This window comes from Chelmon rostratus, chromosome 12, assembly GCF_017976325.1.
Source record: "Chelmon rostratus isolate fCheRos1 chromosome 12, fCheRos1.pri, whole genome shotgun sequence".
Lineage (NCBI taxonomy): Eukaryota > Metazoa > Chordata > Actinopteri > Chaetodontiformes > Chaetodontidae > Chelmon > Chelmon rostratus.
The window spans coordinates 16,924,469-16,991,953 of record NC_055669.1 but is presented as its reverse complement, the minus strand read 5'-3'; the positions used below and the strand labels follow the sequence as shown (position 1 = coordinate 16,991,953).

Here is a 67,485-nt window from a genome sequence, read left to right as displayed (position 1 = left end):
TGAATGAAACGACTGGGGGCCTTTGTTGCACATTAAGGTGGTCGGACAGCTTGTGAGGCTTTGTTGCCTCTCACTGAGGGTGAGACCGGTGTCCAGCAGAGGGCAATAATGGATCAACATTTTCTTTAAAATATTCTCCACATTCAAAGTGTTGCTCACATCCTTTCCATGATCTTTCCACAAATGTGTTTGCATACTTTCTGCCACAGGTCATTTGTACATTGTTTGCCATGTCTGTGTCCAATACCTGTCTCCTACTTTACTACCTCTGTCTGCTGTTTTGATTTCATGTTCGATTGCCTCCTGCCTGCAAGCACTTTTGTCTTGTCTGTCTGCTTTTGCCGGTTTCCCCCAATTCCCCATCTCTACTCTTTGTGGACCTTCAGCATGAATAAGATTCCGTTTTTAATTGACTTGTCTGCTTGAAATGGAGGCCAGACTAGCAATTTTCTTCCCCTGTTGAGTATGGAGAAGGTTTTTCAGAACTTGATAAATACCTCTGTGAGAACGGATCCTCATAAAACACACAGGTATGCCTATTAATCCCAAATCCCATCAAGAATTCATTTGAACTTCAAGTGAAGGATTTATTTAAGGCTTAAGTGGGGTTCTGCATATCTGTGCCTATCATATCACATCAAATTAAAGCACAGTCTTCTACCCTGCAGGCAACTGAAATATGCCTTTCACATACAGTTCAGTCCTGCTTCATTGTATCCTCCTCACCAGCTGCATGACTGACGTCATGCTGCAGCTCCTATACAACCCCACCATGACCCCCCCAGACGTGGGAGAGCAAAAAGAAAAAAAAAAAGCAGTCCAAAGAGTCTGTGAAAAGCATATAAATATCCAAAGGCAGGAAGCAACAGATAAACAGCTTGCCTTGCTCGCTCTTCAAAATGCTATTCAGGCCGACGATCAAAATTGAAATGATGCAAAATATTTCACGAGTTGTGACACTTCGCCTTTTAATGTGGCTCTACAACATTTCAAATGAAAATAATGTTTATTCAGCAGGCTGTCTGAGATCAGAGGTGCTATGGCGCCATGCTGGGTGAACTCACAGCGCCACAGAGTGTAGTATCCCATGCTGAATTTGTTCTGCCGTATGAGCTCATTCACATAAATATACAGAAGATATTTTTGTGAGGCTGACAATACAAATATGGTCTCACACTTTTTTAGACAGTTCAACAATGTTAGATATTTTACTGAAAACTTTCACCTAATATTCACAATAATGTATAAACAAGAGCAAGAGGCCGCAGCGATACTAACGGATCTGTGTGTCTTAGGCTCAGTGGTGCTTGGAATTAAATGCTAATGTCAGCATGCTAACATGCTCAAAACGACAATGCTGCTGATATTAGCAGGTTTTAATTTTTATCATGGTCACAATCTTAATTGTGTGTGTTAGCATGCAGGAGGTGCCTAACACACAAACGGCTTGCCTTGCTCCTTCTTCAATGCGCTATTCGCAATCAAAACTGAAATGATGCAGCCTGTGCTCTGAACTACAAAGGATTTACCATTGATATTGTGAATAGCAAGCGTAGATATCCTGTCATCACTGTATGTGCACTTCTAGAAGTTCGTGCATGTGTCTCGAAGTGTGTTTTGTTTGTGGATCGTGGTATAATATCCTAAAAATAACCCCCATCTATTCAGCTTTCCATTGATTTCCTGCCAATTCCAGCCATAAGAGTGAAAAAGTGTCTGAAGTTCTGCATTGCGGCTGCGCAGTATGTGCCGTTGCAATTAAGGCTTCTATAGCTTTTGAATATAAGACTTGGAAACCATCCAAAAATCCAAAAGGGCACCAGGTTAATTGCAAGATATTTGGTGTGTCTGATGTGATGCAGAGGCCGGGTTGCAGTATCAGAGATCTGAGCTCAAACATCATGAAACACTTCTATTGTGATGAAAGGATAATCTGCAGCACATGTTAATCCAGCTTCTCTTGCTCTCTTTCTAGAGAGGTTCTAGGTTTTAGCTAAGAATTAAGAACTTCAAGCCCACACTGAGCCTGTAGTTTACTGCAGTTCAGCTCTGTTTTATTGCACCTCTAATCAGTGTGAAATATGTCTGACTCCATCAAGCACCCTGTCGGCTTCTGTCTGCGTGTCAACCGTTTTCACAACCATGTGCCTTTAGTGATGACTGGATAATCTGCATCATACGCTAATCCAATTTGTTGCCATATCTAAAGGATTGTACGGCACAGCCGAACAGATGAATTTCCCCCACACTTGGCAAATTATTGCAATTAGACACACGTCCATGCACATGCACATGCAAACAAACACACCACCACGCACAGCCAAACACGAAAGTTGCAATATTCCTTTGATGTGCCGCAGAGAAGTTCTCCACACTATGAAACTGCTGGTGATTATTCACATAAATTTCAATTCTACTCTCGCTGGGGACCCTGAGTCACCATCAAGCACTTTACCAGGATCACCATCAGACATCACAGAGTGTTCAGCAGAGCTGGCTGGGTTCTTTACTGTCTGTCCCAGATGTGCAATACACGATGTCAGTCTGAGTTTTCTTCACTGAAAAAAGGAGTATTGCAACAAATATGTACTGTAATCTGTATGCCTGGAAACATTTCTAAACTGGTGCTACAGCAAAGGTTTTGCATGCCCTTCTCCTTTTCTCTGCCCTTGTCTTATATCTTATTAACTGCACAATCCCATGCTGAATTTGATGCCATAATCTTATATCCATGAATATAGATTTTTCTTAGACTGACAATCCACATGTAGTCTCACGCTTTATTGAGTAGTTGAGTGATGTTAAATCTTAAGTCAGGGGATCACAAAAGTCAGTAGGATTCATCCACTGGGGACCATGAGTGGCTGTACGCCATCTTCCATCCATCCAATAGTTTTTGAGACATTTCAGTCTGAACCAAAGTGGTGAATAAACCTGAGAATCACGCAGTGTGATTTAGGTTGCTTTAAAGGGTTAGTTTTAATTTTTGAAAAAGAACCAGGTATGAGGGCTACGTCCAAATTAGAGTCAGAGTTAGAGTTTAACCCAATCAGGTAAGATTGTTTGTAGGTTAATAGCGAATGCAGATTGTTCACCTCTGGGCTAATCAAATACTGTTGCAGAATATCAGAATAATGACTGTCAGTAACATTGAAAGGTCCTCTGTTAATTCTGAGCAAAACCGTCCCACTTGTGTCATATGAAGTCACACTACAGGACTAATTATTTCCCTTTCTCTTTGAACACTGTTTGTAATGCATTTAAAAGCTCTAAAACAGCACTTCACAGACACTGAGGAAGGATCCAGTGGCACTAAACAGCTGCACAAGAGGTTCTTCACTTACAACATCGGGGAAATGGCGTCAGAAAACACGAGTGGCGGGCATGAATAATGGAAATATCACACGTTTAATAATCACTCAATGTTAGCTCACAGTGTGGCAGGAAAGATAATGTTATCATGTAAAACTCCTGCTGCTGCTTGGCAGAGATTTCACGTCAGGTCCTTGGTTTGGTAATTGGGCTTGTAAAGTACTTGGAAAAAGGTCAAACACTGATATGCAGATGCAAAATTATGCTGACCGGACATTTACGGACACCCACAGAGACCGGACGGACCCCACATAATGACCTATATCCACCAACATACAGTGCTAACAGGCAGAAAGGCTCACATATCAGATGGAGGATTAAAAACATGGTATTGGTGTGCACTCGGCTTAAAGTTGTGCTGTGTGAGCTGTTTACTGAAACAGAAACAAACATCCACCAATGAACAACTTGTTTATGCTGCATTTCATGCAGAGAATGATCATGCATGTGCAAAACATTTGATACTGGATGCATGTTGGCAGCAGGGACTGTAAACCAGAGAGCTGAAGGTGAGTGTGAGTTGACTTCAGCTGAGCTGTGGCTTTGCACTGAAACCTCCATGTGTTGGTTTATGATATAATACTCTCACTCATGGTACACTGCAGGATTTTATTTTATTTTATTTTTTTTTTGCTTGATGCTGTTGGCTAGGTTCCTAATTATTATTATTTTCACTCCTGCTCACAGCTGTGATGTTGGCAGTCCCACTCCCAGATGTAATAATCAAACACATTTCAAATCATTTTAATGGAAATGAATGGGAATGAATGGGAATGACCATGCTGAGAAGTAACAACAGAATCTTTATCTCCAAAATGTCAACACAGACACAGATCTTAATAGACTCTGTCCACCTTAGTATGACAAGCCCAACAATTGTAATGCATGTCCACCCCAAGAAACACAACCACACACACACACACACGCAAACACACACACACACACACACACACACCTATTAATAAAATATATATTGTATTAAGACCACAAAGAACTCTCATGAGGTGCACATTAAGTCCACATTTCAGCAGTTTACTGAATGGGCTCCAGTACTGACCATCTATCCGGGTCGTGGGGGCAGCAGTCTAAGCAGTGATGCCCAGACTTCCCTCTTCCCAGACACTTCCTCCAGCTCTTCCGGGAGGACCCCGAGGCCTTCCCAGGCCAGCCGAGTAACATAGTCCCTCCAGCGTGGCCTCTTCCCGGTGGGACATGCCCGGAACACCCTCCCAGGAAGGCGTCCAGGAGGCATCCAATAAAGATGCCCGAGCCACCTCAGCTGGCTCCTCTCAACGTGGAGGAGCAGCGGCTCTACTCTGAGCTCCTCCCGACTGACAGAGCTCCTCACCCTGTCTATAAGGGAGCGCCCGCCACCCTGCAGAGGAAACTTTCGGTCATGACCCAAAGTTCATGACCATAGGTGAGGGTGGGAACGTAGATTGACTGGTAAATCGAGAGCTTTGCCTTTCGGTTCAGCTCCTTCTTCACCACGACGGACCGGTACAACGACCGCATTACTGCAGCTGCCGCACCGATCCGCCTGTCAATCTCACGTTCCATCCTTCCCTCACTCGTGAACAAGACCCCAAGATACTTGAACTCCTCCACTTGAGGCAGGATCTCTCCTTTAACCCGGAGGGGACAAGCCACCCTTTTCCGGTTGAGAACCATGGCCTCGGACTTAGAGGTGCTGATTCTCATCCCAGCTGCTTCGCACTCGGCTGCAAACCGCCCCAACACATGCTGGAGGTCCTGGTTCGAAGAAGCCAACAGAACAACATCATCTGCAAAAATCAGAGATGAAATCCTGTGGTCCCCAAACCAGACTCCCTCCGGCCCTTGGCTGTGCCTAGAAATTCTGTCCATAAAAATAATGAACAGAACCGGTGACAAAGGGCAGCCCTGCCGGAGTCCAACATGCACTGGGAACAGGTCTGACTTACTCCCGGCAATGTGAACCAAGCTCCTGCTCCGGTCATACAGAGACCAGACGGCCCGTAGTAGAGGGCCCCGGACTCCATACTCCCAAAGCACCTCCCACAGAATGCCACGAGGGACACGGTCGAATGCCTTCTCCAAATCCACCAAACACATGTGGACTGGTTGGGCAAACTCCCATGAACCCTTGAGCACCCTGCGGAGGGTGTAGAGCTGGTCCAGTGTTCCACGACCAGGACGAAAACCGCATTGTTCCTCCTGAATCCAAGGTTCGACTATCAGCCGAATGGGCTCCAGTACTGACCATTATTGACTAAAAATGTTAAACTGGGCTGTAATGGTATGATATCCAAAGAGGATACCGGCAGCATTTTACACAGCTTTCTCAGACTGGGTAATGAAGGAATTCTGTGAATATTAGTTTTTTTTTTTTTCTCAGAAGCTCTATTAACTGAAAATAGTCCCTCTGAGTGTTATTGGATATCACACTGAACAGGATCTTCTATTGTATCTGTCTCAGCAGCTTTAAAGCTGAAAATGGGCAATGTTGATGAAAGTAATGGAGACCATTTCTCAACAACCATTTCCCACAAACTCATGTGTGGCTCTTTTATCAGTTGCCCGGGGTAACACACAGGAGAGCAAATAAAACACAAATTAATATGAGGAGTTAAGCTGCAGATGCTAAATTGGTTTGTCTGATTGTGTCCAGCGGGCTGTTCCACATCCTAAGGTGCCCTGATGAAGGAGTCTAATCATCTTTATTGCTAAATAACTTAACTCCACCTGACCATGACGATTACCCCTTCTGGGTTGGTGGAGTTTTATGTTTCAGTGTGTTCACAGCTGGACTGGATTGATCAGAAGCACCACAGTGCAAAGGACCAAACTGCAGTGATGTCGCAGGCTGTATAGTGTGCTAAAGACTAAGAATGTACAGCCATGCTAGCGGCACTGTGAAGCTGCACTGAGGCACAGCTGTGCCTGGAGCTAAATGCTAATGTCAGCATGCTAATGTATTTGCAAAATGTTTGCCATAGTCACTGCTTTGGTTTAGCACGTTAGCCCGCTAACACTTGCTTAGCGTATTTGCAGGAGGTGAACGCTGTATCTTTTGCAAGTATTTGATCATAAACAGAATTATTGGAAAAGTGGAATTGTGATCTTTTTGTCTCTTGAAAATGTTTACAATTCATCCTGAGACGGCCATGAATTATATACAATACATACATCAAATAGTTGTGGAGACATTTCACTCATGGTGGCCGTAGAGGGAAAGTCAGGGGATCGCCAGAGTCATCTGGGCACCATCAATGTCTGTACACAATTTCATGTCAACCCATTTAAAAGTTGTTGTGATATTTCTGTCTGGGACACAGCAGTGGACCAACTGACTGACCAGCACTGACATCCTGTGTAGATGTTTTAAATCAAACTATGGGTAACTTCAGCAACATGTTCAGCACAACTATGCCATATGTGTGAAGACGGTAGAGTGACAGCATTATGATTACATAAAGTTCTTGCAATGAATATGAATAACCCTCCTCTGACTCCAGGCCTTGGAGAATTTCTTTCCAAACACAAATCTTATGCATAATTCCAAAGAATGTGGCGACAACAGCGTAAGCAGGTAAATTATTGAACCGTCTTTCTTGCTCTTTTCGTGTTCTTGTTTATCTCAAGTTTGCATGTGGCCAAAACACAGAGCTAATCAGCTTATTGTCTCCTGAAGTGTGCTGCACTGGATGCTCCGTCGCTCTGAGCCACCGATTTCTACCCTAATTCAGGGGCCTTTTCCGTGTAGAGAAATTCAGAATATAGACTATAGGTGCTCGGGAAGAGTGGTTGAGCTGCAGGGGGTGCATTTTGCAGCGAATAAAGCAGCGTTACATGACACATGAAAGCAAATTAACAGTGATGCTCCAGAGTCAGGGACTTGGCCAGATCAGCGGGCCTCGGCCCTCATGGGTGTTGTAGACAGATTGCCGTCTTCAGCTGACTGATCAATTGTCAAAATGTTGATTGCTCAACATGAGCTCTGATTATCACAGAATGGAAACATGCAAACTGATTACATGTGGTCAGAGGTGATTGCCCCCCGGTGATCTCATTTTTAAAGGGAGATAATTAAATGGATCGTAAAGCTGCATCTAATAAAAGATGCATTCTCTCCGGGGATTATGATGACAATGGATTTGTAATTGCTTGACACCAGCCAATCTTTCTATCATAAACCCACTAATGTCCTTTCAGCTACTGCAGGTTTTAAGCAAGATTGAAGGGTCATCAGTACTCAGTGACGGGAAGTACAGTTACTAAAGTAGAATTTTAAGGTACTTGTATTTTAAAACTACTTCATACCTCTATTCTACAACATTTCAGAGGGAAATACTGCACTTTTTACGTCACTAGTTACTCGCTACTTTGAGTGTACAAATTATAATTTTGTCTGCATAAGATAAAAAATGTACATATCATCTTTTATATCATCCATTATCTAACACTCTGAGAGGGTCCATCTTGAGTACTTTTACTTTTGATACTTGATTTTGCTAGTAATACTTATGTACATTTACTCACGAATAATTTTGCAAGACTTTTACTTGTATCAGAGTGTTTGTATACTGCAATAATGTTACTTTTAATAAGTAAAGGATCTGAGTACCCCTTTCACCGCTGTCTGTCTTATCATAAGTGCATCACCCTGAATACGTTTTTCTGTATTATTTCATTAAATCATGTGTTTCCCAGCCAACAGAGACACACAGAATCTTTCAGCTGCAGTTAAGTGTTTCACTCAAGCTGGAACTTCTTGTTTTACCAGACAGCAGGCAGCATCCAGGCTGTGCCCAGCCACATGTAGCTCTTCCTCCCTCCCTCTCTCACTGGGATACTCAGCTTCATTCTTCACCTGCAGGAATTTCGCAGAGCAGCTTCTAATTAAATCAAGGATCAAGGACAAGCATTAGCATGAATCCTTGCATAAATTTGTCATCAGCTGTGATGAGAACTGTATGAAGGGATGAGGCGTGAGAAGTGTTTTTCCTCTCTAATCCTAAAATCAAATATCCTAAAATAAAGGTATTTAAAATAGGTTTTTAAAATAACTTCATCTTTTTGTATTTTCTCCTCAGGCTCTGTTACTGGACAGGCAAACCAATGGGGCAAACTTCTGCCAACTATAGGACCTAACATTGCCATAAGGGCTTGCTGTCTTATGTGTGCGCCATGTTTCCGTCGATCGTGTCACAGTCAGCAAGCGAGGTTGCAAGCCCGCTACCTAACAAGTTTATTGGCCATAAGGACGTTTTTCGTGAGGAGACAACCTCAGCCGCCAGCCACAGATAGTGGGTCAGGACTTATGTTCCAGCTCCCTCTTTTCTGTTTAATTATAGTAATGTTACACATCAGCTTGGATGGCAGTGCATGTTTATAATTGAGAATCAGCTGTATGCAGAGCCTGTGCCTTCTATGGAAGTGAAATCTATTGTTGGTGTGGACATTAGAGCTTGGTGGCATCATGCAGTTCTACTTGTGTATGTGCTGACATTAAATGCAATTCATTTTGTAGCCTGAAGGTGTCCTTTAATTTAGCTGCTCAGTCAGGAGAGACCTAATTGAAGAAAGACTTAAAGAGTGAGTGACTTTATTTGAAGTAGTGCACAGAAAGTTGAAGAAACATGAAAGGAGTCTTTCGCAGGAGCTTCCACTAAGTTCCATTACCATCATGTTACTCTTTTCTTTCCACCCCCTTTCAAAAAAGATGTAAAGCAGTTAAGTTTACTCACAGTACATTTTAAATAACCTACTTTTTCCTTTAATCTGAGTACATTGCAACACAAGTACTTTTACCAGAGTTAAATTTATTTGAAGTGACAGCCCAGGAGATGTATGTGATTATATATTATATATTAGAAGGAAATTAAAAAATAAAATAAAATCTTGTAAAAAAGAAAAAATGCACTTTTGTACACATTGCTTTAAAAAGTTATCAGAAAGATCAGATTTTAGTCATGGACAGTCAGGAGGATAATGACAAACACATCCATTCATTATCCTCTTACATCTGACAGTCTTCTTAAGATGACAGATAGATTAAGTGACTAATGACTCTATGGGCTTTTTTTTCCGGTGCCTGGTATTAACACTATCCGAAGTGTTTTGGATTACAAAGTGGATACTGGAGACTACTTACCCTCCCATTATTACTGCGCCTGTGGAACAGCGCCTCAACGGGAGCTTAAATGTCCCGATTCTGGATCATTTCCACTATCACTGCTACTTACTGTACAAAGCGATTAGATAGTTAGGCTTGTTAGCATATTAATTAGAGATGGAGCTGATATGCAAGTGAAAGGCATAGTTGTTTTTAGCTATTTCCTCTGGGGTTTGACTGTGCCTTTTCATTTTCTCTTTGGATAAGATATCTCTGGCTATCTCCTTCGATATAATCTCTATACGGGTCTACACATATATGTGCAACTATAGGACAAGTGTTTACACACAACAAAGTCATTTATTATTGTGCATTTCATAATGCTAATCCTCTCATATCTTTTATCTGGTCTTAGGCTATGACAGTGGAGCAGAAAGGGTGGTAATGAGCTGGCTGTGTAAGGGAATCAGAAGTAGTTTCAACAGTTTCCCTCAGCCAAACATATCATTTACTGCCATTTATTCCTCATACACATGCTTTTTTGCAGTGTCACTCTGCCCTTTGTGCCATGTCAAAATTGTTCATTTTAATATGAAGGTAGTGCTGAATGTCATGCAGCCTCTGCGTGACTTAACACCTGCAAAGGCTTGAATATTGCATTGTGAGCGCCTCGAAAACAAAAGACCATTTCCACAAAAGATGGAAATGCTAACCTCTGTGGTGCTGGCGCCTCTCTCTGAAGCCATTTTGCCATCACCAGGCATCTGAATGGGGGGCAGTGGGATGTTTATCTGAGGGCACATTTACAACAAGCGTATTTTGAGAGGTTTATTCCAACCAGCGTGTTTAGAAGTGACAACATTTTGCCACTGATGTCTCTAAGCTGGCAGAATGACAGGCTAGCAACCCCCACTATAGAACTGCTTCTGAGTCTCTGTGGTTGAAAGTGTTGAACTCAAACTGAATGCAAATAAAAAAGAAAGCTTCAATTTATGGTGCATTTTCTGTGGTTAAGATCAAAGAGAATGAGCTAAAGATGTAACTGCATCCTCTGTCCAAAACTATATAGAGCAGCTTATTAAAGTTTTGACTCTGGCCAAAGTTTGTTTATTATGTGCTGAAAATGCATAAAAACCTTCCAGAAAATACTCAAAGCATAGTGTACAAAATCCGTGTGTGCCTCAGGTGTACCGCACATGACTCACCTCCGCGTAATTTAATTGAGAAGAAGGATCAGATTGACATGTTGTCTCTTCAAGGCACAAAAGCTGATTAGCAAGTCACTTGTGACTGCTGCATGCCACAATTACAGATTTAGCATATATAAGTATATGCTCTTAATTGAATTGCCGATTGCGAGGCGCATCTCTGCATGCAAAGTATGGACTGGAGAGTTCAAGGGCAGTGCTCCTGCTCGTGTATCAGCTGATTAAAAATCTAATTAAATGACATTCTAAATTAAGGCTGCACTGTGCAAAATGTCACAGAAGACATCTGTATAGTGGAACTTACCTTAGCATGGAAAATCCTTTAAACTTGTAACGTGGCGGGGTGCACAGTCCCCCCTTTATGGAGATAATGGAGGTTATCATTAGAACATGAGAGTGGCTTGTTGGTAAGAAAAGGCAGCGGGGAGTGACCTGCCTCCCGCTCAACAGGGTACATTTGCAGCTATTGCATTGGTGCCCTGAACAAATGGCTGCTTGACAGGCTGAATGCTAAGTGTAAATAGCCTATGCAAATCAATCAGCAAGTCTATTGTTCAGAGGGAACAAGCACACAAAGCGCTCTCCATTGACCAAAAACACCAGGCAAGGCTGTCCGATTTTTCTGAAAAGGTGAAACAAAATGAATAATGGTGGATCAATACGTTTACATTAAAGCCTGCTACCATAGAGCTCATTTGCATGCACTCACTGTCCAACCTGATTACTGAGAATAATGAGATTAATTGTATAGCTTGATTAAGGCTTCCACATGGTTTCCAGTAGGACAGTTTTCCCAGTAAAGCGAGTTTATACGTGACCTGACTGGATAATGCTCAGAAGGATGTATGGTGGCCCAAAGGAAATATTATTGTCCAACACATCTCCGCTGGCTGTCTTCTGCTGTGTTTCAAAATTTATTGTTGCGCTAATCTTCTTGTGATCACTGGAAACATTCAGTAGGTAATCACTCCTGCTGAGTAATCTTCCCTGCTTGTTGCTTCTCCCATGCTGCCGACAGCAAAATGAATGAGAGAAGGAGACAGATTCAAAAACAGAGGTGGTGTTTGCCAACAACATCATAAAGGTCCACGTCCATACAGATGGGTTGTCCCTTTTGCAAAAAAAGGTTGCTCAAATTTGCTCATTTTAATGGAAATAGCATGAAACAGCAAGTGAAGCTGCACAGAATGTGCAAATTTGGAAAGCAATTGGATGTCAAATTGACCACTGCCTTTACAGCTTTTACAGCATAAAAGATGTTGTACACACGGGTGAATGGACATTAAAGAAGAAATGTGTGGGCTGCCATGGTACTTCTAATTGGATGATTAAAAAAGTGACATCACGCACGAAGCAAACTCTGCATGGAGAAATGGCATTTACAAGTAAACTTTGGGGATTTGTTCAGAGTTGACAGCACCGGTAAATTCAATGAGCTATTGTGCAGTCTGAAGTCTTTAATTAAAAGTTAAGTCGTGATTGTTTTTGAATGTGATTTCTGTGTTGCTGTGATTGGTTTAACGAACCATGTCCACCTCACCTCTGTATGCCTCATTGGCTGCATTCCCATGGAAACCGCCCTCACGCCGGAGAGTCCTCCTCCAAAAACGTAAAGGAAAGCGCTTGAGTAGCGGCTACGTTGGCTGTAGCTCTGGTTTGTCTGTTTAAACTTTAATAACACAGTAATAACATATGGAGGTGATGCTGAAAGAAAAGGCCTGTCGGTGAAATTTAACTGAAGATTTTCATTCGGACGTTACAGGGAGTGAATTAAATTTATATTGCCATTTCATTAATATTGATAAAATTCATGAATTCATGCTGAAGCTAGCCAGCTATCGCCAAGTTGTAGCTGGTTCCTAGGGCGTTACAACGATAGGCTGACATTAAGCTACTGAAGGTAGCTAACTGACGTTAGCTTGATAACAATGCCATCATTTAACCCAATTCTCTATAACACTGTAAAACCCTGCTCTGCTATTGGTTCAGTCCATGAATTCATTTTAGCAGAGTTTATAAAATGCCACAGCATTTCATTTGTATAAATGTAATATATGGTAATAGTTTGAAGTTTTTGTATTTTGCATAGAAAAGTAAAGTTTTTATATATTTTTTAATGTATGCACAATGTAATTTGCCGTGTTTCAATCGCATTTCTCATTGCTATAGTTTGTTCTCCATTGATTTTGTAGACATTTGATAAAACATAATTTCTACATTTTCCATCTCTATCATACTCGATTAATACATTTGATTCATATGTTCTTTTAATTGTTTCTGACGCACTGGATTTTTTACTCTTTTTACCTCTAAAGCTAATTTTCTTGTATGTATAGTGTGATATTTGCTGTGTTCTATCACTGCTTAAATCTCAATGCATCCAGTATCCCCAAAGGGAACATTAAAAATGCATGGACTCTTCAGCTTGTTTATTCGGGAGTTGAATGTGCATACAATCACTTCAGCATTCTTTCTGCCATACGTTGCTGTACGGGGCACATTCCTTCCATTATTTGAGCTGAATTATTCTGAGACACAGGAAAACAAATGTACTAGAGACAAATAACACCATGGATGCAGTGTGTAGGAGATGGAAAACTAATTGCAGGAAAGAACAAGAGAGAATTAGAATTACAGATCGCCGCTGTTGTGTGTGTCTTGTGTGTGCGCATGCATTGTTGAGTTGCAGGGGGCAGGGTTTTTAGTGAGACATACAGTAATATCCAGATTAATGTCAGCACCTTTGAGGCATCTGTTGCCATGGCTACATGCCAGGGATTAATACTGGATATTAGTGGAGGTGGACTGGTATAACTAATGTTGAAAAGAGCCTTTAACAAATGAGAGAAGGTGGCAGTCTAAGTGCATGAATAACATAAATTAGGGATTCAGAATGAAGAAGATTAGCAACGACAAATATTTCACAGTCAGGGACAGAAGTCTATCAGTAGACCACGGACAAAAAGGAATTAGAGAGCCTGCATGATAAAATTCCAATTAAAACTTTTTCCTTTTTTCTTTTGAGCCTGGTCTTTGTACGCTTCACAAAAAGATCTTAAATGAAAACTGACTAAAGTGAAGCTGTGGGTGCAAATTGAGCATCTCTCTTGTTGCTGCTCCCCCCTAGATCCCAGTGGGGATGTTACTTTGCTCTCGGCGGACGGCTGCAGAAGTCATTGTCAGAATAACACCTGCTGATGCACAAGACCCTCACAAGTCCAAAGTGTATTTGTGACTGCTGTTCGACTCTTAAACAAAGTGACATTCAGTCGCCCACCCTTTCCAATCTCTTCTTCAAGCTTCGCTCGAGGAGAGGAGGCATCTGAAACAGGTGCTGAGACAGATTAGAGGGATGACGGCTGAGTGTTAATGGACCGGCGCTCTGTCTTAGATCAAGGGGACGAGGCATGAAGATGGAAAGTTTTAAGTGTGAGAGTGACTTACAATTGATGTCTAGGGAAAAGAGAGGGATTTCATGGATGTCGAAGCCGCCGTGTAGAACACTGAGTGCTTAAATCATCCAATACTCGTAGACAAGGCAATGGAGATAAATGAAAAGGTATTTAATTATAGACTGCAGTCTTTGACCCCTGTGAGGTGAACAACCATGAGATTACACAGTGTGCTAAAATATTTTTTGTGCACTGTATTTGCTCCCTGGTGGGGAACATCTAAAGAGCTAATGACTCTTAGAGGATATAATGGTTTTGTCTTTTAGTTGTATCCTAATGTCTGATTATGTATAAATGCTGCTTTAGATGCTAAATCTGAATTCTTGGAATTTCTTGCCATGAAACCTGCACCAATTCCACTGACATAATACTACCTTAAGTACAGTTTTGGTGTATGAGTTAGAAAACTGTTGCCTATTTATACATCCAGGAGACATAAAACCCTTTTGCCTCTGTTTTGGTCTCCACTAACTAAAAAAACAATAATCCACTATGTTCACCAGCTAGTTGCTAATTCTATTGGTCAGTTGTTTAGATATAAAAACAGCTGTCTGCTGCGGCTGGAACCAAGGTTAATGAGAGCAATGTGAGTGAACCATAACGGGTATTTCTACGGAAACCAAGAGCAGCTGTGCTATGGCGTTATCTCGAGATAACAGTTGTTTATTTGGAATAATGAAATATTACACAGCATGAATTTTTCTAATGCATCATGACACAGTTTGCATTTTCAGTATTAGAAAGCTGAATGAGAAAATGACATAATTAACTTGTGATCTCCAGATAACGGCATTATAACTGCAAGCCCAGCTGTTCGCGGCTTTCATACGTGTCACCACAACACTGAGCTGAAGGACGCTCTGCACCCGACTCCGGAACTGCCGAGTCGGGTGGGAGTCGCTCTGAGTTCATCTCTATAATCGACCCCTTTTACATTATATTTAGCGATTTAATTCAATGTCAGTTTAAAAATATTGATAAGAGCAGCTTTAATGTCTCACGGAGTTAAAATGCTGCTTTAAATGCTTTTCCACCTCAACAAGAATAACATTATGGAAATTGGATTTGTCGAATTTCCTTTTAAGTGCCATTGACAAAGTGACAATAGCTGTAACTTGAAACAAAGTTTTTCGACTGAACACTGTACATTGTTAATTGTAAATCCTCTTAGGGGTTAAGTCCAACACATCCTCACTCCTTGGAGTCTCTTTTTAAGGTACCGGGTATCACCTTAGTGTTGTAATGTCACCTTAGTACAGTCTCACACTTTCAAAACAAAGCTTGCTGAGAACAATAATAAACACACAGTTAGCATTGTGCAGTTGCACTTTGGTGAGGTTTAGGCACCAAAACTACTTTGTTAGGTTTAGGAAAAGGTCATGGTTTGCCTTATATAGCTGTGTTAGTCATGTATGTTACTTGCTAACATTAATTTACTTCACTTACGAAAGAAATTTGTATCTTTGTAAGATCTTTTGTAAGATCTTCAATAAGATTCAGTTTCTATTGAACTTCCGTTCCTCCTTGCATCACAGATATTATCGTGTGTCTCTTTTCTGGATGGTAAGATAAGATACTGTATAAACTCACAACAGAGGGACAGATTTCAAACCATGTATCATTTCTGAGAAGCATTTTACAGTACTAATCTCTTTGTGACTCCAACATGAACTGGCAGGGGAACATTCAGCATATATGCCATATGGCGGATTCACAGAGCTCATTTGAAGTCCATAATATCATGGGGATTATTCTCTAACAACAACAACAAAAAAAACCCCACTGGAGTCCATTTACACAAATTAAACATGTCAATTAAAATAATAACTTGCTCATGCACACAAGCTTTTCAACTAATTTATTGCCATAAAGCCATAAAACAAACATAGTTTAAATTTGGATTTGCGCAATGTTATCGGACAGCTTTGCTGAATATTAATAGAGTCAGATTACAGATTAAAAGTCTGGAAAACGTAATTCACATGGTGGAAAGTGTGTACAACTGCAGGTTAATGGAGGATTTATTGCACATAACCATTAAAATGTGACAGGTCATAGGTTAGGTGAAGGCCTGGGAGACAAACTTACTGCTTTCAAGAGGGAGAATGATTGAAATGATTATACATGCGTTGCATATTATGTAACCAAACTCTATTGTAATTACACTGAATTGAACTGTATATCCTTGGTTATCAGTGGGCCCACCTGTCATTGTTTTTGTATCTTATGTCCTCCATGCACTATATACTATATATAGTGTATATACACCCTTGAGGGATCTTAATGATTTCATCTAAGACAAAAGACAGAACAGGAAATTAAAACATTAAGCCCCCCTACATGGAGAGTGAGCCTGAACACACCTACATCCACAAACAGGGTATATCAATTCATTTTATCCTCATATATAAGAAAATAACTTTCCTAATGACTGAAATCTCAAGAGTTCACTTGGAAAGCACTGCTGTCCAAAATGCAAAATTTTAATCAGCAGTTGGCTGCACTGGCTGCTCACAGGTGCAAGCACTGGTTGCTAAATTGTTCAATTATGAATCAGAGCATAAGGCCAAAGGTGCCTCTCCTGTCTTCTGAATCTATGATAGCATTGCAGTGAAAGGTAGAGGGGGAGGATGAATAGAAGGAAGATAAAGAGCATTCTGGGTCGTATCAGTCATGCCAGGTGATATTTCCCCTGCTGTTTGGAAAATAAAATCCTGGAATTAGCATCATCTTGGTGTTTGTAGAAAAAATGTAGCAGGTGTGGGCCTCTCAACATGTTTTCCTTTCATGTGATCATCCTTCAGAACTGATTCTTGCACAGATTTATTCATTGAATGTCACGTGTCTTCATCTGAATGCAAATTTCATCTTTTAGGTGACATTAAAAGGTTTCAAGAGATTGGCAGAAAGCATTAACGACTCGGATTAACAGGCAGACAAACAATCCCCGAAGCTGCTGTTTGTCTGCCTATTCAAGCAGTCAATGACGAAGCTCTCTCGCTCTCCTCCCGTATAGCCATACTTTAGAAAGTAAATGTAAGGCTTTAAAATGTCACTTCAGAAACTCAGGACTGGTGTCACAGATTGCTACGATCTTCGGTCTGTGTGCCCATGACCATGGCCACCTAGTTATGTTTGAAAAAAGGGGGAACAAACTTGGAAAGATGCACAATTGGCAAGAGGTCTGGAGGTCCTTCCCAGAAAAAAAAATGTAATTTAAAACAAATTCCCTGCATTTCTACACCACTGAACCTTCTGGATTAAGCCAAGAAGCAGATGCCCGCACTCGTCCAGATTAGTTAGACCAAGGGTGCCATGACCAACAGGAATGCATTAGGGACAGCAGCTGCATGTTGGATAGATCCGGATGGAAAATGATTATTAGAAGAATGTGTAGTGCTAAAATAAAAGGTGGGTAAAGTATGAAGGTCTGCCAGCCTAACTGTCCACTGTTAAGTAAAGTAAAGCAGTATAATCCTACTTTTAGCTGTTGTTCTGCAGTTAAGATAAATGGCATGTTTCTCACCTCTGTAAGGAGTCGGACCCCTGTGTGGATTGGCAGACTGTGATCCACGGTCAAATCACGCCGTGGCAAACAATCAGCAACGGGTTTGATCAAATCAAAGGGGGGTCCAAAAATGTGTGACTTTTTATCACCGTTTTTTGTCAGATATGTAAAATAATAAACTACTAACGACTAACTGTCCCTTATAAGTCTGTACTAAACTGGGAAAAAGAGTATTTAAGTAACTAAGGAATGCAAAAATACCTGAATCTATGGGAGTTGGTCTCATTGGATACACTTTAAGTGATATCAGATTACTTGAAAGCAAGGGCATCTGGCTGTATATATTTTGTATGATGATGACAGTTTATATATATATATATATATATATTAGGATTATTTGATTGCTTTTTGTGGTCATCCTAAATTAAAATTCTATATCTGCAACTGTACAACTGCTGCCTGTCTTAGCCAGGACTGTAGAAAAAAAGGTTAAATGATCAGTGATATAGACTTCTTAGTTATAATCATGTGATTGTGGCATCTGTATGATGATGGATTAATTCTTAAAAAGACAAAAAGTGGGACATCAAAGCATAATGTTCCTTCTCCTGACCATTAACCACCTGCTTCTAGCTGCTCCTCTTTTATGTAATCCTTTTGTAGAGGAAAATGTGTTTCTCTCTCTCTTAATGCAGAGCACGTACTCTACCTGCAGTTTGCACTAAGACTTTTTCTCATGTTAAAACAAATCAGAGGTCCAAGCTCATGTTTAGCCACCAGATGTCTGAATTAAAACCTAAAATCCTAGCGAGGTGCGTCATCCACACAGTGACTGGCTTTGAAATGCCCTCATCCTGCTTCTTAAACAAACAATGGATTTGGTTCCCTGCTCCAGCTGTTAATGTGGCATGGCACATACTTTAGATTTACAAGATTAGCGACTACTACTACACATCGCAGTACACACAAATGCAGAACGCAACACAATTGAGACATTTGCTTTAACTACAAAAAACATCCCCGAAAAGTCTGACAAAAAAAAAAAAAAAAAAAAAAATCAAGCGAACAAACATACAAACTTTCAGCTGCTTCAAGCCTTACTGACTCATATGTATTCATTTTGGATGTGTCTAATAACTTATACATCACTGTACTTGTGGCTTCTTCCCTTACAGTACAGTTACACCTTGGAACCAAATTAGCCTTTTATTTAATGTAAAGTTTATGCATTCGTCTGCAGTAGACCCATCACTCATTCATGAAAAACAGATTGTCAGATTATAAGAAGAGGAGCCTCCTTCTCTGCTGCCACATGTCAGGTCATGTTACATGTTACTAGTTTGTATTCGAGGGACAGTGCAGTTCACTAATAAAATATGACATATGGATGTAGAACTGAATGTAAATGTGCTCCTCTCCATGGCTCCGTGCGGTCGCTGGTCTGTGTCATTCACAAGCTAATGATACGCTCAGCTAGACAGTTGGACGGGCGAACACTCCACATTCTTGAGGTGACACAAAAATGGCAGGTAAGTCTGGAGGGTACTCTGCAATGATGTTTTCTCACTTACATTTGAGTAGGATTCAACATTTTATTTGAATAGGGTTAGACCCAACTCAAACACAAAAAAATACATTTAAAACTGCCAAATTCATTAACATAAAGACATACAAACAACCAGGACAATAAGATGAAAGCACAATTCAAAACCCCAGGCTGAGAGGCAGGAAGACCAGCGGTCCCCACAGCAGACGCCCCTCTTCTGCTGCAGGCACAGGAGCTTTTAAGCACTTTGGCCCCAGGTCAGGTGCACCTCATTCAGCAATCAGATGTAGCACACCTGGGCAGAGCTAGAGAGGACAGGAGAGGAAGAAGGACAAACAGCACAGGGAAGACACACAGCCTTAACAGTGACCACTGCTGAAGGATGTCATTGTCATTTGGTCTGTTGGTCCAAACTGAAACATCTCAACAGCTACAGAATGGATTGATCCTACTGACTTTTGATCCCTTGAGTTGGGCCTCAGTGAGGCTGACTTGTGTGGATCAGATCAGATATCCTGAATTTGTCCTAAAGGATACATTCTGTGGATTTTGGTGATCCTCTGACTTTTCCTCTAGCACCGTCAACATGTCAAAATTTCACTTATTCAGTGAAAATATTTCATTAACTACAAGATAGATTGGCAAGGATTTCTGTATGCACATTCACGTTGCACAGATGATGTATTCTAATGGCTCCTGATGTCTACTCTAGTGCCACAAAGGTGATATTTTTGTTTTTTTATTGAAATAACTCAGTAAATATTGGACGGATTGCGATGAAATTTGATGAAAACCTTCACGGTTGAGAATGAATTGTGATAACATTGATCCCCTGACCTTTCATTAAAAGATTTCCATCAGCCTCAGCTGGACTGTAGTGCCATTCGTGTTAGCATGCTAACACACACATGATAAACAACATTCCTGCTAAACACCAACATTTTATGTGGTGTAAAAAAATACATACGTACATACAAAATAGGTTAAATGTCACTAAGAAGTACAATGATGCTTCAGAATTTCAGACTGTAATGTTTGCTAGGAAGTGGCTGAATGCTAACGTTAGCTGTTGTCTAACTGTTGCTAATGGCTTATCGAGTATGTACGTAGTTGTACCTGTCTTTTCGGTTGCTGATCAATTGGAAAGCTGTGAAAGGATAACAATATGTCAGATTCCCTTTTATATGACTTGAAACCAGAAACACGGCAGTGCGTCATTCAACATTTGAGCTTCCCGGCCAGAGTGTGACATCCAAGGAAAATGGCCGCCGTGTGAGCATAGCCTGTTGCACGTTAAGAGTGGAACCAAGAATTGCCAGAATTAAGATTAAGATAGTGTTCAATCCTCAACTACGTCCTCTCCAAACTGATGTATTTGTCCTACTAGCTAGTGGACAACATTATCCTCAGTTATTCCAATTTGTTCCTTATTTGTTTTTCACATATGATTGTTTCTTCATATGATTCTGTGCAACTTATGATATGGGGTTACCCTTTTTATGCCCCCAAACCCCAAACAGCCTTATTTGCTATGCCAGAATGCCACATGAAACAATGTTTTTGTTAAGCATGGTAAACTTCCTGGGGGAAGAAATTCAGCAGTATATGTCCTTTGCTGTATTCTGTTCACATAGCTCCTCTCTCCAAACTCTGAATTTGACATCTCTGGGGAAGCTGGAGCCTACAGGCACAGGGCTTTTGTTCTTGCGGTACCTACAATACATTCAAAACAGCACAGGACAGACAGCAAAGGATCACAATGCAACAGTGCATATCAGGATCTAAACTGTGTTTGGGCTTTCATTTCATGATGTGTTAAAACTCAATGGAGAAGCCCTGTCTTACAGCCAAAGACGGAGCTCATCTTAGACCCTGGTCATATTTGTTGCTTTTTCCAGCTTGAACTTTGTGCTCATTAGTATTTGCATCCCTGGGTACACAAACTGCAGCTATTTTGTGTCTTTAAGGGATCAGGGAATTCACTGAAATGCCATCTGCATCTCACACTGAGGCACACCACAGATTAAATCCCACCTGAGATGTGAAACACTTCGTTAACTTGAGGACTGCCACCATTTCTAAGAGGTCACCATCAAAACGAGCAATCTAAGGATGGTGTTTGCGCGATGGTCATCAATTATCTGGCCTACGTAATCACAGTGTTTACTAAAATAGCTAAATGAACATTTTGAACCACAACAGGGAGATCGATTATGAGCTTCACCGTGAATTCCCTGCGGTCATGTAGCTTTAAAGAAAGTTAAACACACAGTACAGCAGAGGGTGAAGGACAGTGGAGGCAGGGTATTGAGCTGAGAGGCATAGCTTGATTTACTCCGAGGAGGGAAGAGTAACTATTGATTAAAGCCTCTTTCTGTTTGCTTATTGTACTGCACAGCAATCTACAGGACGCTCCGTAAATTGAGCACTCAGAAAAGAAAAACCTGGTTAATCAGAGATCCAACAGCATCAGCATGGACAAATTATGAACAATAGCACTCAGAGACGAATAATTTTACTTAGCACAATGCAAATCACTTGCACGCACATCAATTTTGAAATCCTCTTTAGACTTCCTTGGCACCTTGGCCCGCATGTCTTCAATTTTAGAAAACCGGAGGGGGAAATCTCCTGGATAATGACATGTGGTCAAAGGAGCGGGGATACAGAATTGCTTCACCCATCATCTGACAGCTCGTGGCGAAAGTATCACCTCTATTATCCGTGATTTACATGGCGAGGGCCTCAGCTTCATTCGGCTGGTTCTTCATTAAGGTGCTGCAGTAAATTCACGGCCATGATACAGAATGTGAGTGCTCCTGCTGGCAGTCAGTCAGATTGGGTGTAATGGTAAGTATTTATTTATATATTTACTTGTGGGAAAAATGCCTGTGAATAATGTAATGCATTTATCTTCCACTTAATAAGAACCAAAAACTGGTGCAAAATCCTTCAACAAAAATCGACTGTTGGAGGATAATTGGTAATGGTTTTAAATTCTAGCTGGCGAATTACGGAGTAAATATTTTGTATATGAGGTACCAATTCAAGGTACAAGGTAATGAGAGGGAAACACATTCACAAGGGCATTATTTTTTGTAAGTAAACTATAAATTTAAAACAATTGATAGGCACTTTCACATCAATATAGATGCTGTAACCCTTTCCCAGCAACAGTGTTACTGTACCTTATAATTATAAAAACACACAGTTGTTGCCCCCCACAGCCCCTAACATGTTGTCCTCCTCCCTTCTACTTATATATCTGTCCTGAAATATGTCTCCACTTAAAGTGCCCTGTGGTGGTTCCTTGTAAAGAAAGTTCCTGTTTGTTGTTACTCATCAAATCACATTGTGTTTATCCTCACTCCTACAAGCACGGCCACAAATGAATGCTACGTTGCGCTGTGTCCCCTGCATCTGCAAATCTGTTTGCTAACATGTAATAAAAAAAGCTAACTAAAGCAAGTCATAGTTGCATTGCATACAAGCTTTTTGTAATGTGTGTTTCCATAATTCTAGTTAATCTGCTGTCATGCTTCAGGAAATCATTTGGATTTCTTTTTTTCTTCTTCTTTTTTTTTTTTGCAGTGACACATAAACAAACCCAGTAGGGAAAGAATGGCTGATCCCCTTGGTGGCTGATGCTTGTCGTTCACTCTTCACTGATGATGCATGTATAGTCAACTGTGCAAACATTCCTCCAGAGTAAAACACTGCTTTAGAGGGAAATCAAGAAACAGTTTACCAAAGACCTCTGACAAGGACAAAACATTATTGCCATCCAGCGTTGAAAAATACTGCTTATATTTCTAGCAAACCACAGAAATTAGCTCAATTTATGGCTTTTAGCTTCAGATGATGTAATTTCTGTCCCCGGGGTGCTGTTTGAAGAGATTCTCTGCCATGCACTCATATATTACGACATTACATTTGCAGTGCTTTCACGCACACCTGGGAACACCACATGGCCAAGCCTCTTGGTATACAGACACGATCTTTAATGAAAAGGTTCACGTCTGACATGATCGCATAATTTCACCTCAGACTGAGTGATGAGGAGCAACAGATGTCTCAAGTCTCTGAAGGCTTGAATGAGAGCACTGACGGCATCATGGCGCAGCTTAATCTCCTAGTGTCATGGGCCGAGAGGCGCAATATGGCATTCCAGTCGAAATGAATCTTGACCCTGGGTAATGTGTGGCCTCGCTCTTCCACCGCGCTGGCACCGAGAGCTCCCGAGAAGAGTCTTAAACAGACATCTCATGCAACACATCAGAACAATTTCCGACACCGCGACATGTACGATGCACACCATAGTCTAAAAAAGGACAGAAACCAATTCGCACAAGGTTAATCTCAGACAGTGGGAGTGACATCCCGTAAGGCGGTGCTCTCTGTCACGCAATTTCACAGAGGCACCCAGGGCGTGTCAGTCTAGCATGCAATATTATGATGAAGCTCATGGAAGGAATCAGCCTCTGGGAAATAAAGTTGCTGCAATCAACATACTTCTTCGTGCTCAGTGAGCAGATGCAGTGTCTGACATTCCAAGCTTGCACAGGCAGCCCTGCAGAGTGGCATTTCCCCAACAATATTGTATGAGCATTTCTCCACCCAACATCATCATTTCCAGCCTGGGAGGTTTTGCTTATTGAGTTACATACCTTTAGATAAGTTAAGAACGATTTTAAATAGTTTTTGCCTTCCCTGACAGTGCAGCTGCACCCCCTCCCCACTTAAAAGACAAATTGAGGAGTCTATGAAATAACACCAACTTGCAGATTGCTATGAAATTAGAAAAGCGTTGAGTAGCACTATGTAAATGACACAAAGCTTCATTTGTGCTTCCAGCTATGCATTTACACTGGGTGTGAATCATAATTTCATGCTCACAATTAACTTTGTTTTTCACTTCAGGGAAGAGCGCTCTCTGAAACACTGTTTTTATTTTAGTGGTCCAGTTACATTGGATGCTTCTTTGAGGTTGCAGAAAGCATCGACAAAGCAGTGGCAATTGTGGCTCATTTAAACCACGGGGGGTTCTGACTGTGGTCAGCTGAATTAACCCTGAAACTGAAGCCTTGACCACACATTTATGGATATTTTTGAAATGGATAAAAAATAATAACAAAGATTTCGTCCACATGACCTTTTGTTTTACAAAGTATCTCTTTACCGACAGGAATGAAAAAACAAACAATTCCAAATGCTCAAACTAGCATGCCAGGCCAGTAGGTGGCGATAAAGTGTACATTGAACACCTGTGAAGAAACATTCTGAGCATGCTTACCTTACTTTCTTTCTTTCCTTTAGCAGTTAAGTAGCTTATAAACACAAACACTAGTAGCTAATCATTTACTGTATTTATTTGCAGACATTTAACACCTTTTCACACACAGCCTAGCAACGTAAAGTAGTCCGCCATTGTTGTTGTTTTCGGAAGCACGCTCGCTCATGTGAGTTGATCCTTTCACAAACGCTCCATTTTACATGTACACACGAATAGTTAATAGTTTTGAAAATCTGTATTTTGGCAGGCATTTTAAAAAAATCCATTTTAGTGACCTAAAACGCTGTTTGCACGAAAATAATGAGTGCGGAGGAAAATGTTTGCAAAATGTCTTTGGTGAAGTCCTGAAACTAAGCATGCTCACTTAAGTTTTGTGTGAGAAGAATTTGTGAAAGTCAGACAGGTCCTTCAAAAAATAAGGCATTGAGTGGGACATGTAGCCTGCAGGTATTCTTTAACAAGCAAGTACATTTCTTTTTGAAGTACCTTTGCATGGTTAGCGGAATACAAAAAAACAAACCACATTCAGTTATAGCAAACCACAGGATGACATACATTTATATTTGTGTTTATATCAAGAGGAAACTGTGCAGGTCTTACAGATTAAGTCTTAGACAAGCTTCTTACTATTCTAAAATACCAAAATATCATATTGCATATCATGGATACCAAGTCCAGATCAAAAGGATAATGTAACAAACTATACAATAATCATGCAAAGATAAGACCCCGTTAGCACCATAAGCTTCTGCAAACCACTGATACATTAAATTTGTGTGCTCCATATGTATCCTGTCAAAGTTTCTACAATCACTATCAAAGTGACGTAGTTCACATTGACAGTACATGTACATGAGCTGAGTTTTTCTGAGGCAGGGACAGCGGTGGTGCTTTTACTGCTGGTAAGTTTTGTGTGGGCTGTTGGATCCAGTCCTGGACGTAACAAAGGTTTCTGTTCCGCTCACGGCTTATTACACTCTAACACTTAATGGTTTTCCACCTCCTGAGGAATGAAGCTTTGCAAAAGTTCAGTCAAAACTAATTAGTTTTAATCATGTTACTCAAGACAAACTTTAAAAGGGTTCCTGCCTCTTGTGTTGGCAGCTGCCATTTCAAAGTCGGATCAACGTGACCCACCTCCAGCCCGTTCATCTCCAGTTCCATCAGAGCCCGACTGTCCAATTATTCCAGTGGGCTCCACATCACATCCGTCCACATCTTCAACTACGCTTGTTCTTCACTCTTTCATCCCCATCAGTGTCTGGACTCCAGGGGGACATTCCTGTGCAGCTTGCAGCAGCGTGACTTCCCTCGTAAAATGATAGCATCACTGTGGGATTTGAATCATTTATTTATTCAGATTTTTCTGATGTGCACGCTATATCACACACATTAATTTAATTGCCCTTTCCGCCCTTCTGTGCCTAAGTCTCTCTTGATCTCAATATATGTTCAATGTATCCTTGATTTGCTAAATGTTTGACCTTTTTTGCTATTTGAAAAGAAAACAAAAAAAAAATCATATTTCAAATACCGCATTTAACTGTTCCTTAAAACACCGGTTTGAAATATATTCAGCTTATTATGGATTTGTGTTTTCAGGGTGTGTGTAGCAGGTACCCGTATGCAACTGCTGCTGCTGTCTGAAACCAGAGCCTGATTGTAAATAGCACTCTGTGTTGTCTGCGTTAACAAGTCTGATAACAGCAGAGTGAGGACATTTATTCCAAGACGACCAAAACAGTGACTGACAAAATGGATTTACTCAGGTTGCACCGTTCTTGTAAGGTGTGCTGTGTGGCCCCTGTACACACTCTGAGGCAAAAAAGCCTGCAGCTGACAAGTCTTTTCTCATCTTCATTCTAATAACTCACACTTCAACCTCCTGAGAGTCCCGGTAATAACACAAACTCCTAAAAGTCATTTCAGATCATCCACTTGAGCTCCATGTTGCAACACCAGCCACTTGGATTACCCTCACAATGGCAAAAAAACCCAAAACAAATGCAAATATGTACACACGCAGACTCACGACGGCATGCGTGCACATAAATAGAAAGAACAAACGGAACAAACACATCAACCGGGATAAAACGTCAAAGCTTGAGCTGAACTTTGGAGTGTATTTGTTGGGGTGGAAGCTGAGGGAAGCAGCAGAATGCAGTGCACTCTCCACCCTCAGAGTTGGACTGGTCTCATTACAGGCTTACTTCTTATACCGACAGACACGTTTTCCGTCTTGGAGTTTTCGTTCCCGTAAACATATGTTTTTAGTTATTATGTTCCTGCTCTGTTTCATTAACCGAACCACCTCAGGCAAGTTCTGTCTCCTACACAGTTTTTGTTTTTAGGGACTGGGACACAATTTCAGTCTCACCTCTTTTTTTGTGTGTTGTTTTTGTGCTATCCTCAAACCCTCATACACACACACACACACACTCACACCAACACACATTCATACATGACACACAACACTGCACACCCACCACATTAAACTTTAGAATTTTCTCATTTTCAATATTACACTTCAACTGCTATTATGTTAATATGTATGTTTAAAGACATTCTATTTCTTATTACTTACTTATCATTTCTTTCATATACAGTTCATATTTCAGAACTTATTTTCTCCTTTTCTCAACATATGCCACATTCACCAGCATTCAAAGCCGTGTTAGTCACAGTGTGGGCAGGTGAAAATTCAACAAAACCAGCATCAGCAGTTCAAAGTCGTATGTTTATCTGCAGCGCGGCGGCAGGATTTGCAGCATCTCTGTTTGTGCACTGTAATGATCTGCTTTGGTAAACACTGTCTAGAAGATATGGGTTTCCCATTCACCCTTCACTATTAGTGGACGGTTCCCTGCTTACGATAACGCAGTGAATTCGTCATGGCTCAGCGTGGAAGCAGGGTTCACAGTGTGATGCGGGCATATATTTAAGACACCAGTGGCAACAGGTCATTTAGTTTAGCATATTAATTGCAGAACAGTTCTTGCCTGAGTCTGCGGAGAGGCCAGTTAAAGCCTTTTAACATGAAGATCTTCGTATGCAGTGCAATGAGCTGGAGGGTTTAACCACTTCTATATCAGGGCACTGCCCATCAGTTCAAGACAGAGCAGAGCGGTCAAAGGTTTCCCTCCGAGATGCATGTGTTCAACATGCCGTTCTAGTGCTCTGTGGCGTAGTGACTCAGAGGAGGAGGCCATGACTGGCAGCGGCGGGTCAGAAACAGACTGGATGCGACCGCTCACATCCTCAGCCAAATGAACAGGGAGTGAAATGACTACAACGGGCAGGGCTTATCGCTAGGGCCACCTGAGCAGAGCTCAGTATGCGGCCGCTGAGCTGCACCGTCAAACAGCTTCAAGCTTTGCTTAAGTCACCTTGTGGTACCCTGCATGAGGATGTTTATTCAGCAGCTGTCATTTCATTGACTCCAGTAAGTAACTCACTCTGAACCCTGCAGTCATGCACAGCTTCTCAGGCTGACTCATGAGATCATTTTGCCCTTCTACACTGTAGGGAGTCATGTTAAAGCTTCAGCTCCTGACAATGTGCTCTATAATGTGTAGCTAGTATTGGCTTTTTATATTTTAAACATATGGCTGTGTTGTATTTAGCGAAAGGTGCTGTTTGGTTGCATTTAGCAATTGTTCTTCAGAGGCTACAAGGTGCACTTTGTGTTCCCCCCTCGTGTCGCCTCTCCACGGTGGGTTTCTTTGTGCTGTGCCCTTGCTCTGAGCCACACTTCCACAATCCTTCGACGCATTGCAGATTCTCATACTTTGGAGTCCGGCTCTGCCTTTGTCAGGCAAAGGAGGAAGAAATACCAATTTTATTGTGCAAAGGGCTCACTTCTGGAATTTACATTCGTTCGAATTAGGCCAACTAGATACAAAGGGTATGGATTTCCTTCAAAGAGCTTTCAACATGCCAGTGGCAACAAACTGAGAGAAAACAACAGGAAGGTCCCATTCATTTTAAGTGCTTAATTTGCTTTTGCAACCTCAAAAAGCACAAGTTAAATCCAAGTTACAGCTCTGCAAAGCAGTCCACTGTGCATCTGATTTGTCCTGCTCAGCCAGATAAAACTGGCTTCTTATCTGCAGCCTATACTTACATTACCCTGAGTCATCAAATACCCTGAAGCTCAGGATCACCAAAGAAATCCCACATAAAAATCAACACTCTTCTATAGATCAACAGTGGCTGAGTTTGGTTGTGGGATTAGATCTAAATGCCTTGGGTTCTCGAGATACCCAGGCTCCCAGATCTGAGGCTCAGAGATGCAAGCTATGGGTCCATGCAACCCTGATGAAATGTCCCTTATCTTGGCTCATAGTGAATCCTCTGTTGTTCAAACAAAGAGCAGAGGTTACTAAAGGCATGAACACACACTCCATCATGTAATATCGCAGAGAACTGAGCTGAAATCTCAGGTAACATGAGATTTTACACATTAACAAAGGTGCTCTTTAAGCTCACCCTCATTATTGGGATAATAATATAGGCAATTATATGGGCAATAATAAGCCCAGAGGAGTGCTATTTTGAGCTCAAAACATTTTTATATGATAGTATTGTAAAAAAAGTGTGGATTAATCAGTAGAAGACTCTATTAATGTCCAATTTAACGCAGCAGCAAAGTATCTAAAATCTATATTACATTTAAATTTGTGGAATTAGTTGAAAACACAGTTTTGCATATTTTAAATTGCATTTTTTTTTCGTCCTTGATTTGTGTTTTACTTCAACTTGACATATAGTTTAATGGATATACCCGCTGGACAGTTTTTAGATACACTTTTTCTCCTGGCTGAGGGGAGAGAGTCTAACTTTCTCATCCTGTTGTTAGAGACTGCTCGGTTAGGTTTAGAAAAAGCTCATGATTTGGGTTAAAAATGTTACTGTTACGTATGTTACGTAAACTCAGTACGTTAAGTAAGTTAAAAGAAGCCTATGTTGAAGTTTACGCGGGAAACAAACAGTTGTCTCCTGGCTGAAAGTTATGTGTTTGTTTGACCTATCTATCCACATCTTTCACTTTCTTACTTTTTATTCTACGTCACCTGACTTCACCCTTTGCTCCTGACCTAACAACTACAGTGACTACAATAACTACACTTTTTGTATATTAAATGAAGACCACCATAACCTTAAGCAAGTGCTGCCAGTACCTAAACATAACCATAAAAAGCTTAATAATGAGACTATATGTTTTGGTGGAAAACTAATGATTTACATTGTCAGTAACATTTTACTGAGTCATTCAGTATCAACATTTTTGCGACTTGCCAGGTTCGTTAATTTCCTCATTATGCTAATAGCAAACATGGTCATTACACTTCCTTCAAAATGTATTTTCTGTTGCAAATTATGCAACTAAAATTGCATTTTGCTATGTTGGCCATGCATATATCATTTTTGAGAAGTCGGAACGATGGTGTTTGACTTTCTCCTCCCATTACAGAAAGCGCCATCGTTCAGAGGGAGAGCAGTGGGAGAATTAATTAACTTTTTGGTGTTCTATTAATAGCAGGGGCAATTCGTTGTTCATCGCAAGTCAACATTCAGATGCTGGACTTAGTGCCGTGTGTTACAGATCTCTGAGTACGTGATCGGAAAGCATGACACGGAGTGCTGCATGTGGAAGATTAGAGGGAGCTCTGAGACGAAGCCTCGCACTGGTGAAAAGGTCGCGCCTCAGATTTAACAGGTAAACAGCCAGGATATTAGAGTCAGCTGTGAGGCGCATGTCTGGTCTAGACACTTGTTGTTGGACAGTTTTAAAGTTTTAGAGCCATAATTTTGAGTGTTTCATGTTCTGGTATTCTTGCGGTTTTATTTTTATATGTTTAGTTTCTCATTTTAACAGAAAATGTGAGCAAATTGGTACACATGATAGTTGTTTTGACAGCTGATTTAAGAACATTTTTACTCATTGTTTTGCTGCTTATTTGCAGAAAAGGCCAGAATTAGCCAGTTCAGAAGATCAGAGTAGACTTTCAAACAGCAGGCATCTGCCAGTATCGACACGCATTTATCCATCTGATCCATTGACTAATATGTTGCATTCTGCTGTTCTGTGAAGGGTTGTAGTCAAACCATCCCCCAGCCTTAATGCAATTTACAGGAAAATGTTAAGTGTTGGGAGTGCTGAACTACATGCTTATATTCATTGTGGTCATAATTATTTTCACATTTTAGAATCACAAATAGGCCTATAATGTCAAGGGGAAAGCCATCATTTTTAAGAACTCTCATTCTTTTTAAGCTATTGTCACTCAAGTGTAAAATTAGGCTCTGCTCCACTGAAAAGGAATGGGGGAGCTGTTTGTGTGGAGTCATACTCAGTTAAGGCAGTCGCATTCAATCGTTTTGTTTGGATGAAAGAGGCTGCCCTCACCTCTCTTTGGTTAAAATCTTTGCCCCAGACCTCAACCTCTCTGGTCAAGGGCTGCACTATTTTGTCCTGAATGAGGACTTGTTGCATGAAAGCCAGAATCACACTTTTATCAACACTCTGATTTTACATCTCAATGTCACATTTAAGAGCCCGCTCTTCAGCTCTGGGCTTTAAAAGACAACAGTGCATCTTTCCACCATATCACCAGACAGAAACGTCAATATCAGACGGTTTTACAAAAACCATGGATGTGATGCCAGTGTGTTTTAAACGACTGCTTTTTGCATTGTGGCACATGGCAGCCATGGTTAATGTGCTCATGACTAATAAAGCATCATTTATGGTTAAGGTTAGGTCGTCTCAAGCATGGAAGGCAAGTGTGCTGCACCTCCATGCACCACCCTGGCATCCACATCCCCATTTCCTGCTTCACTACATAAACGGTACACTTCACTACTTCCTGTGTTGGCACTGAACGGAAATCGTAAATCCTGAGGTGTGGATTTGCCCAGTGGCTGTACTTCCTGGGGAAACTTGCCTGGCATGTTTATAAGATTGACTGAGAGGACGCGCACAAACTGTACAGTGTCATTTTCATTATCTAACTTTAACGCCTGAAAATACGTTTTGCTGGAGGAACTTATCAACCATTTCCATTTGTATAAACTTGCAGGGCTTTTTTTTTTTTTTTGTTTGTTTGTTTTTCTTTAACCTTTTTTTATTTTTCATACCTTGCTCCTTTTGGACAGGAGCTGATGAATAGCTATTCTCTATCTTCAGTGCACACTGAGGCTGCATCCACAGGCATCAACAGGTATCTGGGCAGTGCGCATTTTTATTCTATAGGCTTTCTCTCTCACTTCACCAGCTGAATGCTGCGACTTTTCTGCATGAATAACCACGACAGGTGGGCGGCAGGTGTGAAATGTCAGAGTGACAAAGCCCGTGATCTGGACACTCCGGCGCGTCGGCTGTAGTTCACCGGTTTGCCGCAGCACGTGGACGGGCGAGCGGATGCGCGGCTCTGATTGGCCAGACACGCGGATCCCGGCAGGAGGCTCTGCGCTCTGCACTTGTCTTCACTGTTGCTCCGATTCACAAGCCCGTGAACACCGCTGGACTCAGTGCGCGCATCTCTCCTCTCGGACTTGGGATTAATCTCTCGCACCATGGATGCTACCATTTACCAGATCATATTCGGGGAGCTCGGGGACTTGAATTGTAGTTTGATAGATGCTTTCCAGGACACTTTTTTGGAAAACGCTTCATTGTCATTGCTGAGCGCTGATGGTAAGATGCTTCCTTTTTGCGTTAAATTTTGGGAGGTCTTAGGGATAGGGGGAAGCATAAGAGTCTGCCTTTTCTTGCTTTACTTTTTTTTTTTTTTTTTTTTTTAAGGTCTATATTGCAATGCCACAACCGATGAGATTGGAACCTGCTGGCCGCGGAGCAGCACCGGAAGGATAGTAGAGAGACCCTGCCCTGAGTACATCAATGGGGTGAAGTACAACACAACGAGTAAGATATTTATATGTCAGGGCACAACTTTTTTTTTATCATGCATTTATTTGGGTTGATTTCTTTGCACATAACTGGTCAATTATGCAAAAAAAAAAAATATTGAGTAATAAAAAACAGCGCAGCCAGATGTGCTGTCTTCAGGTGAAAGTAAAATATTATGAGCGAACATTCACAAACACATGCAATCATTTCACGTGTCTTCGTGCAGTGTGGATGAACCATTTTATCACTTTTCACGTCGACTTGTATGATTTGTTTGTTTGTTTGTTTGCTGTCACTGTTGAAGCTGCTCGTGATGGCTGACTCTCGAGCGATCACTACACCTGGTGTCGCTGGAACAGCTGCATCAGAGTGGGCGCGCGTGCTCCTCAGGGGATGTTAAAGGACGAATCTGTGCAAAATCAGCGCGGCATCGTTGCAATTCTTGGCCTGTTCTGCTCCATGTTTTTTTTTTTTTTTTTTTTTGACAAACTCGGACAATGCGACATGTTGATTTGGATTTAGAAAAGAAAGAAAATATACAAACCGTCAATGTTGGTCAAAGGAATACGAACAAACAAATAGAAGAATTCCATCATAAAACAGAAGAAATTAATCACAGGCAGAGCTGCAGATTTACTCATTGATGAGCGCTTCAGTGGACCAGGATGCATTGCATCTGCCAGTCTGGAACATCCAGGACTGTCAGCCAGGTAGCAACATTTTCTGTCCACCTGAATGAGGCACACAGTTGAGTTCATGAGCTCTCCTCCGGTCACACATATTTTAGTGAATCTAGCAGACGCCAGTTTCAGCTGAATTTATGGGAGTGCAGCTTCACCATAACCCCTCCTGACAGCACAGGACAGTCTCTCGGTCGCGCACACCTGAAAAGGTGGCGGTCCATCTGAGACCGAAATGTTGCGTGTTCAGATAAAGTTGTGATTTGAGGTAAAATGTGCAGCAGCTTCACTTTTAATCAGCTTCCCGTCTTTGGGTCTCAACATCAAGCCGCAGCCGCGCTCACAGGGGATATCTGCAGCTCTCTGCTCATTTTGGTTTCAGTAATAAGCGGATCGTTTTTTATCCGCTGGCGTGAAAGGCAGCGCGACTCCAACGCCAAACACTATCTGCCAACAGTTTTACCAAGAGCTGAGACCAGCACATCACAGCTCTCCACCACCACCAACACGTCGCGTTATGTAACTCCTCTATTAATCACAGCGCTGACCAAGTTGTTGTTGACACACTTAAGAAAAAAAAAATAGCGCCTGTGACGCGTCGAGGCGCGCCGGTTTCAGGGTGACGGCGTAAAAGTTTCACTCAGCACAGCTGTTACTTCTGTGACAGGCTCAGGTGCGGTGTCACGCCCCGCTAACAGCTCCAACACACACTCACACGCGCACCTTGCATTGATCCACCCCCTGCTCTGCTGCCGTCTCAGTATTAGCTGGACGCGCCTGCCGGTTCGATCCGCTCGGTGCGTAAAGTGCGGTCATTTGCCGCGACAGCACGTGCCAACACCCTCCCTGGTGTACTCTTGTAATATTTTGTTCGACTGAACTGAGGAGGAGATATTGTGGTGAGACTGCAATGTTTGGATGTTTCCATGTAATTGATCTTCCAATCAAACAATAGGCCTGTCAACGCTGGAGTATAATGACACTTTGTGTATCCTGGACATGATTGTGTATCTACTCTTATTGCGTCCTGCTGTTAAAATAGGTTAGTTGGATGAATAAAAAGGGAAAGAATGAAAATCAAAGAGAAAAAAAAGCCCACATCATGTCACATTATTCAGCGTTTTGCAGTTCTGAGGTGGACTGAAGCAGGTGACAGATTTTTTTAGTTCCTTGTGTAGAGCCCTTGAGTACCATATCTGACAGCAGCTGCAGGTTTTATTCGTGCATCATCAACAACTATTATTACTAAAAGCGCCGTTGATTAGCGTTGATTTGCCACATGCAAGCCCTTTCTGAAGTGACACTGCATGTGAACAAATCCTTTAATTTTGCTTATTGTTCACAGTATGGAAGCACTTGCAGACAGGGAACAATATGAGGGAACTTCACAGTTTATCCACTTTGCAGCCGTAACAGAAAGTACTTTACAGCTTGTTTCACACATTGACTGCATCGTCTTGGGACTTTTGGCTGTTTCCCTCCTTGAGTCTCACTGTTGCGGAAGATAATAGACTTTTGGATCATGGGATTTTGTGTCGGAGCCACTGTGGCAGACTTGATTGGTCTAGCAGTCTGCGATCAATTGTCATATATGACAAAAAAACAAAACAAAACACAACGCAGGACTCACACAGGAATTTTAATAGGCTATTGGGAATTTGCTGTATGGGACTTGTTCATGCTTGACCATGTGACAGAGCACGAGCGTCTCTGAAGATTATGGGAGCGATGCATGAGTACGGAGTGTTTTGGTGGGGGTGGGGGTTTGATGGGATCAGAGCATGATGCGTTTAAACATTGCATGCTTAATCTCAGCATGGACTTTTCATGCATCAAAAAAAGATTTGATTGTGCCAAATCGACGGCACTGTTCTTCTAGCTACAGGACATTTTATTTATTTGAAGGAACAGCAGCCTGAGGACGACTCCTCTGACAGCCGCTTCTATAGGGATGAAAGCCATGTTAGGTAGGCAGGTGAGGTAAGTTCAGAGAGAGGGCAGAGTTCATGCTAAAGGAACAGTCTCTCAACTTGTCCGTTTAGCTCAATATTTGATGATGGCTACAGTACGTGTCTTGATTGTTATGCATGGCTTTCCTTCATATACTCTATGTTGCAGTGCCACATTGCACCATGAGGACCTGTTGACCTTTAATGCGCTGTGAACATATGTAGGCCATCAGTAGATCTCCACATGCACATTACCAAGGCAAACTACTCACAGGTGCTAGTTTATTTCCCATTCTTCTTTTCTGTAATTTTAGGTAAACAATGGTGATTTTTCATCATTTTGAGAAATGATGGACAAAACTCAACTGAAATTTCAAGGGCATCCAGTCAGTTAAATTTACTGTTTTAGGGTGAATGCATTAGAGTAGAGCAGGGAAGCCCTTCCAAAACTCTTAATAGCATTCTTGAATTGGATGCTGCCTGTTTTACAACAATGCGTCCTGAGACGGCGGAGGTGATTATCTTGATCCTGCTGGGTCACACTACGTGCACCCATTTGAAGCCACGCAGAAATGCAAAATTTAAATCGCAAAATAGGTCTGACTAAGAATAGGAGTAGGCCCCAACATCACACGAGCAGGTGTTAATTAACACAGTGCCGTTGCGCGCCAAGTCTGAAATAAAGTCGAATTGGAAAATTAATTTGATGTGAATCAACAGCACGCCGTTCTGCAAACTGAAGTCTAACTGTGTGCACAAGTCCCTCATACAGTATCTGAGCTGTGGGACTAACAATAGATTCTCCTCCATGTGTCTCCCGGGAATGTCTCAGAGCTAAACATTTAATGCTACAGGCCTACATATGAGAAAAGCATGACCCAGGGTGAGCTGCTGCTATATTTTGAGGACATGCCCCTGTACTTTGCACTCTCCGTAGTTCAATCACTGGAGCATTTTAATGCAGTATCTTGTGTGTAGCCTTGTAGGTTTTCTGTAGTACTTTAAAAATAAACGTCCGACTAAGGTAAATGTACGCAAAGTGTTGCAATTCTCTTACAAAAATCAGAGGTTTCACAGACTTAACAGGCCCGCTCAGGTAAGGGGCTATAAATTCTTTTCCATTTCTTCAAGCATGTATAAATATTAATGCCTCTTCTAGAGTGGCTTAAGAGGTTTATGCATTTTTAAACCTTCCCTTGTCCCGTTGTTCTTTTTTTCCCCTCTTTTTCTGCTGTGTTTATTCAGTTCTCTGGTTTACATGAAATGCACATCACCGCAGTCGGGACACAGTTGCTACCGTACATGTGGCTTAAAGTCATTCATTGTCTCTGCTTTATCACCAGCGTGTGATGCGCTTCTGTCGAGCCTCAGGCGAGACAAGATGTTCACAGCGGTAGAGATGAGTGATATCATCATCGATGTGTCAGTTTTTCAAATCCAAGCGGTGTCCCGGTGACTTTCCCTGCTCAGACTTTCGGAGTGTAGCTGTAATTATTCAGTGAATCAGGCTTTGTCCTTTGGTGGCCTCACCTCATCTCTGTGTGTCCCTGTTCATTGTCACTGAGGAGACATCCTGTCAGCTCATAATGTACCTCCCCAGTCAACACAGCTCAAAGCCGGGATAGCTGTTCCTACAATGGAACTTTATTGATTCTCTTATCAGGATTAATAAAGTCCAAGACGTATCAGCGCCGTGGTGTATGAGACTCGGGGAGAAGAGCGTAGATGCGCCAGATGCTGGTGGAAATAAAGCTTTAAATCAGAGATTAGTCTGTGCGACATTACCTTTGGAGGCACACATGGACCTGAAATAGAGCGGGGGATAAACACAGACAGGCGTCTTCCTCAAAAAGGAAAATCTTATTTCTTAATTATTTCAAGGAAAAATCTCTGATTAAAATTCTTTCAGAGCCACAAGTGTCATCGGAGGACAGACCTGCTGGCGCAAATCTTTAAAGCGACTGTAGATGTGATGTTGGGAAGTCTGGCTGTGTAACTGATTTAAGAAGTCAAGGATATTTACTTACCCAGCGTCAAAGAAATCCTTCAGCTTGACAGAAGCTTAGTCAGTGTACTTAGCAGCTTAACCTTAAGTTTACCACTCAAGTTTGCTCACAGTCTAGACGAGCATAATAATGCTTTGCATCTTCTGTCATAGCCCTGCAGTTTTCCTGTGGAGGGATAATATTAAACTCATATGTCTAGATTAAAAAGGCCTGCACAGACTTGCAAAATGCACATTTAGAATTGCATTTATTGGTAATAAATGTCCAAACCACAGACCATCTTTGGAAGCAGTTGACTTCCCGTGTGCTGCTTCTCATGCGAGAATCACACACAACTCGTGCTTTTTTCTTCGCCGAATCTGGTGATTGCGCCAAAGACCTCTGTAAAGTACCTCTCCTGCCGTGAATCCGGCCCCTTGAAACCTTTGTTCCACTTCTCCACGGTGAGACTGGGTAAGAGGTTAGTCAGACAGCAAATTCAGGTCAGCGTTGGGAGCAAACATTTCACTAGCCACTGCACAACAAGTCCCTCGGGTGGGGGACCAATCAGCACCAGCCTCCACTGGCTGCACTCACCACTGGCCCAGCATCCACACATACAAGAAAATAGTACAAGACATTGACAGGCATGTTTCAAGCCGCCTTACAATGCTCACCTCCATGGTTATGGTCGTGGAGAATGGCTCTCTTTGCTTTCAGTTTTGGGTATTGTCTTGTGCTATTTATCTTACATTATTCCACCAGTGAGTATTTGGTGGTATTTCATAAATTATTACTTAATTTTTTTATTGTTTTCTAAGAGCGTTTTGATTATTAAACTACTCCTCACACTGAATTATCAACGCTGGCTCCTAAAACCACTGATCCTCAAAATCAGTGTTCATTCAAATCAGTGGTGTCTTGGTAGGTGTTTTGCAATCCTCCGCCATCCTCCCAAATTGGCTTTTTTAAACATCAAAACTCAGAGGATGGACCAGCTTGCTTGTTAAGAGCACCTAAAATCTCAGCACGGAGGTGATTGTGGTCTCAGTGGGACAGATCAACGGCACTTGTAAACCCCCGCAGTGCCGCAGCCATCTCATCTTTTTTATCTCGTTTCTGTCTGGAGATGCTTCTCCCTCTCGCCGCTACTGTCACCGGCGTCTTCCTTGTCAGACGTTTTTTTTGTTGCCTTAGGTTTAAAAACGTGCTTTAGTCTGTTACTTCTTATTCGTAGTTGTTGATGCATATGTGCATGAATAAGTAGCTACTGGGGTTTTCAAGTATTTCCATCTTTTTTTATTCCCTTCTGTGAGGCTCAATGTTGTGCTTGTTTTGCTTCTGTTGACTGACGTGTGGCACTTCCCTGTAGTCTAAAATCAGTCTCACATGTGCAACACTGCACAGTGGTGGAATGTATTTACTTCAGAATTTCCATTTTTATGCAGCTTTCTACTTCTACTCCATTACATCTCAGAGGTAAATATAGTACTTCAGTTACATTTATCTGAAAGCTTGCGCTAATATTTACATTTCAGATTACAATTTTTAATTTTCCTGTCCAGTGAAAGTCACGTATCTCCAGATTTGTTGATTTTGAATTCCTGTGTTTCTGATTTTTCTGACTGAAAAATTGAGCTTTCCTGTTTGGGTTGAGAAAATTCTACTACTCACAAGACAGCGACGTTGACGATCTTATAAAATATGCATTGTTGTAGATTAAACTACTCGACTGGACATAACAAAATCAAATGCACCTTAAACATCTACAGCAATAACATGCAACATACACGTCAATGCAGCAGTAACATTAATCCAAAAACATCAGATATAAGAGTAAAAAACTGACAGGGAGCATTTTTCTGTAGAATGAGCACTTTTACTTTTGATAATTTAAGTACATTTGTCTGATAATACTTATACTTACAGTAAGTGAGGTTTTAAATGCATGGTCTCATGGTCTTCTCCTCAGTGCCTGGAGCTTCGCGGTTGCCTTTTGGCAACGGAAAGCACTCGGTTAAAGTTGGTGAAAGATCATGGTCTTGGTTAAATTTTGAAAAGTCGGCCCGCTTTGAAGCATAAGACCAGATGCGTTTTTCAATATTTAACCAAAAATAATGGGAGTTCTGTCTTGGTGGTACTATTATATCAAAGTTGAAGGACTAATATGAATAAACTGTCTGATTTTAATGCTGACAGTCAGACTGAAAGGTGTGTCTTTTTTTTGCAGTGACCTGCTATGAATTACTTGGATAAAATGCATATAAAATGTGACAGCATATGCTTCTTAGCTGTAACGTAGTACAGTATGTTCTCATTATCCAAACACAGCTATCGTCCATGTTTGGCTTGTTGGTCGCCCTCAGGGCCACAGACTCGTAGCGCTCTGCCTTTTTGCTCCTTTGCTCTCACCAGCTGACTTCAGCGCAGCTCTGAGGTGTGAGAGTTTGACAGCAGACTCGCGGCCAAACGTTTGAATCTATGACTTCCAATAGAAGTTATTACCAACGTGCCATGAGGGCATGAAAAGAAAATCGGAAAGCTTAAGAGACACAGCTGTGAGTAAATGATTACCCAGCGACTCTTCCTCGGGCTGTGTTGGCCTGTCTGCTTCAGTGATTATCACTCAAGGCACGATGCTTTTTAAGAGAGTTTCTTCTTTGCTGAACAAAAGAATGACAGTTACCCGAACTCCCTTTCTTTGCAGCTGTGCATGGTGTGATGCTTATAAGAGTCGTGCAGTGAAGCTACTTGTCTAACTTTTATCCAAACCTTTATTTTTTCAACCCCATGATCAAAGGGGATGTTGAAACAGTCAAACCAGACATGGGGCCCTTAATTAATTAATCAACAGAAAATTAAACTTTTTAAACTTTTATTAAACTAGACTTTTTAAATATTCAAGCACCATGGACTGGCACCATGTTCGTACACACATTAATGTCTGTGAGTGTCTAGACAAGTGTTGGGACCTCTGTGAAATTTGATATGGACATTCATTTACCCCGCAGATTGTAATAACTTTGCTTATAATCAGTTTTTGTTCAATACTTTGGTTTATGAACAAATACCTGCAGAACCCATGACACCGTGTCAGCCTCAGCTGTGCTAATTAGCATATGCTAGCATGGTAAACTTCACAACCTACAGTCATCACTTTGTGACCATGATAGCTTGCTTACATTAGCTCAAATTAGCATGTTGACATTATCTTTGTGAGCGTGTTAGCTTGTCGACATTAGCATTTAGCTCAAAGCACCACTGTGCTTACAGCCGTGCAGCCTCAAATGGCTGTAAGCTCTTACTCTTGATCATGAAAAAAAAATGTAAAACATCTTTTTCCAGCGTCGCTGATGCTGATATCTGATGGTTTCGTAATGTATGCACATATTAGCATTACAATTAGCCAGCCTTTTCAATATAAATGCAAACCATTTATTAATTAGAATAGCCATATCATTTTTTAATAGGAATAGAAATCCTCCCCTTGAACTGTGCATCGTCCCTCTGACATATTCTCCAGCTGGGGTCATGAATTATGCAATGACCTACACAACCTTTAAAATCTGCATATTCTATAATAAAGATAAACAAACAAAATATTTACTCAGAGGAGTAATGACAGTTGTATGCTGTAGATACTGTGTCCAGCAGATCCAGCCGACTGATTCTGAAACCCAAACAAGACCTGCCCTCTTCCTTTGACTTCAGCATTGAAAAGCTGCTTTCCTTTCCATTTAAATTCTCTTTTTATAGAGAATAATCACCCTATTAGACATCTGACTAATACCGAGCAAATTCAAAAAGAACATATTCCTTTCAGGTTCATTAATGTTTAACCGGAGGGCATGTTTAGATTCTCGGATGTCTCTAATGACAAAACAACCTCGCCATAGGGCATAGGCAAGTAATACATTAAAACTTATGTCAAGTATGTATGTGTCGTGCTCCTTCCCATTACTTCATTAATGAAATTCAATGAACCATCTCATGTGTAATCAGAGTGCTAAGTTCATCCCTCCCTCCCCTCCCAGGGGAAATAATTCTTCAGTCCCATCTATGCAGTTGACATGTTGAGAGAAAAAAACAAAAAAAAAAACCCAACAACAACCGTGAATTTCCAGCAGAGATGAAATAAAAATATCATAAATGTGTCAGCAACCTCCAGTTGTCTGCTGACATCCTACTCCAAGGTGCATTCAAATTTGGGTATGAAGCCATTGTTTGTAAAGTGGCGTAATTTTCACAAGATTACTCAATTTGTCCCTGGAAATAGCCTGTGCAACCCGGTGGAGCAGCAGCGCTCCCTGCTCAAACCACCAAGTCACACAGACAGTTGCTTGTTCCCAGTCCTTCAGAAAGTATAAAACATCACACACGACACAACAATATGTGACAAGCCACAAGGCCAAAATAAGTGTTTGTTTTTCCTTTTACAAACAAGGCAGAGGTTCTACTTGGCTTGCAGCAATCAGGTTATATCATGGCATGCTAACATGCTCATGATTTAGCTTGAATAATGTTTGGCATGCATATCATCTTAATTCAGTTTGTTAGCTTTCAAACATTTGCTAATTAGCTCAACACACAAGCATAGCAATACATCAAATAGTTGCGATATCATCTTAAACAAAGTTGTAGAAATGCTCTCACATTGGTTGAACCGGTCAAAGTGGAGAACAGAGAAAACGCACAAGATTATTGTTATGTATAAGCTAATATATGTTAAAGTACTCATGGATGATCAGAAGTAAGGCAATAAGCAAGAACAACTTCATTTATATAGCTTTTTTTAAAACAATATAAAAACCAAAATGTGCTTTACAGTATGAAACACAGCAGATTTAGAGACAGAGCAGACAAAAAAGAACCAGAACAAAGGCAGGGATGGGGATTCATATAAAGGCTTGCCTATAAAGACTTGATGACTGAAGACTGAAGATGATTCCAGAGGTTTGGGGCTAAAACAGCAATGTCACGATCATCTTTTGTTTTGCAGTTGGAGCGGGGGGTGGATAAAAGACAGAGATTTGAGGATTGGAGTGGTCCAGAAGAAGAATACAGGAGGGGAGATCAGAAATGTAACTGGGGGTCATGCAGAGCATTAAAGTATATGTAATCAACCAGATCTTGAGGTTTATTCTGAATTTTAGAGGACACTAATGGAAGGATGCCAGAACAGGGCTAATGTGGGACTTGTTCTAGTCAATACCGTGGCTGCTGCATTCTGAACTAACTGTAAACGGTTTAGAGCAGCTTGACTGAGACACGTGTAGAGGGAATTACAATAATCAACGTGGGAGAGAAATGAGAGTGTGAATCAAGAGTACAAGTTCTGTAGAAGCGGACATGCATCAAATTTTTGCAGGAAGCATGTTCGGTACAATGAGAATAGGACTGGTCCAAGGATTGACCCCTGAGGGATACCACACAGCAGGGGAGTTGAGGAGGACATATGGTAGACATTAAAATATCTTTTTGTCAAATAGGAACAAAACCATTTTAAAGCTGTACCAGAAATGCCAACCCAGTTACGCAACCTATCAAGTGAAATGGCTTGATCAATGGCTTCAAAAGCAGCAGTCATGTCTGTCGGCATTTATTAACGGTCCTTGGATAGTCTTAGTAATGTGGCCTCAGTGACGAAAGCTGGATTGAAACTTGTCAAAGATTTTAAGTAATTACACAGGCCTACTTACCTCACGAGGAGTGCATCTGAGACTAAGCTTTTACGCTGATGCATGTAATCCCTGGTCTGTAATGAAGCTGTCAGTTATTAAGATATTCTATGCTTGAATGACTTTTCTCCATTTGCAAAGATTGTTGCATGACCTAATAGGTAAGGCCCATCTGGAGAATAAAACTTTCATGCTTCCCTTAATTTGCAATTACATAATTTAAAAGACTTTTGAGGCATTTTTAGTTATCTCAGAACTCTTTCTGTTTAAAATGCAGAGATAAACAGCATGGAGCTATGACTTCGCAGCTGTCTTATTGCCATAAAATCTGTCTTTTAGAGACCAATAACACTTGGAGTCTCTGTGTGTGAGCTGTTTCTACATGTTGTCAGCTGCTTCTCCTCGTAGCTGCTCAGGTAGTTTTCCTTATTCTGATTGCTTCAGTTTGTTCAGGAATCAATGCATTTCTCCTTCAGATCTTGGCTCATAATCATCAGATTCAGACTTTTTCAAACCAATCCAGGACATTGTTGCTTGTATAGTACAAACAGGAACTGATTAAAGCAAAGCAGCATGACTTTCCATGATGTGGAGAAAGAGCTGAAGTCAGTCTCAAAAGGGTATGTAAATTTGTTGAGGGAGCTTTTCAGATTTTTCTCAATAGCTTTCTCTTTATTATTATGTATTATGTATTATTTATGTATCTGGACCTTCTGCCATTGCATGTACAGCCTGATTATGGCCTGATTTGTTCAACACATACTCTTCAGATTAGCTTTACCTTCATCCAGGAAAAATCATGCAATACTGTATATTCAATAAATGCAATTGTGTTTTTCCACTGATAGACCCTTCACTATAATATGTTTTTTTTCTTTTTCTCCTTGATGGAAGGACAAGGGAGTTGCAAAGGCCACTAGGACAAATTGAGGAAGGAAGAGAAACTTCCAAAAGCAATGAAGCTGTTAACAACCTCCCTGCTGACCCAGCTGCACGCTTGCTCTATTCTCAAGAGAAACTGCATGAACAAAATGTGTATTTCAAGCCACTGAAAGTCACCGAGTTTGGTCTGGTCAATACATTTATTTTTCTTTTGAGGACTTGCAATTTGCAGTCTTGATTTCTGCTAATTTGCTGCTAACTTGCCAAGAAAGATGTCCCTGCTCCGTCTATGCAGCATGGATGTTGGATAAATGTAGTAGCAGGTCGGACAGGCAAGCAGCCAAGGCTTTTAGACTGACCCCATATGTCTCTTGTTGATTGGTAGTCCACGCAGGTGCTCCACTCTTTGGTAATTCCTCTGTTTAAACCTGCTGCAACATTTCTAGAGGCACATCTCCCACTGCCATCTCAATTGTCAGGCGTAGGAGGACAAGCATGACACAGTATCTTAGAGTCACTGTGAGAAAACGGTAAAACAGTGGGATTTCTTCTCTGGCAGGTTCCCTGCACTGAATTCCAGCCTGTCTTTTTGCCCTCTGCAAGCACAACGCAAATGATGATCGTTTTCTAAAATCTACACTCATGTTAGCAATGTTCCTAAGATGTAATTTAAACTACATGAAGCAGAAGAAGTGGGTGCCTAATGTTCTGCAAAAATATGTCTTTTTTTCACAAGCTGCAAATGTGCATGACACAGAAAAAGCTTGAAGGTCTTTTTTTAGAGCTCCTCCTTCCCTTGGGCTGCTCCCTTTGTAGAAGCCATGAGTGTGTGTCAAAGTGTCACAGGAGGAACAGAAGACAAAACAAAGACATTCAGCACATTTTCTCGAATATGTGTTTCATTTCTAAACTTTTAAACTTTGTACATAGTGCCTAACATTCACTTCATATGCAGTTTATTGCAACACCCTAATTTTCCTGGACCACTGCAGAGGACTTAATTAGATCCCTGAAAACACACACAGAGCAGGTTACGAGTTAAAAGGCTTTTCCCTGCTTAAGTGCTAATTACTGGTGGAAGGCAACAGTCAAATGCATATCTGCATCTGAACAGAAAAGCTCAGAGTTAAACTGCAGCTATAGCACCAGAAAGCTTTTACCCAGTGGAATAAGTTTAATTACTTTTTGATGTATGTGTGACTTGTGTCCTACCATCGTCTGGGCTTTCAGCAGCTGAGGCCCAGAGACGTAGTTTAGGTAATCCATGTGCTGATAATGCCAGGGATCCAGGGACTTTGTCTAGCTTTGAAAAAGTAGGATCAGCACCTCTGACAAAATGTAGAACAGAATGAATGTGACAAGGACAGGACAGTATTATTTTTTTGTGATGTGGCTTAGCTGCCATGTTGTGTTTGATCAAACTTGGGCCAATCAAGGGCTAAGGGATCGTCGCGCTTTAATGTTGTGATGCTGGCTTGTTGGTGTTGACAAGTTAGACTCACTGGAGACTAACACTTTATGATCTGAACCACAGATCATCTGATTCATATATTTGAGATTTTTTGGAAACCGGAGGCAGTCTAGTCATTTCTCTCCAGATACAGAACAGTTTGAGTTTTGCATTGCACCACACAGAGGCAGCGCCTCGTGTCTTGTACTATGTGTTTGGGCAAACACATCATTTAGGGCATTCTTAGTCCAGCGAGATGATAAATGCAGAAAACATGTGAGGGGAAAAAAAGCCATTTGCCCTTTGAAAAGGACATTTTTGCATCTGAGACAAAAAGGGCAGGGGGGGCAGGGGGTGGGTCGCTGACACACACACACACACACACACACACACACACACACACACACACACACACAAAGGCAGACATAACAGACATGGAGATGAGAAGCAGGCACCAAAATGGTACAAACCATCCTGACACTGTAAAAAAAAAAAAATTAATAAAATAAAATAAAATAAAAAACATAATCCAGAAAGTTACATTATTATATAACAGTTTCAGACAAATATTAAAGGTCCAGTGGCTCCCGATAAAAAAAACACAGCTTGGACTGTGTTAGAAATGACCTGAATAGTTTACTTTACAAGTTTAACTCTCTTAGTGACTTCCCCTTATTTTATTCCACCTTGATAATTGCAGAGGTTACACAGAAAAACAGATCAAGGCCAGCTGATTGATTTTAGAAGTTATGAGTATTTTCTAACAGCGTTTCTGCACACCCTCCAAAACTGTTACGCACATTTCCCAAAGCAGCTCTTAAGAGTGAGGACATCTGCTTGCCATTAAGAGCTTCTGAATACAGCTGTCTGGGGTGCTCAACAAGGACACTGAACACACTTTAAAGTAAAGTGGCGTATAGCTGTGCTATATTAAGAAGAACGCATGAAGCATAAATGACACTAAGAAATCATTTATACTTGGAATATTTTAGCATAAAAGCAAAACTGCTTCACTGATTTAGCACTGCACTCCTACATTACCCACAATTCAACTCGAATGCAAACAGTCAGAAATTGTGTGCTATGCTAGCTAATGTAGCCTCGAGCTGCTAGCCTGAAACAGAGATGAGGAACGGGCGACGGACGTCTGATAAACTCACTTCTTCCTAACACCACGCTATTAACTTGAAGTCTTCACATACAACTGATTCAAGTGACACCGCTTCAGGCAATTCGCCACATTTCCTTGCATAAAAGGCTTTATGCACATATGCATTGGTGCCTCCCAAGATGTGTAGTTGGATTTTGATGTGTGAAGCTGATGGACTTCCGTCAAAACATGATTCATTCCTGGGTGGGAACTTTGGCTGATGTTTAAGGCCAGATATTATTCTTAAGCAGAGGTTCTTCCTGCAGGTGGTTAGATGGTTGCAACCATCTAAAATGTACTGGGTCATGATGGGGCGCAGGCTGATCCGTGGCTTATCCCCACTGGATCCCTGCTCTGCACTTGGTTGGTATGCGGAAACCAGTTGGGGTGCTTTATCTATCCACCAGACTGCTGTGTGTGAGGCACTTGTTATTCCGTGATCATTCACCTTATGATGCTTTTGGGAAGCGCCTCTTGAACTTAAACTCATACTATGCAGGAATTGTCAGTTATGGTTTGTAAACAGTTTTTTTGGCGCTGTGTCCGCCATTTTTGTAGCTTCCTCCTGGATGCATGCTGTTTTTGGCTGCTACCTTTTTATGAAGTCCAGACCTCACCTGCGCACTGTTACTGGCTGGTGCCAACACACACACACACACACACACACACACACACACACACACTGTCCAAAGATTGCAGCCTTGAAATATCCTGGCCACAGCAAAATAAGAAGAAAATGAGAAAATATAGACGGGGGGTGTCTCTGCAGATAAATACACCACCACACCCTTCTACTGAGTCATAAGATTGAGAGGGATTACTTTTGTGTGAGGCTATTCAAGCTCTTTAAATCAAAATCATAGCTGTAGGATGATTTTGTAAAATGTTTGATAATCGAATATTTCTGACATTATTTAATATAGAATTATGTATGTATAATTCAATTTATTTAATATACATTTACTGTAATATTTCTCAAGTGATAATTTAGTTGTAAATAAATGTTTAAGAGACTTTCCCATCATCCTGAATCTTCATCCTGTGTTGTCATGTTGTGTTTGCGTCCTCTGGACTCTTGCCCTCATGTCCTCACTTGCCCTCTGATCTCTACATATGCAACATGGCAGGTTTGCTCCATTTCTTGCTGCCTAATTGAAATAGCAAACTGCAATGAGCTGTGAGATCCCCATGCTGTTATGGTATGGCCTAGTTTGCTCTGTCCCCAGCTAATGAAATTACATTTCAAATGGCTTGAAGGAAGCACCGTCGTACCCAGCGGCTCAGGTGCGCGGCTCGCATGAGCTGTTTTGATCGCACGGCATTGAGATATTATGGCCTTTCATCCTTACTACAATCTAAAATCTGTGCAAATAGAAGGCTCAAGCTTTACTGGCTATTTCTCAAAGCAGCTGAAACAAGAGGGTAATTTGTGACAAGCTGGGAGCCGCACGTGGTGCTTGGAGGGGGCGTCGTCGTCATGTCAATTTTTTCCTCTTATTGTGTGAGCCCATCCATCAGGAAACTGACCTACTGGCTCAGAAATAACACAGAACTAACGAGGCAGATGACGGACTAAAGCACTGAGCAATCAAACACCAGAGGAAGGCAGGCTTACACAAGCTTTAAGTGAAAAATGCTGTACAGTAATATTCCTGTGGCATTGACGCAGGGCTCACGGTTGGCAGCACAGACACAATCAGCTGAAAGAAAAAAGTGAAGCTGAGCAGCAGCGACGAGATGGTTTGTCCTCCTGGTTGGGAATTCATTACTAATTTACTTCACAATTAATAACTGAATCTTTAATGTGTTTGACCCCTCATGGAAGAACCACTTCACGAACAACCAAACCGGACTAAATGTATGTCAGTCAAACACCTTTCCTCATTCATCTTGTCAAGCTAACTTCCAAATCTTCAAATCCCACCACAGCCATGTGGTGTTTGCATCCAAGAAAAACAAGAAAGTTGGCGGGGTGGCTGGCGGTGGAGGTGGGCAATGCTGGCACGGAGCATGCCAGTTGGGAATTGCACATTTCTTTCGTCTCCTTATGTCTATTTACACCAGTGAAGTGTGGTCAGTGTTGGGCTGCTCGCAGCGTTGCTAACACCCTCAGCTTTATCCCTTACTCAAATTCCAGGGCGACTTAGTCATTCTGTGATTTTCATTTTAGCCGTGTGAATGTAATACATGTGAAGAGAGTAGGTTTATCATGCGCAGTGCACAGATGGTTAGTCAGAAATGTGCTCTCCCTGCACCAGTGCCTTGAATTAGTCCTGCCTCAGTAGAACAGCTCACAGGGACAAAACTCACAACCTGCTCCCCCTCCTCTATTTCTGCACCATCGCGGCGTGTTTCACAAACACAGTGTGATATTTGCCTGGAGAAACTGAGAAGTTTATGCGGAAAGCACTGTGTGATGCTCCTGCAATGTCAGCTCAGACAACCTAAAGGTACTATAAAGGTACTTTATTGGCTCTGAGTTTGTCTGCAGATGCAACATGTCTCAGGATAAGAGGAGTCATTCTCCACCATGTTTTTAAAATAATGTATCAGCGTATAACATCCACCCTCTGGCTTGGTTGTCACTTCAGATGGTGAGGACTGACCTGACTGGAGGGATTTTAGCTGCTTATGACTTTAAGTGATTCAAGTGTAAGGATGTCAGCTGTCTGTCAAATGCTTAACCACAGAGAATATTTTTGACTAGTTTTGCATGTTGGTTTATATGTTCATTTGCATACACACACACACTCTGCTATCGGCTTTGCTAGCTAGCAGTCTTATAATTATTTAAGGAGGTAATAATTAAGCGTGCTAAGCTGGGAACATTTCCTCCAGAAAGACATCCCAGTCACATGTACATTCTGTGATGCTGCTCTTTGGTTTAGTAGTCATAGCACTCTGCTGCACCACAATAAGAACAAGCTGACAGGCTGACATGTCCAGTGGGGGGTGGGGGCATCGGGGCTGGGGGTGGTAGTGTGATGCAAAACCTCACAGAGAAGCTGCTGTGTGGTGGAGACACGGTTGGTCGTGTTGTGTTGGTCAGCCAATGGAGCGTTTGGCTAAAAGGAAAACGCCTCTTGTATTTAGGTTAGTTACAGATTAATGGGTGTTAATGGGTTGTTTGAAAAACAAAATCAACCAACACTGACATCCCTGTCCCAGTGTCCAAAATGCCTCTGATTGTCTGCACAGATCATCTATGATGTGCTTCGTTTTAGTCATTGTGTTGGGATGAAGAAGTGAAATTTGATTAGTTCATTCATGCTGAAGGACGGCTCACTGGAGAACCACAGCGTATGTTCCACATTGCCTGCTGCATTTTGTCGTGGGGCTCGTCATTGTTCCTGCGATAACTGACCACACATACAGACAACATGGCTTCACCAGCGCAGGAAAAGTGGAATTTAATCAGAGAAAGAATTCCAGTGATTCATCATCACACCTTCACAGTCAAATTTAAACTGCTCTCCCATGCAAAGTTTGCAAAGCAAAATTTGTGGAACAAAGTTTGATTACTCATAAAGATTACTCAGACACCCACACAATTCATATTAATAATTGTGTCTGACAGGGCACCTTTTATTTCCACTTACTAACACATTGTAGACCAGTTCTAAGCTTTTAATAAGAACAAATTTGGGTTGCCAGGTAGTGACCTAGTGGTTTTCTCACTCTGCTTTCTAAATAAACCATCAGGTCTGCAACTATGAATGTTCTAAAAGTCATTATTAGTCATTGATATTGTTAAAGACAATGAGGTCAGAGGCCGAACAGTCCATTAGAGAGAAGCCTAATAATTAAAACATCACAACACAAGAAGAGAAAGGAAGTGTCATGCTGGTTAAACTGAGTTCTTCATAACTTGGCAACCCAAAAAGTTGTTCTAATTAATGACTTTTAACTATCTATAAAGTAAGATTTATTTATAACTATTAAGAAGGCAATTAGTTACATCTTATTAACTCTTTATTAGAAAGTGGTACAAACATTTTGATGTGAGCTTTAATAATAAAGCTCACGATTGCGCCACAGAGCTCTTGTTACAGACTTATATGTGTTGTTGTACATTCAAATTCAAATGGGGCCACAGGAACTGAAACAGCCTGTTGAACTACATCACAATGTCGCGTTTCAGCTTTCTCTTGTCGTTCAGCGTGCACCACAAACTATTTCACGAAATGCTCCAAACTGATCTCTGATTTCCCTCGTGGAAATCACTCGACGTTCAACAGCCTTCGCTCTGCAGTTTATCTGCTTTAGCTCATGTTCATATCATGCATGAGGCATGAGCTGCGATATCTCGTTTGCTCGACTGCACAGGGGCTCCGTAAATGCTTCATGGCAACTGATCAATGAGCACGTTGGGGCAGTTTATTATTTTTTTTTTTTCAGAAAGTCAAGCAAACAAGCACTCAGTGTTTCAGAGTGAATTGCAATTGACTGTTTTACTGCGTCTCAAGAGATTCACCTTCCAGTCAGTCAAGTGCTTTAGTGGTTTAAGTGACTTTGATTTACCACTGCAATAAACAGCTCCTACTCAAACGCCTGGAAACTGGGATTTGTCTTCATCAACAGTACAAAGCTTTGTCTCGTCATAATACAGCAAGCGTTGCCATAAGTCAAATAAAAGCATATTATGAGCCTGCTTTAATGGACCTTTTTTCTTTTACTTCTGGGCCTGCCACAAGCTGTTTCCTGCTCTCTGCTCTCCAAACACAAATGTCACATTACGTAACATTAATTCGAATGCAAAGGGTCTTATTCTGCTGCTGCCACTGCCTCAAGAATCGCTGTAGGCATTTCTTAGGTGGATGGTCTCCTCGTTTTCTATCATACTGTTGTGTTCCTGTTGGTGTGGACAAGAATCGTTGAGTCATGATGAGTGAATGTAAACATTACAAAGCTATTCATCCCCAAAGGGAACAAAATAAGTGTCATGCACCTTTCTGAAAAGTGAGACAAACATCTGGAAAGCATTTATTTGCAGATGAATAAATAATAGACACTGGAGGCCTCGACCGGTGATGGCGGAATAGTAACAGAAGGTTTAAGGAGCATAAATCAGTTCAAACAGCAGCAAATAACATAATTAATGTGAGTTTGCATGCACAATGATAATAAAAAGTAAGAAAAAAACATAAATAATTAATGTGTACCTTGGCAGCAGAGTGCTTTGAATTATCACTTTAAGTGGCTGGCCATAATTGAATAGAAGAAAATAAACTCTTTCTACTTTTCCCAGTGTTAAAGAGATAAAGGGGGCCTCCGAATGCACGGTGGGGAACTGCAAAATGAAAAATTCAGTTCAAAGGTGATTGCGGAAAGCGGGTTTTAAAAGATATGCAAATAAACTGACAGAGTAAGAGGCTTTGCATTTTCCCCACCATGAATAAAAATGTCTACTGCTCAGCTGGTAGAAGACTTAGACAGACCGTAGTCTGTCCTCAAGTTTGAACTGAGACCCAGAGAAATTACAAGGATGTTTCAGCTCATCCTCCTGGCAAACACCTCACGGTAACCTCGCCGCAGCGAACAACTGTCTCACGCGACCAGCGCGACTCTGCCGGCCTCAGCGTGCGATGTCGACTGCAGATGAGAGGCTCGACCGGACGAGCAAATTGAGTTCAAGACGTATTTGAAAACACCAGCGACGGACGCGACAATACTGCAATTTCACTGCTTTCTTCATTCTTTTGTTGCAGGGAGTGCTTACAGGGAATGCATGGATAATGGGACGTGGGCGTTGAAGAGCAATTACTCCAATTGCGAGCCCATTTTGGAGGAGAAGGTTAGTGTGGCGTCGCAGGAGCAGTCCTGCTACGTCCTTCGTTCTGCAAGCAATCTCAGATAAATGCTCATCATGGTTCCTCACATTCACCCTAATAGCACACAGGGAAAACCAATCACATCTAGCAGAGGAAACATGGTGTCTTGATTACTCATTGAGCTGTATTTTTTATATCTTATGTATTTCATTTAAAGTGGAAGTATTCTTGTCTGTGCCCCTCTAAGCGAAGCTCCAGGCCAAACCGTAAGACTGATGTGTGAGTTTTTGGCCTGATTACCTCGCTTCACGTCTCCTGGTTATGTGTATTTCTGGGTCGTGCTCTATTTTCTCAGATAATTTTAAGCCTGACATCTGAAGTGTGTCAATGACATTTGCTTTCTCTCGCTGAAAGTTAGACCTCAAAACAATGAAGCCTGCACAGACAAACAGAGAGATACGCCCCGGCTCTGCTCATGTCTCTATGTCTTCGTCACCTCGTCTCTTTGCTCTCTTCTCCAGCACATTCAAGAAGTAATTCACGTGTTGTCTTTGCAGAGAAAATATCCCATGCATTACAAAATAGCGCTGATCATCAACTACCTAGGCCACTGTATCTCCGTGGGAGCTCTAGTCGTGGCCTTCATTCTCTTCTTGTGCTTAAGGCAAGTACAGAAATAGTCGCCGTCTAAATGTGTCCTGTATGCATGAGACCTCAGAGAAGACAATCAGGGGAATTCACGTGATATCCTCGACTGCTTATCATTAACTCGCTTATGTCAAATGAATAGAGCTCTGCAGCTCGCCTCAGAAGGGGGCTAAGAAAGACATAATGTGTATTTCATAACACGGCTTTCTTCTGAACAGCCCTGCCTCTTTTCATGTCCTCGTTTGAACGCGCACACACACACAGAACCGCACACACACCTACATCTGCCGGGCGGATGCTTACCGGACTCAGCTGGGTTGTTCGCTGTGGTTTGATCGATTTGGGCCTCTGGAGGCAAATATTGATTTCTCTCTAGCTGAAGACCAAAATTTTCAGCATTTTGTTCCGAAATTAAATCTCTTTAGATTTCATGGAACTACTTCGTCTGTAGTCTTTATTCTTCACATGGATCCTCATTAGCTTCCGAGCGGTCGCTCGTCTTTCTGGGGTCCACAGATAAACAACAACAATAGTTTAAAAAAAGACAACAATTTTAAATCACAGCATCTTTAAGACCAGAAAATGCAACATAAGCCAAATATAAAGATCAGAAAAGTGAAATGACTCAACACATGAAACAATAAATATAGTAAATATAATAATGATGAAAACAAAAAACAGTCATATTGCCGAAAAATAAATAAAAACAAGCAGTTTCCATGCAACATCTGTGTGTGACATTCATCAATTTGTGTTTTAGTGACCTTTTGAAAGAAGTTCTGTTTTGACAGGATAAGACATTCTCTGAAACGGCATTGCTGACCGTCATCTGAACCTAAAACCGACAAAATAAATCATCATCTTTTAGCAGCTCTTTAAAGCATGATGACCCACCACTTCTACAGTACAGTACAGGAGTCCTTTAACCCCAATTTGCATGAAAAACTCCTTTTTCTCTGAGTCATAACTGAGTCAGATTTGATCAAGCAGACATGATACATGTACTTTTAAATTCAGTGCTACTTCACTACACTCTTACACCATAGATATCAACAGCTCTGCTGTCTATTGTGAATGAACGTCCATGTTTAGCCAAGAAATCTGAAAAAAAGACGCTCCTTTGTTGGCCCAGAACTTGAAAATCATCACATTTTCAAGTTTTCCTCAACTTCAAAGTAATCCAGTGATAGTTGCCTGCACCCGTGAGTGCAGTGCAAACAGGAAATGATAATACATAATTTGGCATACTTTGAATATTGGAGAAATTATATTATGCCAAAGAAATTAAGTAAATTACAGACTGTATGCCTGTACTATTCGATCGTCTGCAATGACACAACTGTCAAATAGATTACAGACAGGGTAATTAAAGGCCAATATTGCCCACAGTTATAATTTTTATTATTATTGCTATTATTATTATCAGACCCATAACCTCAGTTTATAAGATGTACTGCCTCCATGAAAAGATGATGATGATGATGATGATGATTTGACTTGTGGTACAGGAGCATACGATGCCTTCGAAACATCATCCACTGGAACTTGATCACCACCTTCATCCTGAGGAATGCCATGTGGTTTTTGCTTCAGCTGATTGACCACAATATCCACGAGAGCAATGAGGTAACAGCGTTCACTTACGGTGTTGTGTGTTGCACACAGGTAACGCATCCAGTAAATCCATTAGAAGATATTCAGCTTGAGCACTTTCACATCAAGGACAGTGTTAGTGTCTCTGTTGCAATCAACAACTAACTTTGGGTGCTTTCTTTTTCAGCCTTGGTGTCGATTAATTACAACGATATACAACTACTTTGTGGTGACAAACTTTTTCTGGATGTTCGTTGAAGGCTGTTACCTTCACACAGCCATTGTAATGACTTATTCAACCGATAAACTCCGAAAGTGGGTCTTCCTTTTCATCGGCTGGTGTGAGTATGTTCATGCTGACAGTGCATTACTGACGCTTCACTCAGCTCTTGGTTGCGTACGATACACAGGAATCACAGCTTGGCACACTTACAATATTTTTAATTTGAAGGAAAATAGTAAACGGTGAAGTGTTTATTCCTACAGAGCCCCTAAAGTCACGTGAGGTGATTTAAAAAAATGTCTTATCTTGTGCAAACAAGTTATTATCATGTGTTCTTCAAAGCAAAGGTCTGTCATGGATTTGCTTAGCAGATCTTAACTTAGGATAATTGTGCGCACAAGATCCTTAACTTGTTCTCACAAGGTGAAAACCTTTCGGGACTTTAGGGCCTCCATAACTTCTTTTACCACCAAGATGTAACATGGGACGTTTTCCTAGTTTTTATAATAATTTTCCCTTTGGATTTGAATTCAAAATGAAAAATATTAGAACCTGAGTCAACCGGTCCACAAAACCCAATTTAAACTCCAGTTAAACTTTATATTTTCTGCCTTCAAATGCTTTGCTTTATAGAATGATATGTATTTTGTGTTCGGTGATCCAAAATCAAGATTACGATTCCTTCTTGACCTTGAAACAGTAGCTAACAAAACAATCCCTCCTCACGGTCCCACTTGGTGGCTGTTTTTGTGCTTTCAACCATATCACGCGATCAGTCCATACAGTGGCCGTTCTGAACCTTTTAATCACATGATCAGGCAATTTTGAGTTTGGATAAATATTTTCAAATAACTGTGAATGTCTATGATGATTTGTGACATTATAAATGCTCACATGCGGTCCTTTAAAAATACTTCTGTTTGTGTTGATGTGTGGTTGTCTGGCCAGGATGCTCAGTTTCAGTCACAATGTGTCTGAATTGCTTTAAGTGAAAACCAGCCTGTGAAACAGATGGACCACAGTATTATATGACATTTCTCCCCAATTCAAAGTGAACATTTGCCTGAATGAAAGTGCTTTAGCGAAGCCTGGTCAGCGGGTGGAGCGGAGGGAGACCCGCCAGTGCTTCAAGATGAGCCTTTGATTTCATGAGAGAACAGAGCTGCGGTGAAGTGTGCAAAATGTCAAAATTTTTGTGCTTGACTTCCAGTGATAGAATGAGTTTCGAACATGGAGCAGATGCCCCGTCATGACCACATGAATTATCAATGCTCACCTTGACAGTGAGCTACTAAAAAAGCTCAGTGTCAGGCTTCTCCATCTAGAGGCAGAAAAGCACACATGGAAACATGCTTGTACGCTTCCCTGAATCAGTCTGACATATTCTGTCTTTCCTTTTTTTTTAATGGACATTATGTGTTCTTGCAGGAAGAAAAATAAACACGTACTTTACTGCATCTAGGTCATGCAGCAGTGCTTTAAGTAATGAAAAATAAATAGATAACTAACAGAAGAGCAGATGACATATAATTGGTAATGACACATGGATGACATGATTGGGAAGCTCGTATTGGCTTTAAAATAGAAGTAACCGAAGGCAGATATCAGACAAATCAATCTAGTTTTAGTGACCTAATGTGATTCTTATGAGGATGAGATAATCACGACGGCTTCCTCTTTGAGGAAGGTCAATTTACCAGTACTTGAAACTCACTAAGGACTCCTGCAGGGCCAGATTAGACTTGGCTTTTGTTTTAATCAAATATATGTGCGTACCCACACACCCCGTGGGGTGTATTTTCAGTGAACGCTATATCTTGAAAAATGCTATTTTCATTTTCTGTAATGCTCTTCATCTGTTATGTTCCATCCATGAAAGAAAAAAAAAACAAAAAAAAAAACAGAATAATTTGCCTGTAGGGAAAATTCATGTCACGGCAGCAAAGGAAAGTAGAAAGAGGCGACTGTGGTTCAGGAGGGAGAGTGGCCGTCCACCCAGCCTCAGCAGCCTACATGTCGAAGTATCCTTGGGCGAGATACTGAACCCCAAATTGCTCTTGATGCTGTACTCAAGTGTGTACATCAGTGTGTGAGTGTCTTAATGCTTGTTATGAGCAGGTGGCCAAGCTACCACTGTGTGAACGGGTGAATACAGGCTTGTGTCGTAAAAGCCCGAGGTATGAAGAATAATCTGTACAAATTCTTTTTTTATTTTTACTGCTGCATTGTGAGAGAACCACGAGCCAGTAAAGATATCTGATATAAGTCTTGAGAGATTGTTAATTAGAATTCATTAGGACCTGATGGAAGTGGGGCAGGTTAAATCCGTCTTCCACCAGAGGCCTGATGTTAGCTGGGATCGAAATAGGGTCAGACCTGTATTCTTTCAGCTCCATTTCAGGTCATTTCACCTGTACGAACATCTGATCCACTTTGTCTGGCTAGTTACCAAACTTCAGATCGTTCTTTCGTTCATGCAGTATAAAGCAGCCCAAAGGTACAATGGAGTTTTGCAGACTAAAAATTCAAAAAAGAAATACGCATTGCATAGAAAGTTCTTAAAAATCTTACTCACAGCATGCCAACTCCAAAGGGTTTTCTTTTATCACTGATGATTCAAGCACATTTAGTCAAATAAAATCCCTGGAGCAAAGAATGTGGATGTCCTCTCCTCAAAACCGCCATGACCAGCGCAGTGCGGCAGGCCTACAGTAATGTGAAGAATGGAGATCTCACATGGACTGATCTTCTTCTGAGATGATTTGAATTCAATCGGAATTTAAGTAGGCTTGACTGAATTGATTTGCATACAAATGGCATCTGTTAAGGCACTTATCTAAATCTTCCTCATATTATTTTCAAGTTGGGGTGAGTCATTCTGGGGAAAGATGGCCACACATCAATATACCAGTCAATAAGCAATATTGAATGTGGGAGAGGGAGAGGGAATACTAAAATGTAATCGCATTGTGGAGAAGGAGAGATGGCAATATCAACAATCTTTCTCCAGGATGACTCACCTCACCTTTCAGTGTTTCTCAAAGTGTATTATTTAGTTTGTCAAAGCTTCTGAGAAGACCAGCACCCATTACACAACATGTGTTTTTCAGTTATACCTACATAAATCCATTATTTCTCTGCTCGACCTCTATGAGGGCAGCAGCTGTGGCTCCTGAGTGGTGTTTTATATGACTGTGAAGCCCTCCTTCCATTTTTTTTTTAAAGTTTGGGCTTTGTAACTGGAGTCTTGTTATTTTTCTCCATTTTGATCAAACTGCACAGTGTTTTATGGTTCTGTTGGAAAGAAAACAAACCCATTTGGTGATTTTCACCTTCATTATTCTGACTCCCTCCAGTGCCACTGAGAAGAAATGCTGTACGTAGTTAGACTACCAAATGCATTTAACTGTGGATTACAAAATAAACAACACATTGAACTCATGCTTTAATTGTTTCTTGATAACAGTCATTTAAAGGTACAATATGTAAGACATGGCCAGAGTTTCTATTTAAGCCGTTCAAAAAATAATCTAACATTATCAACAAAGTGAAGAAGTATCAGCTCTGAGATCAGACAAAGGCATCTGTGTGCTGTGTTGCAGAGATGTTTAGTGAAGTTAGCATGCTAACCAGCTACTACCGCTAATACCACTTAGCCTTACCTCAAGAGGCCAGGCTTCTTCTACGTTCACAAGTGTTCTTAGCTTTTTCGTCTAATAAATAAACAAAATAAACTCACAGAATGTCAATAAAGGAAATATTTGTAGATGTTTTTTTATTAAATAGCACAACGTCTAAATTTTAAATCTCCTTCTTGTACTTAGGTTAACTCGTCGTAAGACCCACTTTATTCAAACAGAAAATAAATAAAACCTACCGAAAGTGTTGTGTCTTTTCCTGACCTTCCTCTCGCTGCTCCCTCATCCCGGCCTGCTGTGTCATCCTCGTCCCTGGAGTCAGTCCTGGTTGGAGCTGCTGTAAATCACCTCGGCACTTTTTTCTCTGTCGTCAAACTGGCCTCCTTCTGTCTTAGGGGTTGTGTTGATCCGGTCGCGTTCACCTGGAGGCCGCTGAGCTCGGTTCTCTCGTCCGCGGTGTAAACACCAAAAATCCCCATGTGCTCCGAGCTCAGCTAATAGGGCCGTTAGCTGCACGGCTAACGGAGCTAATTAGCTAACAGCAGCTAGTAGCTACAGCAGTGAGCATAGTGAGCAGCAGTTAGCGGTTACTCTGGCGACACGCTTCCCACTGTTAGTTTGGCGTGACCGACAGGTGGTCAAATCTTACATGTTGTACCTTTAAGACCATTATCCTATAAATGTTTTATGTTATTATTTATTTGTCATTTCTTTATTCCAGGTATTCCATGCCCTATAATAGTTGCCTGGGCCATAGGAAAGTTGTATTATGAAAATGAACAGTAAGTATCCTAAAAAGTCCCTGTAACACAACCCTGATTCCAAAACAGTTGGGACAACGTGTAAAACATAAATAATTCATTTGACAAAGACAATATATTGTATAACAATATAATGTTTCACCTCATCAGCTTCATTGATTTTTGTAAATATCTGCTTATTCTGAATTTGATGCAGCAACATGTCTCAAACAAGGTGCAACCAAAGACTGGGAAAGTTGTGGAATGATCCAAAAACACCTGTTTGGAACATTCCACAGGTAAACAGGTTGATTGGTAACAGGTGATAGTATCATGATTGGGTGTGAAAGGAGCATCCTGGAAAGGCTCAGTCGCTCACAAGCGAGGATGGAGCGAGGTTCACCACTTTGTGAAGAGATTATTGGATAAAGGCTGTTACTACATGGGTTCAGGAACACTTTGTGAACCCGTTGTCGTTGTTTGCAAATGATTGAATCCAGTACGTCCAGTTCAGCGGTGCTGATTCTTTCTTTTCTTCTGCCAACAGATGTTGGTTTGGTAAAGAACCTGGAAAATATATGGACTACATTTACCAGGGACCAGTTATTCTTGTACTTCTGGTAAGCAACAACACAGAAAATCATTGCACTGTACATGTACTGCCGCTATCTTCACACTGTACACTCGTTTCACACTGACATGAGATTTATCACTAATGCCTGTTGGTAGGTGTAAACTGATGAAAAAAAAAAATCTGCCCTGCAATGAAAATGGTTTTATAATGAAACTCATTTCAGATCCTGCATCCAGCTTGTTGGTGAAATTAATCTTGCTGATGGGTATTTCCACTTTAAGAATCCTGAAAATAAGAAACTATAAATAGAAACGTATCCGCTAACGGTTATGTACAAGCTGTTGCCAGCATGCAGGCGTGCGGCGACCATTTCTTGTTTGTGTGCTCATCTAACACTGTCGCGTGGAGAGAGGAGGTGGCTTTTACTCGCCCTGCTACTCCTCCCACTCAGCATTTAATGAGCGGAGCCTGTTCGCAGCAGAAAATGGTGCTCGTATTTTAGAGGAAGCCATTAGCAAAGGGTTTAAAACTAATTATTTTCTGTGTTGTTTTTTTCTAGATTAACTTTGTTTTCCTCTTCAACATAGTAAGAATTCTTATGACCAAACTAAGAGCTTCAACCACATCTGAAACAATACAGTACAGGTGAGTTGACGGTTGTGCAACTGTTTCCTCCTTAACTTGCAATGTTTTAAGGCTGTAAAGACGTGCAATTTTAGCACCAAAGTAGCCAATTTAGGAAGCAAATTTTAACCTTCGTAATTAGTGTCGACATTTAAATTCTGACTTCATTTCATACACGTGTGAGCTTGATCCCAAAATACCCTCTCAGAGAGAATATATATTTTGAGAGCAAGCTCACGGATGCCCAGAGAGAAGATTTTGAAAATCAAATCCAATCACTGCCAAGTCCTATAACAGTCACTGGTGCCATCTATGGAGGGGCACTGGGTTTTACGCCCCCCTAAAGTTAAAGATGGAGGGTGCAATCCTGATGCAAGGCAGGAAAAAACTGCAGAGGTTAAATTGCCATAGTCCCATAAATTACAGCCACATCATACACACCCCCCTGTGCAGACAAGGCTAGCAGGTCCTGCTATTTGCTTTCCTCACGCTGTGCCACATTGATAGAGTGTTTTCATATTTGCTGGGTCAGTGTCTGCTGCCATGGCATCGCCAACCTGATAGTGCATTAATTAGGCTCTCATGCTGCTTCCTTGGTCGTCTTGGCTATCAAAACAACAAAAGATGGCTTTTGCTGTGCCTCTTGCAGGCTAAATATTGCATGTAATTGCAATTATTGTTCGTAAGTCACCATAACAATTTCTTTGACGTGTTCCACTCAAACCCTGACACTCAATCATCTTCTCAGAAAGTGGAAATTGTCAGATTCTTTCCAATCTTTTGCATGCTCATTTATTCGATATGTTTCTTCTAACATTTGTTGCATGCTTGGATTAAATTGAATGGCAGTTTCTGTCTAAATTTGAATTTAATTGCTCATGTTTCAGTAATAAAAAATGGCATCAGGTTTTGAATTTAAAGATACGGTATGAAGGGTTTTTTTGAACTGTGATAAAAAGGAAGTCCAGACCAACAAAATGGCCTGCGAGAACACATGGTAGTTACAGTCTTCCTTGGAAGTGGCCATTTTCATTCAGCCCCAGCAGTAATCTTTGGAAGTGGATAACCTCTCGTGTGTCTGACAAGGCTTGATGAGTGACTAAATGCAGAGATTTGGAGTGGGCTTGAGAAAGGAGAGCTGTGCGCAATGCTGCTTCATGCTGTTATGTTGTGCATCTGACCGCTAAATTGTGAGAGTGCTTTCCCACCTTTTACTTTGAGTGTATTTTTCTCCCTTGGGGATGATTTAGAGTGTACGCGGTGTTTACAGTGTCACAGCTCAGACAACTTCAATTCAGGCTTCTCAGGCTGGAGCTGGATTTATGGTTGTTGTGTGACAGATATGCTGACACGAGCCATGCAGATTTAAGTGAGTGTAAAACAAGAGCGTCAGGCATAAATTGTCGACCTAAAAATAGAGCATAATAGTTCCTTCAAAGGGCTGGCAGTTTTACCAGAATTAAATGAACAATATACAGCAAACAGCAGGGTAACGGGACAGGAATTTGCATGCTCAGCTAGGCATGAAACTTATTTCTTAAAGAGTATATCTCCATCATGAGTTCCCTGATCTTTTTATCCCGCTCTTTAGTTCATCAGAAAAAGTCATCTAATGGTCACTTCAACAACTTAGCCCCTGGGAAAGAGCCGCAGAACCTCTGGACCAAAACAATTTACGATAACTTAGCAACATTTACACCTGCAGACTTAAAATTAATTACGTATTAGCATTATTAACTGCACACCTGATTGTTTATTAGCAAATGTAGAAATGCATTATCAAATGCAAATGATGAAAACCACCAAAAAGGGTTTCTTGAAACCTGGCAACACAAACTTTTTGCCTAATGGCTAATCAATCATCTGATCAATAAAGCGTTGGTAAATTATTTATTCACCATTAGTTACATTTTATGAACCGTGTGGGCTCAGGAGGTAGAGTGAGTCATTCGCTGATTGGCAGGTCTGTCCTCCTGTCCACAAGTGTCCTTGGGCAAGACACCCTGCGAGGTGGCTCGCTGCCATCGATGTGTGATGGCGTGAATGAGCAGAAGAACCTTGCAAAGTGCCTTGGATAAAAGTGTGCCATTTATAAACCCTTAGCAGAAATTGCCTCAAGAGAACGTGGTACCCATATGGCAAACTAGGCTTCATCTCTAATAATGTGTTGCTATTCTGTGAAGCAAAGCGTTGGTGTGTGTGTGTGTGTGTGTGTTTTTTTTTTTTTTTTTTTGCCACTGAAACAGTCATGCATTTTCCAAAATCTGTCGGATGAAGTCCAAGTTCTTATTATAGTCAGTTTAGAAATGAGCCAGCTGATGTTCCATATCTGTCTTCACAGAAAAGCCGTGAAAGCAACACTAGTCCTGCTACCTCTGCTGGGCATCACCTACATGCTCTTCTTTGTGAATCCGGGGGAGGACGACATCTCACAAATCGTTTTCATCTATTTCAACTCCTTTTTGCAGTCCTTTCAGGTGAGGATGGGGATAATGATGCAGTGTGACACCGGCTAACGCTCGAAAACCCACTCGCACTGTATACACAGTGAATCATGCAGATTTCTTAATGCGCGTTATCGCATGGCCGTGGCACTCCTGTCTGGATGACTTTTCAGATTATGAGCCTTCTTGTGGGAAGATGATCTGAAGCAGCATCCTGGCTGTGCTCGCACACAGTATGGCCCTCCTGCCTCATGTTCAGAGCTCTCAGCTGACAGGATTAACAGGGGCCCCGTGGGCATGATTTCTCCTCTGTGGCCAGTTTTTTTTTTAATCTTTCTATCTTCTGCACTTGTATGTGAGACCAAGTGGGAGGAAAAAACGGATTTCAAGCAAGACTTTAGCATCAAGAACTATATCTGACACAATAAAATGTGTTCCCAAGATTCATTTCTTTTGCCTTTTCTTCTCATGACTGCAACATCTGAATCCTCTGATGTCTGATTAAGGTGCTGTTACACACCTGCATTCACAATATCCAGTAGTAATCTAATAGTAATGTCTTATTCTGCAGGGGTTCTTCGTGTCAGTGTTTTACTGCTTTCTAAATGGAGAGGTGAGTCACTGCTTTGCAAAAGTCGGTATTCATGAATGCAGTTAAGTTGCCACCATGTTTTCTTGATACACAATCTTAATAAAGCCCATGTGGATTTCTTTGATTAGTTTACTGCTGTTCTTTTTTAACCACACTCCTAGTTACAGTTTTTGTGCAGCAGGGGTAGTATCAGGTAGCTTTCATACAGGGAAAAAAAATGCCACAAGATTTTCTGTTCCAGGAGTGAAATTGTAGCATTAGGATGATTGGCCTCTCATATAATTAGAATTGAGAAAATTGCTGGAATTCCAGCTGTTTCAAGTCATTAATACCATGATAAGAATTACTTTGTCAGTAAGTCAAAAATTAAGGAATGTCTTGCTGCTCTATTCCAGCCCTGGAATTAATTGGAGCTCTGGGGTTGAGATGTGGTTTATCGGGAAGAATTGTGAAGAATCACCCCTTTACAATTAGTTAAAAAAACTTCAAGATTGTCATTGGCAAAAGTGGTTGTGTGGCGCTGAGGAATGGTTTCGAATTTTGGACATTTTGATTTTTGTACTCAGGTAGATGGCGATAAATGAGAAGATTGAGACCACTCTCATATCTGTTTGTTAAGTATGAAGCCACACGCAGGAGACAGCTAAATTATCTTAGCGTATTCACTGGAACTAACGGGAAACAGCTAGCCTAGCTCTGTCTCAACTTGTTTTCACACTTTAGTTTTTGTATGGATTAAACAAAGAAGATCCAAATACAACGTGTTCATTAGTGAGCTGTATAGGTGATGGGTTTTCATCTTTGGATAGAGCCACATTAACTTCTTCCCAGTCTTCATGCTAAGCTAGTGGTCTCCTGGCTGTAGCTTCATATTTAACCAACAGACAGTGGTATCAAACTCTTAAATCTCTCTTAAAACACATTAATTTACATTGCTGTTTGTTTAATCCTGACCAAAAACAAAATATGCTAATTATTGAACTTCATGTGCATCTATTCTTTATGCTAAGCTAAGATAAAACATTTCTCAGACAGGGAATATGTGACATCAGTGTCTTCATGTAGCTTTTAAAGTCATTCACACGTATTGCAGGTGTCTTTTCTGACAGCATTCACTTTTTGAAAATTATGTTTAATATCTTACTATATTCAACCAAGTACGACTGCCGCCGTGACGTTTACGTAGATGTGACTTTGTGAGGTTGGTCGAGAACAACATGTTAAATTGCCATCAGAAAGCAAATATATATATATATAAATATATATATATATATATATATATTTCCCAAAATGTTGAACTATTCCTTTGAGACAAGCATGAGGTTATAACATTTGTTCTTTTATGCATATACAAAGCAGTTATAATAAGTGCAATAACATCCTTTTTCTGAACATTTTAGGTACGTTCTGCAGTGAGGAAGCGGTGGCACCGCTGGCAGGACAACCACGCCCTTCGAGTGCGAGTGGCACGAGCCATGTCCATCCCGACATCTCCGACCAGGATCAGCTTCCACAGCATCAAGCAGACAACAGCTGTGTGACCGTGGGAACAGGCACATGATCTCCGCCACAACATCCAAGGGGACAGACTTAATCTTTTTGTCCAGTAAAAAAACAGTGAAGTCATTTACAGAACAGAGTCGTCTAACAAGGCCACAGTTCTCGATGTGTCCAGGGTGACGGAAGAACCAGGCTATTCCTGTTGTCCGGTGGGAGCAAGTAATGGCATCCAAAAGTCCAATTTAACACCACAGGAAGTGTGATCGGACAAAAAAAGATTTGTGAAGTGTTTGTCTCCCCTGACTTACTGTACATGAGGTACAGGGTTTCTGGAGTATTTAAAAGACACATCATCATCAAACTGTCACATCACAACAAGTCTTATCGTTTGATCTTACTGTGATCTTATCGCTGTCATCTTAGTGATCATTAGTGGGGCGAGATAATCCTACAGGATTTGCAGCAGGACACTGCAACAGCTCACGCACTTGTAGGCATCTGCTCCTTTCTTGCTTAGTGGGAGGCAATTTAATTAGACGCATCCAGCAAGATGCACTCAAAATGTTTCCCAGAAAAGCCATTTCTATTTAGTACGATGAATATCAAAACGCAAAAATGCTCTCTAAGTTAACTGCTCTTGCCGTCAACAGCTGCTTTTGACAGATAGGAAAGAGGCTTTGGGGGGAGAGGAGGGTTCACCTGAATTAAATATCAAACACTATACGGTATAAAAGGCAAGAGATTCAGGAGAGGTGCTGCCTTCTCTCGTGAAAAGGGATTAGAAATAGGTTTGTGTGCGGTGAGCAGTCGATATTCACCTCAAAACACGCAGTGACATGTGTCAGTCAATGTGCGATGATGATTTTATACAAACCAGCCATTCAAGTGGAGCCTTTATGATGTGTTCCCAGACAAGTCTTCGCCTTTAAGTCTGTGCTCTTTTATACAAAGCTGATTTTTTTTTGTCTCATATTGCACTGTTGTAAACATTGTTAAAATACTTGTTCACAAGCCAAGCTCCCTCTCTGTTCCGGCTATTTGTTTCAGATACTATTTTTTTGCTTCCCCTTTGTTGTACTTTGCTTTCTTTTGCTCAGAAATGTTAACATAAAGCAATTTAATGTGTTATGTGTTTGATTTCCCTGAGGCTGATGGATACACGGATACAGCTAAGAATATATATATATATATATATATATATATATATATATGACTCTAAGTCATTTATATAATGTGTATCTCACTGTAAGTGCCATGCATGGACTTATCATGCAGGCACAGTTGAAGCAGATTAGATTCTTTTGGCTTTATGAAATCCTTGTGGCTTTCTAGTAATCAGTGTCACAACTAAGCTGTTCAAGAGAAGAGATGCTTGATGAAGCGAGCGCTGCTCGCCCGTAAAGCCAACTCTTTCATTTGCTCAGGCTGCTCACAGAATAATGGGAACAGCCATCGATCCGCACTGCCAAAATCCATAAATACTTTTGGTTTCTGTGAAAAAAGGTTGAAGAGGGGACAGAAAATGTTTTACGTAGAAATCAAAAGAGTCTGAATTATGTTGCAAGCTTAGCTTTTGATGCTCCTTTGTGTGTCCCCACATTCGCTGCACAACGAGTATTTTGATCAGTCAGGTGGTACGATTGAGAATGTTTAAAGGAATAGTAAGACTTTTTGGAAAGTACGCTTATTCGCTGTCTTTCCGAGAGTAAGTTGAGAAGATTGATACCACTCTTCGTATGTGTCCTCTAGTTATGAAACAGCTGGCAGCTGGTTATCTTAGCTTAGCTTAGCATAAATACTAGAAAGAGGGGGAAACAGCGAGCTTGCTGGTTGCCTCCTGAAGACTCCAGGAAGAACTAATCCTGGATTTCCATGAAAATGCTAATTGTATTCATACTTTTGTTTTGGATCAAACAAGCAAGACATGTTAATAAGCGATCTTTAGAGGTTCTGGTAGGTGAATCTGTTTTCACCTTCATGCTAAGCTAACAGGCTGCTGGCGATAGCTTCATATTTAATGGACAGTCATTACAGAAGTATCGAGCTTCTCATCTAACTCTCAGCAAGAAAGAAAATACTCACATCTTTCCAAAACTGAAACATTTTTTTTAATGAATAATCTTGTTTTGTATTTATTTATTTTTCTTGTTTATATTTCTGAAATTATATTATGGTACTTTTATCAGGATTAAAATCCACTGGATCTACTGTGAGGTTTGGATTTTAAACAGCTGAATATACTGAGTTTCTGTGATCAGCTTTCTTTGAGGGATGTTGTATAGAACATAGCATATTTCATCACTCCTTGTTCTGAAATGTGCATTTCATCTTTGTATTTTGTGATTTCTTGTTATGTTACAGGGGACATGTTTTGTTGATGTGCTGCTCGACTGGAGTGACGTTAGCCATAATCTCCAACGTTGATCATCCAAAGTGATTTTGATGTGAATATCTCCTTGCAACGTGAAATTAATTTCTGTTTCCTGCATCGCAGCGACCACGACCTCATCATGTTATGTAAACATAAAACAAACATTACCTAATAGTTGTGAAGTATTTTCATAAAGAAATTAGAAAACAAACCATTTATTCAAGCTCACCAAAGAGAGAAACCATGTTTACCAGCATCCAGAATTTTTATTGTCTGCATATTTCTATTGTTGCCACTGCACTTTGTAGACCAAATCCTGTTGATTTTATTATCTACACCATTTATTGTCCACGATGAAATGTATTCAATGCAGTGTGATGTCAGATTTGTTAACTTATTACTGTACGTGAATACATTCGGCTGATTTTATGGAAAACTATTTGTCGACCGACCATGTTGCCTTACAAACAAAAGGAAATGCATTTTTTTTGTGAGAAGGACATTAATGTCTCTGTAAATGATGTACCATTGTGTTACTGATATACATTTGTACATGCACATGTGAGAGGAAATATATGGATTTGAATTAAAATTATACTGTACGT

At 41.0% G+C, this 67,485-nt stretch overlaps 1 protein-coding gene across 1 annotated transcript; it reads left to right on the top strand.

Moving 5' to 3' along the window:
* Nucleotides 1-32,054: 32,054 nt before the first annotated feature.
* On the top strand, nucleotides 32,055-64,550 carry LOC121614735 (corticotropin-releasing factor receptor 2). The gene is made up of 12 exons (XM_041948771.1): nucleotides 32,055-32,175; nucleotides 32,284-32,403; nucleotides 51,871-51,956; nucleotides 52,491-52,597; nucleotides 54,090-54,207; nucleotides 54,362-54,515; nucleotides 58,757-58,817; nucleotides 59,323-59,395; nucleotides 59,909-59,994; nucleotides 62,315-62,450; nucleotides 62,989-63,030; nucleotides 64,410-64,550. Exons 1-12 carry the CDS (start codon nucleotides 32,055-32,057, stop codon nucleotides 64,548-64,550), a joined length of 1,245 nt encoding a protein of 414 aa, XP_041804705.1.
* The last annotated feature ends 2,935 nt before the right edge of the window (nucleotides 64,551-67,485 follow it).

Bases quoted from the DNA above. Each gene is read 5' to 3' on its own strand.
- LOC121614735 (XM_041948771.1), top strand. From the start codon at position 32,055: ATGGATGCTACCATTTACCAGATCATATTCGGGGAGCTCGGGGACTTG. The intron at 32,404-51,870 runs GTAAGATATTTA...CTTTTGTTGCAG, and splicing joins GGTGAAGTACAACACAACGA to GGAGTGCTTACAGGGAATGC. The intron at 54,516-58,756 runs GTGAGTATGTTC...TCTTTATTCCAG, and splicing joins CTTCCTTTTCATCGGCTGGT to GTATTCCATGCCCTATAATA.